Below are 72,089 nucleotides of genomic sequence, written 5' to 3'. Positions count from 1 at the left end.
CATTGGCACACCAAATAGAGCTCTCAGGCCACACCCATCTCAAGCCTCTAAGGCTCCATCAAAAACAGAGACTCCACTTAATTGAGAATCATAATATAACAAGAAAAAGCACCACAGTGAAGAAACCAAATATCTCCAATATGCCAAACAACAGACGCAAAAACCAAGGTAACAAGAACAAGGAAGTCACTATGACGCCCCCAAATGAAAATGACACCCCAATTCAAGATTATGAAGATGAAGAGATAGAAGAAATGCAAGAAGCAGATATCAAAAAATTGATAAGAACATTAAGAATTTCTCAAAAACAAATTCTCGAACTACAGAAATTTTTACTGTACAGGATACAAAATCTCTCTTGTGAAAATGAAAACATAAGGAGGAATCCAAATGAAATGAAGCAACAAGTAGAACATGAAACTGTGATAGTGAAGAGAAATCATAATGAAATGAAAAATTCAATAGATCAAATGACAAACACATTAGAGAGCCTTAAAAACAGAGCCAGTGAAGCAGAAGAGAGAATATCAGACTTAGAAAACAGAGAACAGGAAAGGATACAGTCAGACCAAAGAAAAGAAGAGGAAATTAGAAATCTAAAACATATTGTCGGGAATCTTCAGGATACTATTAAAAAACCCAGCATTCGGGTTCTAGGAGTTCCTGAAGGCATGGAGAGGGAGACAGGATTAGAAGGCTTTTTTAGTGAGATATTAACAGAAAATTTCCCAGGTTTGGAGAAGGACAGAGACATCCTAGTACAGGAAGCTCATAGAACCCTTAATAAACACGACCAAAAGAGATCCTCACCATGACAACGTTGTAATTAAACTCACCACAGTGAAACATAAAGAAAAGATCCTAAAATGTGCAAGAGAGAAACGTCAGATGACTCTCAGAGGATCTCCAATCAGACTCACAGCTGACTTCTCATCAGAAACCCTACAAGCTAGGAGGGAATGGCGAGATATAGCCCAGGTACTAAGAGAGAAAAACTGCCAGCCCAGAATATTATATCCTGCAAAGCTCTCATTTGTGAATGAAGGTGAAATAAAGACCTTTCACAGCAAACAGAAATTGAAAGAATTTGTCGCCACTCATCCAGCCCTGCAAAAGATGCTTAAAGATGTGCTACACACAGAAACACAGAAACACGGTTATCAATATGCAAGAAGGTAAAGGAAGGAAAACTCACAGGAAAAGATCACAGGGAATTCAAAGCATATATTAGAACTTATCTTTGGCAAATGGCAGGGCAAAATTACCACTTATCATTAGTCACATTGAACGTGAATGGCCTGAACTGTCCAGTTAAAAGACACCGATTGGCTGATTGGCTTAAGGAACAAAACCCACCTATTTGCTGCTTACAAGAAACACATCTTTCCAACAAAGATGCATACAGACTGAAAGTGAAAGGCTGGAAAAAGATATACCATGCCAACAGAAATGAAAAAAGAGTGGGCGTAGCCATCTTAATATTGGACAACATAAACTTTACCACAAAAACTGTTAGGAAAGACAAAGAGGGACACTATATAATGATTAAGGGATCAATTCAACAGGAAGATATAACAATTATCAATGTATATGCACCTAATTACAGGGCACCAGTTTATTTAAAAGATTTGTTAAGGGACTTAAAGGGAGACTTAGACCCCAATACAATAGTACTGTGGGACTTCACTACTCCACTCTCAGAAATAGACAGATCAACAGGACAGAAGATCAACAAGGAGACAGTAGATTTAAACGGCACTATAGCCCAAATGGATCTAACAGATATATACAGAACTTTCAATCCCACAGCTAAAGATTTTACATTCTTCTCAGCAGTACATGGAACCTTCTCTAGGATTGACCACATACTAGGCCATAAAGCAAGTCTCAGCAAATTCAAAAGAATTAGAATCATACCATGCAGCTTCTCAGACCATAAAGGAATGAAGTTGGAAATTAGCAACTCAGGAATCCCTAGAGCATACGCAAACACATGGAGATTGAACAACATGCTCTTGAATGAACAATGGGTCATAGAAGAAATTAAAAGAGAAATCAAAAAATTTTCTGGAAGCAAATGAGGATAACAGCACAACATACCAAAACTCATGGGATGCAGCAAAAGCAGTATTAAGAGGAAAGTTTATATCAATAGGTGCCTACATCAAGAAATTGGAAAGGCACCAAATAGATGAGCTTTCACTGCATCTCAAGGATCTATAAAATCTGAAGCAAACCAGACCCAAATCTAGTAGGAGAAGAGAAATAATTAAAATCAGAGAAGAAATCAACAGGATTGAATTAAAAAAAAATTGCAAAAAATCAGCCAAACAAGGAGCTGGTTTTTTGAAAAAATAAAGAAAATTGACACCCCATTGGCCAAACTAACTAAAAAAAGAAGAGAAAAGACCCAAATCAATAAAATCAGAGTTGAAAAAGGAAACATAACAACAGACACCACAGAAATAAAAAGAATCATCAGAAATTACTACAAGGACTTGTATGCCAGCAAACAGGGAAACCTATCAGAAATGGATAGATTCCTAGACACATGCAGCCTACCTAAACTGAACCAGGAAGACATCGAAAACCTAAACAGACCCATAACTGAGACAGAAATTGAAACAGTAATAAAGGCCCTTCCAACAAAGAAAAGCCCAGGACCAGATGGATTCACTGCTGAATTCTACCAGACATTTAAAGAAGAACTAACTCCAATTCTTCTCAAACTATTCAGAACAATCGAAAAAGAGGGAGTCCTCCCAAATACTTTCTATGAAGCCAGAATCACCTTAATTCCTAAGCCAGAAAAAGATGCAGCATTGAAAGAGAATTACAGACCAATATCCCTGATGAACATAGATGCAAAAATCCTCAATAAAATTCTTGCCTATAGAATGCAACAACACATCAGAAAGATCATCCACCCAGACCAAGTGGGATTTATCCCTGGTATGCAGGGATGGTTCAATGTGCACAAAACAATCAATGTGATATACCACATTAACAGACTGCAGAAGAAAAACCATATGATTATCTCAATAGACGCCGAGAAAGCATTTGATAAAATACAACACCCGTTCATGATGAAAACTCTAAGCAAACTGGGTTTGGAAGGAACATTCCTCAATACAATCAAAGCAATCTATGACAAACCCACGGCCAACATCCTATTGAATGGGGAAAAGTTGGAAGCATTTCCACTGTGATCTGGTACCAGACAGGGATGCCCACTCTCACCACTGCTATTCAATATAGTTCTGGAGGTTCTAGCCAGAGCTATTAGGCAAGAAAAAGAAATTAAAGGGATACAAATTGGGAAGGAAGAACTCAAACTATCCCTCTTTGCAGATGATATGATTCTTTACTTAGGGAACCCAAGGAACTCTACTAAGAGACTATTGGAACTCATAGAAGAGTTTGGCAAAGTAGCAGGGTATAAAATCAATGCACAAAAATCAACAGCCTTTGTATACACAGGCAATGTCACAGCTGAGGACGAACTGTTAAGATCAATCCCATTCACAATAGCTAAAAAAACAATCAAATACCTTGGAATAAACTTAACCAAAGACGTTAAAGATCTCTACGATGAAAATTACAAAACCTTAAAGAAAGAAATAGAAGAGGATACCAAGAAATGGAAAAATCTTCCATGCTCATGGATTGGAAGAATCAATATCATCAAAATGTCCATTCTCCCAAAAGCAATTTACAGATTCAATGCAATACCAATCAAGATACCGAATACCTTCTTCTCAGATCTGGAAAAAATGATGCTGAAACTCATATGAAGACACAGCAGACCTCGAATAGCTAAAGCAGTCTTGTACAAAAAAAAAAAAAAAAAACCTCAAAGCTGGAGGCATCACAATATCAGATTTCAGGACATACTACAGGGCAGTTGTAATCAAAGAAGCATGGTACTGGTACAGAAACATATGGATAGACCAATGGAACAGAATTGAAACATTGAAACACCAGAAATCAATCCAAACATCTACAGCCAACTCATATTTGATCAAGGATCCAAAACCAATCCCTGGAGTAAGGACAGTCTATTCAATAAATGGTGCTGGGAAAATTGGATTTCCACGTGCAGAATCATGAAGCAAGACCCCTACCTTTCACCTTACACAAAAATTCACTCAACATGAATTAAAGACCTAAATGTACGACCTGACACCATCAAATTATTACAGAGCATTGGAAAAACCCTGCAAGATATAGGTACCCACAATGTCTTCTTGAAAAACACCCCAGAAGCACAGGCAGTCAAAGCCAAAATTAACATTTGGGATTGCATCAAATTGAGAAGCTTCTTTACTGCATAAGAAGCAGTCAGGAAATAGAAGAGGCAACCAACAATATGGGAAAATATATTTGCAAACTATGCAACTGATAAAGGGATGATCACCAGAATCTACAAAGAAATCAAGAAACTCCTCAACATCAAAACAAACAACCCACTTAAGAGGTGGGCCAAGGACCTCAATAGACATTTTTCAAAAGAGGAAAGCCAAATGGCACACAGGCACATGAAAAATGTTCAAAATCACTAGCAATCAGGGAAATACAAATCAAAACCACAATGAGGTTTCACCTCACCTCAGTTAGAATGGCTCACATTCAGAAATGTACCAACAATAGATGCTGGCGAGGATGTGGGGAAAAAGGGACACTAACCCACTGTTGGTGGGAATGCAAACTGGTCAAGCCACTGTGGAAGTCAGTCTGGAGATTCCTCAGAAACCTGAAGATAGCCCTACCATTCAACCCAGCCATCCCACTCCTTGGAATTTACCCAAAGGAAATTAAATTGGCAAACAAACAAGCTGTCTGCACCTTAATGTTTATTGCAGCTCAATTCACAATAGCTAAGACCTGAAACCAACCCAAATGCCCATCAACAGTAGACTGGATAAAGAAATTATGGGACATGTACTCTATCGAATACTATACAGCAGTCAAAAACAACGAAACCCGGTCATTTGCAACAAGATGGAAGAATCTGGAAAACATCATGCTGAGTGAATTAAGCCAGTCCCAAAGGGACAAATATCATATGTTGTCCCTGATTGGAGACAACTAACTGATCATCAAAGGGAAAACCTGTTGAAGTGAAATGGACAATATGAGAAACAGTGACTTGATCAGCTCTTGTCCCTGACGGTTGATGTACAATGTAATACTTTATCCTTTTAGTATTTTTTTGTTCTAGTACTATTGGTTAAACTCTATAATTAACACACAATTATTCTTAGGTGTTTAAATTTTAACTGAAAAGCGATCCCTGTTAGGAATTTGGAAAACATTATGCTGAATGAAATAAGCCAATCCCAAAGGGACAGATACCACTTGTTCTCCCTGATAGGTGACAACTAACTGAGCACCAAAAAGGAAACGTGTTAAAGTGAAATGAACACTATGATAAACGGTGACTTTATCAGCCCTTGCCCTGACTATTGATGAACAATATAATATGTTATCCCTCTTAGTATCTCTTAGTATTTTTTTGTTTGTTCTACTTGATACTTTTGGTTGAATACTGTAATCAACACACAATTCTTCTTAAGTGCTGAAACTTAACTGAAAAGTGCTCACTGTTAAATATAAGAGTGGGAATAAGAGAGGGAAGAGATGTGCAATTCGGGACATTCTCAAGCTGACTTACTTCAAACGGTAGAGTTAGTAACATACCAGGGGATTCCAATTCAATCCCATCAAGGTGGCATGTACCAATGCCATCTCACTAGTCCCAGTGATCAATTTCTGTCCACAATTGATCATGATAGGACTAAGAACCAAAGGGATCACATAAACAAGAATAGTGTCTGCAAATACTAGCTGATAGAATCAAAAAGGGAGAGAATGATCCAACATGGGAAGCGAGATACACAGCAGACCCATAGAATGGCAGATGTCCTAAACAGCACTCTGGCCTCAGAATCAGCCCTTAAGGCATGCGGATCCAGCTGAAAAGCCCATGAGAGTATTTCAGGCATGGAAAGCCAAGACACTCTGGAGACAAAAAAAAAAAAAAAAAAAAAAAAAAAAAAAAAAAAAAAAAAAAAACCCTAAATGAAAGATCTCCACAAGTGAGATCCCAGTGGAAAGAATGGGTCATCAAAGAAGGAGGTACCTTTCTCTGAAGGGAGGAGAGAACTTCCACTTTGACCATGGCCTTGTCTAAATATGATCAGAGTCAGTGAACTCAGGGGCTTCCATAGCCTTGGCAGCTCATGACAAGTGCCTAGGGTGATTACTGATGCCATAAACAAGAGTGTCAATTTGTTAAGTCAACAACAGGAGTCACTGTGCACTTACTCCTCATGTAGGATCTCTGTCCTTAGTGTGCTGTACATTGAGATTTAATGCTATAACTAGTACTCAAACTGTATTGTTCACTTTATGTTTCCGTGTGGGACCAAACTGTCGAAATCTTTACTTAATGTATGCTAAACTGATCTTCTGTATATAAAGATTATTGAAAATGAATCTTGATGTGAATGGAATGGGAGAGGGTGCGGGAAATGGGAGGGTTGCTGGTGGGAAAGACGTTATGGGGGGGAAGCCATTGTAATCCATAAGCTGTACTTTGGAAATTTATATTCATTAAATAAAAGTTAAAAATAAAAAAAAATCTAAAAATGATTTTTGTTTCTCTTTTTTTGTGGAGAGGTTTTATATATGTGAAAACGCCTTGGCTCAATTGTTTACTCCTCCGCCTGCGGCTCCAGCATCCCATATGGGCACCGTGTTCTAGTCCCAGTTGCTCCTCTTCCAGTCCAGCTCTCTGCTGTGGCCTGGGAAGGCAGTGGAGGATGGCCCAGGTGCTTGGGCCCCTGCATCCACATGGAAGACCAGGAAGAAGCACCTGGCTCCTGGCTTTGCATCAGCACAGTGCTGGCTGTGGCGGTCATTTGGGGAGTGAACCAATGGAAGGAAGACCTTTCTCTCTGTCTCTTTCTCTCACTGTCTGTAACTCTGTCAAAAAAAAAAAAATAATGTCCGACTTCAGCAGAGTGTATCATACTGTCCTAAATATATTTTTGTCATAAAAGGACCTCCATCTAATGGGAAAAAAGAATGAAATATATAGTTTTCTGCATAGATATAACTAATTACCTGAATTGTATTTGTATAAATTAAACATGAATATACTACTAAACTTCATGATAACGTGGAATTAAACGTATTTATTTGGTGCAGCATAATTTTGCAATCCATACATATCTTTTCCATAATATGCATTTCCACAATCTCTTTGAAGACTCCTTATATGATAGATACTTTGACTTGAGAGATGTAGATTTTAGGGTTGTTGTGGCGCAGAAAGTTATTCATTAACCTGTGATACTGTCATCCCATATGGGCACCCAATTGTGTTCCTGCTGCTGCATTTCTGATCCAGCCCCCTGATAACGCATCTGGGAAAGCAGTGGAGGATGGTCCAAATATTTGGCCCCTGCCACCCACATGAGAGACATGAATGAAGCTCCTAGTTTCTGGCTATTCCCTGACCCATTCCTATCTGCAGTGGCCATTTGGAGAATGAACCAACTGAATGAAAGACCTCTCTCTCTGTGTCTGCTGCTCCCTCTAACTCTTTCAAAGAAAAATAATTATTTTTTTAAGAAAAATATAGATTTCAGAGGTGGCATCATGGCAGAGTTGTTCGAGCTTCCACATGGGACACTGCATCTCGTATCAAAATGCTGATTAAAGTCCCAGCTACTATGCCTCCAGGACAGCTCCCTGATGATGTGCTAAGGAAGGCAGCATGTGATGGCCCATGAACTTGGGCCCCTGCCTTTCCTGTGGAGACTCAGATGGAATTCTTAACTCCGAACTTTGACCTGGCCCAGCCCTGCAGCCCTAACTGCTGTGTGCATTTGGGGAGTGGGCCAGAAAATGGAAAATCAATCTCCCCTTCTCCTTCAGTCTCCCCTTCCCTTCATGTCCTCTTTGTCATCTGTGTTTCAAACACATAAAGAATTCTTTAAAAAGTGCAAATGCAGACCTTTATTTTAAGGGATAAGTCTCTAGATTTTATATTCTGAAGGAATGATTGCAGCATTTTTTTCTCTCAAATTTCTACTTCTGACAAAAGAATGTATTTTTTCCAATATTTACTCATTCATTTGATATACTTCTCTTCTGTCTGTCAGCTGCTCCTCATGTATTCATGAGGGAGAGGGAGAGAGAGAGAGTAAAGGAGAGGAAGGAGAACAAGGAGATAGAGAAAGATTACCTATCTATCAAAACAATAATGTTTCCTTTTGGGGGGCAATAGTTTTTGAAGAATAGAAATTCTTATTACATTTGTTTGGCTCTGCAGGGGAAGATCTTCTGAATTTTGTGTTATTAAAATGAAGTATGCTATAGCTTTAATAAAAGATATATGCCATTTAAAATTCTATCATTAAAAACTAACAATTTTGTCTGACACTCTCATTGTCAAGAACTTACCTCACTATCATGTTAAGCCCTAATCAAAAAATATATGTCTGGCTAAACTGGTCACCATATACCTGCATAAAATTCAGGGACATTTATGATATAGAAAAATACCTCAAAGTTTCATAGTAATAAAGAGGCTCTGCCTCTGCCAACAAAATAAAATGAATTGATTGCTTTTGTTGTTGAACAGCCTTAACCCTGTTAGAAATGAAGCAATGCAAGACTGAAAATGATCATTTCTCCATCCAACTCAAAGATATCTATGTGTTGTGAAGATGGCATCATGTTTTTGAATACTGTTCTTTATAGTCTGGTGACATAATTTAATGAAAAAAAAAACCCCTTGAACATTATAGTCAGTATCCAACTGTGTTGTATGAACAGAGTAAGTGCAATAAATATTTACATGAGGGGAAGAAAAGAATGACAAACTACCAGCAGTCTTTACTCCAGAGGAGTTACAAAACATTGCTGAGCAGGAACTTTGAAAATCCCTGCAGTAGAGCAAGTTGTTTGTGCACAAACTAGATTGGCTTGCTGGATTGACTTCATTTTCTATTGTGTTCTATAGACCCTGTCTTTGCCCACTGGGAAAATTCTCTTTGCTCAATCTCTTCTGCAGGCACATCAGAAGTACGAGACTGTACAGTTTTCACAGCCGGCTTCCATCTGGTGCAGGTTTGGAGCCCGGAATTTGCTTTAGGAATTGAGCAATGTTGTTTTTCAGGCCAGACATGTAGTTTTTTGGCAATGTGAGACCTTAGAAACTACTTTGGCTTTGGACCCATTTGCTTTCATTCAATTCTATGGGCAAATGAGCATAGCTAAGGAACATGTCTCCACAAAATGCTAAAGCTTGCTGTCTATTGTCAATGACCTTGGGTTAAGGCTTTCTCCTCTCTGTTTCCTGGATTAATGGTGAAAAGCTTGATGACATCTAAAATTAGAGGCATTGATGGGAAGGTAACATTTTGCGTCTTATATTGTGCTTTAGAACACCTCCTGTTGTCTGGAAGGCTTACACACTGAAGTTTTTGATAAATTCTTGTGGTCTTGTTTCTCTCTAAGACTGGCTTTTCATAGCTACCTATTATAATGGTCTCCAAACTCTTTAGAGCAATTTGGCAAAACCCAAAAGCAGTCACCGACATAGTTATATTTTGAAATTTAAAATTCAGTTTAAGTAATTCTCAGCCTATTAATAACCCAGGCAATCATTGACAATAAAACAGCTTCCAATTGAACTAAATATTTTATCAGCAACCAACAAATAACTAGGGTACTTTGCTTTTGACCACTGAAAATCTGCCAATACCAGATTAGTTACCTCAACTTTAAATCATCTATTGTATCACCCTGGGTTCAGAATGTGAACAAAAGTAACTTAAGTGTTTTTAAATTAAGAACTATTTATTTATAATGTTGTTGAAAGGGATAGGCCACTAGGCTCTAGGCAGAGACTCCATGAATGAATCCTATAAATAATAATTACCCATTAAGGAAGATGAGTTAGACCAACAAAATTTTTTTCAATAGTGTATTATTTAATTGTAGAACTTATAAAAAAATAGCAATTTCTAAGACAGCTACCACCATTACAAGTGAAACTTATGATGGATAATGGGCATTATAACAGTGGTGCATGGTAATCTTATATCCCCAAAATCCTACCTAAGAGTAGAAAACTTGCAAAATAAAGCAGGAAAATAAGCATCCTAGGAGTAGTGTAAAATAGAATATGAAAATAATCTCCACACTCTATATCTTCCTTTCACATTCGCTTATATGTCCCCAAGGACAGAAGGAATAAGTTACATACATGTAGTGGATTTTGCTATGCTTTCCATGAATTATGCCAATGGAAAAAGAACATATAGTAAATGAAGTAATTACATTATTTCCAGATTAGCATAAGCAATGGGATTAGGCCATTTTTACACTGGATATACAATTCTTCCCATTAGGTTTCTGCTATTAGATCCACTTATATGTTCTTTACTTTTTTAAAATGTTATTAAATCATACAGCATTACTTCTTAAAAAGCACTTTCTGCAGTAAAAGAAATAAAGAAGAGAGCTGATGTCATGTGATTTACTTCTCTTATGCTACATCAGCAAGAAAATATAGCCTTATATTTTATTGAAATGTTAGAAGTTGCAAGAATGAAGGTTCTGCTCTTCAAAATACCATGTATGTTCTTACATAATATACAAAATAGTACACTTTTTCATATTCAAATTTGATCAACTTGAGGCATACTATGGTCTGATGTTTCTGTTTCTTCTAAATCCTTGCGCTAAAATTCTAACTCCCAGGATTATGTTGTTAATGATAGTAGGTCTTTAGAAAGGTGATTAGGTCATTATGGTGGATTTCTCAGGACAAAAATAGGTGTTCTTTTAAAAGAGATGCCATAAAGCAATGTCAGCTCTCTACCATGTGAGCAAAGAGAGAAAACATATTGTATATAAACAGGGATAGGAGTTCTTTTCTAACATCCAATTAATTAGTGCCAAGTCTTGGACTATGTAGTCTCTAAAGCCTTGAGATATAAAGTTCTATTCTTGACAACTAGGTAGTGACCTAGTTTATGATATTTTGTTATATCAGTCAAATGAGCTTCCAGACTCAAAGATTGAAACTGGAAATTCTTTCTCACAGTAACACCTTACTCATCACCAATACTATTTTTGTCATTTTTCCCTATGGTCCTGTTGGAATGTACTTATATCATACTGTGAAAAAATCAAACAGAAATACTTTCACAGTGGATCACAATAGTCCTTCAGCCTTTCATGGAAACTAAGCCTGACACCTGGCTGTTTTGGAATTTTTATGACTGAGTCAATAGGTATAATACGCACTTACATCATCCTCTGAGATTTTTAATCTTGAGGATCAAAGATAAACAACAATTTTCATCATATTATGTGGCTGTAGAGACAAGTGAATTGAAAACAGGAATTCTTGAAATTCTCATTTTTATCATAGGATCCAGTGTGCTATGGGATGAATGTTTTTTGTCCTCTCCAAATTCATTTTATTAAGCCATCATTGACAATGTGATGATATTTGGAATTCAAGTCTTTGGGAAATTACTACGTTTTGGTTAAGATTAGGTTTAGATCAGTCCTCATGGCAAAACTATTGTTTTTAAAAAAATGAAATACCTATCTCTTCATGCATGTAGCAAGCAAAGGTCAACCATGGATTTAACCTGGAAGACAGCCCATACCAACAACCTGAACTTGCTAGGAGTCTGATCTTGGACATGCAATCTCTAGAAGAGTGAAATATAAATGTGTCTTGTCTAAGCCATCCAGTCCATGATAACCTGTTGTAGCAACCTGAACTCCCTAGGATGAAGAGATGGAAGTTGTAACAACTGTTGGTATTTGGAGGTAGTTCTTCCAGATCCATGATGCTAGAATAGTTAATAATAATAACCTGTTGCACCACATATGGAGGATCATAAATGAGACTTTTATTTTGTTTTTCTCATCAGGAACTAAGTATTAATGCATAGACATTGAAAGTAGCATGGATGCATTGCCAATTCTCTTCTTTAAAAATTTATTTACTTATTTGGGTAAGGTTGCTATGTAGATGTTAGCCTATGTGTGTAAGTGGGGCCAAAGTAAATGAGAAAACATTTATTTTTAAAGAAGATAAATTTATATGAAATGGTAGGAGGAAATATGTCCTGAAAGTGGCACCCAGCCTCCTGTCTGCTTTCCCTAGACAGTGGTGTCCTTGTCCTTTATTGAGAGGAATTCACTGAATTTAGGGAGTGATACAACTGGCCTATTGGACTGAAGGAGTCATTTGCTTCTCCAATAGATAAGAAACCTGATGGCCAGTATTGTCCAGACAGGTTTCTTTAGGAGAAATCCACACCAAAAAACCCCAACTGGACTTTCTCAGAAGAGATAGGAGGGGAGAAGTACGAGGGGCCTATACTCATGCCTGTAAGATCTCCAGTCTGAACACAGACAGGACTCTCAGTCCTTTACTGAAACACCTGTCTTTTCTGTCTCTTCACTTTATCCAATAAACTATGCTAAAACTACCTTCTCCTACTCCTCCATTGGCTACATTCTTCATCATCAGTAGAACAAATTCCTGGAATTCGAGTCGGTGGTTTCAATTGATAGGCATAAGGTTGGGGCAGGAGGAGGAGATGGATTTCCAATCCCCAGATCACCACAATACCTGGAGCTCAGCAAAATTGAAGCCAGGATCCAGGAATTCCCTCTGAGTGTTGCACATGGTTGCATAACACCAAGTACTTAAGCCATCATCTGGTGCTTTCCTGGGCATATTAACAGAGAACTGGGTTGGAAGTAGAATCCCCAGGACATCAAGAGAGGCCTTAACGCTCTGTGCCACAGTGCTGGCCCCTGCAATACTAATTTCAGTGCACTTCCTAGGGCATTGATGCTGAAGTGAGTTTGCAATGAGAGATAAAAAGAGAAAGAGAGAGAGAGAGAACGAGCTAAGAATATCAACATGTCAGCATGTACTCTTCTGATGCAGTTTGAATTGAAAAAACATCTCTTGTCAGTGAAGTTGCTGTGACATTTGCGAGCACCCATTGTAAAGTTATGGTATCTCCCTGACTAGAAGAAATAAATTCCATTCTTCAGAGACAAGCAGAATCCACATATGATCTCAATTGCCTGTTCAGCTTTTGGACTAGAATGTCAACATTATCAACATTTATCCTGTCACAGTCGATAGTATTCTCCTCTTTTAGCAGATAAAATAACTCATCTCATTATTTTATGTATTCTATTCTATCGATAGTTTTGCAAATGCTATGGAAAGAAATCTTCTCTTGATTTTACCCTCAGAGAAATGTGGGACAGTGAATTCATGTGTGGTCATGGGCAGTACAGACTGCCCAGTATGAATTTAGAAACCATTGTATTCCAATTCTCTTTTAGAAGTTATCATTTAACTAGTGAAGCTGTCTTGAATCTAGTCCCAGGCTCTATCTCAGCTCCAATTCCTGTGAATTACACTTAGGAATTCATCCTAGAACTCCCACTGGAGTTACTATTTTCAATTACATTTAAATTTTTTTTTCTTGGGGATTTATAAAGTTGTTTCAGGATACATATTTGTTACACCAGTATACTAGGAAAAAGAACTAGGCAAACTGATAGTTCATTTGTAAAGCAATTCTATACTTTCCTTACATGCAAGACTTGGTCCAAGAGGAAATATCATATTGCATTAATGATTTTTACTCCACAGTTTATTGGTTCTATGAAGATTCATTAATTTATTTGCAAGTAGATTGACAGAGAGAGTGAAGGGACCAAGAGAAATGTATCTTCGATCTGCTGATTCATTCCCCAGATGGCTTCAATGGTTGGGGTTGTTCTCTCAAGTGGATAAAAAGGACTCAAGCACCCAGTCCATCTCCTTTTGCTTTTTTGGGTATATTTACAAGATGATAGGTTAGATGAGGAGTATCTAGGACTAGAACTAGAATTTGGATATGAGCTACAAGGGTAGCAAATGGCTGCTTAATCTACTATGCTACAGTTCTGGCCCTTACAATGCACTATTGCTCATTTTATTCTTTGACTATAAGCTTAAAGCTGTATGGCGTTGATCATATTTTATATTTTTATCAGATTTTTCTTTGAACTCTGATGCTCTGTTCATCTTTCTATGCCTATCTATTGTAATCTGTATTCATTTAGCTGTTCATATACTTATATACATTTAATTTATTATTATCTACAAATGTTGTAGTTATTAACAATGAATATTATAGACCTATAATTGTAAAGTAAGAGAATCCTTGATGAACATTTAAGGTTTCATAACTCAGATTAATCAACTATCAGTAATTTGGAGCTTTGGCTTTACCTAACTTTATTTTGTTTGTTAGCTTTTGGCTACTAAATCATTTCAGTAAGCCTCCTTCACCCTTCCCTTGGCATTTATATATCAATGTTTGTGTCTTAAAACATTGACTGGCTATTTTATAACTTAACAGCAAGAATATCATCACCCATAACAAGATTTAAAATAATTCCTTGGGCCAGTTCCATGGCTCACTTAGTTAATCCTCTGCCTGCGGTGCCAACATCCCATATGGGTGCCGGGTTCTAGTCCCAGTTGCTCCTCTTCCAGTCCAGCTCTCTGCTATGGCCCGGGGAAGGCAGTGGAGGATGGCCTAAGTGTTTGAGCCCTGCACCCACATGGGAGACCAGGAAGGAGCACCTGGCTCTTGGCTTCAGAACAACGCAGCGCCGGCCGTAGTGGCCATTTGGGGAGTGACCCAATGGAAGGAAGACCTTTCTCTGTCTCTCTCTCTCTGTCTGTAACTCTACATGTCAAATAAATAGAAAAAAAAATCCTTGTCATCATTTGATATTGACTATAAATTAAATTCAATAATGGTTGTAAAGTATGCTTTCATACATTGATGTGTTTAATTCATCATTTAGGTTACTTGATTCTTTGTGATGTTATTTAACTTTAAAATCTACTCCACTATTCCTGTGAATAGAAAATAATGGTTTATTGGATTTTTGTTCAGGTGTTTTTTATTAGAAACAATCTAAAATGATGCAATATACTTCATATTTTGTCACATCACAGATAATGGATTCCTGCACTTTAATGATGTTAAGTTTAACTTGTCAATGCACAAACTTTCTATAAGCCTTTGCACTCTCAGAAACATTGCATTATCTTTTCATTATAATTTCAAAGTTATTATAATTTTCTAATTCTTTCCATAATTACTAAATGTCCTTAAGTAGATAAGAATTTCTGGTACCAACAAGGGTTATTTGGTTATCCTAAATTGTAGAAAAGACAAGTTAGACATTTAATTATTTCCCTTTGGTTCATGTTGATTGTATTCTTTTAGTATTTTTATTTTTAACAAATTGTATTAATATTAGGAGAACAGATTTCATGTATTTAATAGATACAATTCTAAGACCATAACCATACCTCACTCCTAACCACCTCTCTCAATCCCCCCTCCTTACTTCCTTTTTTTTCCTTTAATTTTCATGTTCTTAGATATTCAGTCTTATTGAACCAATTGTAGCCATTCTTCATAGTGCTCAAACTACTCCAGAGTAAACACCAGCTCATTGGAAACATTTCAATCTATCTTTGAAATTCTTGTTACTACAACAGAATTCTGAACAACAATACTTTGGAAGGAAAATATGTTTATTTACAACAAGGTTTGATGGAGGGAAACCCTGTTGACGTAGATTTCATTGATAGCAGATAGTAGAGTATGTGTAGTGGAAGAAATTTATAGTAAGAGAGAGAGAGAAGGAGGGAGGGAAGGAGTTGAGGGAAGGAAGAAGAGAGAGAGAGAGAGAGAGAGGATCACAATTCCCTTTGAGGACCTGCACCCAATAATCAACAAATGTTCCATCAGACTCTTCCTAAAAGTTTCATCTTCTGATAGCGACGCCATGGGTAACAAGCTGTAGCATGTAGTAATTTGGAGAAAATTTGAAATACAAATCCAGCAAAGGAAAAATTGCTTTTAGGCACAAGACAGTGCAGTTTCATTTTATCCTTCCTAATGGAGATAATGAGTTTATCATTTCTTTAAAAAATAAAGACATTCAGCTGTTTTGAGTAAGCAAAATATCAGGAGACCATATCAAGCTATTAACAGTTCTGTATTTATTGAATTATTATTGCATCTTGGTATATACATGTGTATAACTAAAACTTTCAACAATATTAGATCTTATGATATTTCAACTTTAAAAATTAAGTAGTCCAATGAAATTATTTTATTCAATACTTTCTTTTTTGTATGTTCACTTGTTGATTCTTAAATACATTATTAAAATTATTTATGTGCTCTATCTCCACAATACATGAAACATATTTTTCTAAGTAACTATATAACTACTAGTGGTAAGACTATGTATTGAGGATGAAGACTTTCTTATAGTTTTGTTCATCTCCAAGCAATAGCATGTTGAATACAAGTTGGGAAATAACTCATTGAGTATTTATGCAAGACAGTCATTTCAGAGATTAGAATTTGCTTGTTTTTTTCACTTTAATCAGTTGTCTCTTCAATTATGAGGTACTTATGGAATATAATACAATCTTCATGCTAAATTATATTCCTAAAATATTTCTTATTTATGCCCTCTTTATTTTACGCCTCTCACTAATAATACTATCTTTATTTTTCAAAATATCCTTCCATTTATGTTTGCTCAAGATTATATTAAAATATACTTTCTACATCATATCTTCAGAATTTTTATTTTGTTTTTATCAATGCAGAAAATGCACATTTCATGTTCATCTTATTGTATACAATCAATTCCAACTGATTAATACTCTAGTGGTTTCTAGTAATTTTCTATTAACAATAATTACAAATGAACAACATCCATAAAAATTTGGCTCTTTTCAGAGCACATCTTCAAGATAGGTTGATATTATTTGGTTTGCTAAGTGAAAGGACAAAATGTTAAAAATTTTTAAAAACAGACCTTATTCACAACAAAATATAATGAAAATTGCGTAGTCTTCATATCTGCTTCCCTTCACTCACCCTGATTTTGGACTGTCTTTCATAATTCAAAATTTTTTCATTGTAATGAAGCTCATCTTATTAATTGTTTTTTCCTTGAATTGTTTTTGCTATTGTATATAAAAAATCATTGCCTATTCCTAAATCATTTAAATCAGATTTATGGTATTTTCAAGTAAATTTTAGCATTTTGATTATTATTCTTATGTCTGCAATTTATTTTATTTTGAGATAATTTGTAAATAGTTTAAGCCTGTGCTTAAATCCTTGATTTTCTCTTTTTTGTATTTGGTTTCTAGTGGGTCTAGTACCAGTTGTCGAAAAAGACTGGTTTTCCTCCCTTTTATGCTTTTATTATTTGTCGAACATCACTTGACTGTATTTATGTACATCTATCTAGTATCACTATTCAGCTGAATTAATTTATTTTTATTTTTTATTTTTTTAACTTTTATTTAATGAATATAAATTTCCAAAGTACAGCTTATGGATTACAATGGCTTCCCCCCCATAACGTCCCTCCAACCCACAACCCTCCCCTTATCCACTCCCTCTCCCCTTCCATTCACATCAAGATTCATTTTCGATTCTCTTTATATACAGAAGATCAGTTTAGCATACCTTAAGTAAAGATTTCAACAGTTTGCTCCCACACAGAAACATAAAGTGAAAAATACTGTTTGAGTACTCATTATATCATTAAATCACAATGTAGAGCACACTAAGGACAAAGATCCTACATGAGGAGTAAGTGCACAGTGACTCCTGTTGTTGACTTAACAAATTGACACTCTTGTTTATGGCATCAGTCATCACCCTAGGCGCTTGTCATGAGCTGCCAAGGCTATGGAAGCCCCTGAGTTCACTGACTCTGATCATATTTAGACAAGGCCATGGTCAAAGTGGAAGTTCTCTCCTCCCTTCAGAGAAAGGTACCTCCTTCTTTGAAGACCTGTTCTTTCCACTGGGATCACACCCGTGGAGATCTTTCATTTAGGTTTTTTTTTTTCCAGAGTGTCTTAGCTTTCCATGCCTGAAATACTCTCATGGGCATTTCAGCCGGATCTGCATGCCTTAAGGGCTGATTTTGAGGCCAGAGTGCTGTTAGGACATTTGCCATTCTATGGGTCTGCTGTGTATCTCACTTCCCATGTTGGACCATTCTCTCCCTTTTTGATTCTATCAGCTAGTATTTGCAGACACTAGTCTTGTTTATGTGATCCCTTTGGTTCTTAGTCCTATCATTACAATCAATTGTGAACAGAAATTGATCCCTGGGACTAGTGAGATGGCATTGGTACATGCCACCTCGATGGGATTGAATTCGAATCCCCTGGTATGTTTCTAACTCCACCGTTTGAGGTAAGTCAGCTTGAGCATGTCCTGAATTGCACATCTCTTCCCTCTCTTATTCCCACTCTGATATTTAACAGCAAACACTTTTCAGTTAAGTTTCAGCACTTAAGAAGAATTGTGTATTGATTACAGTATTCAACCAAAAGTATTAAGTAGAACAAACAAAAAATACTAAGAGGGATAACATATTAAGCTGCTCATCATCAGTCAAGGTGAGGGCTGATCAAGTCACCGTTTCCCATAGTGTTCATTTCACTTTAACAGGTTTCCTTTTTGGTGCTCAGTTAGTTGTCACCTATCAAGGAGAACAAGTGGTATTTGTCCCTTTGGGATTGGCTTATTTCACTCAACATGATGTTTTCCAAATTCCTAACAGGGATCACTTTTCAGTTAAAATATAAACACCTAAGAACACTTGTGATTTATTTATCACTTTGCCAGTATCTTATAATCCTGATAATTGTATCTTTATACCAACTTGTAAAGCCCTGTAGTGTCAGTCCTCCAAGGTCATTCCTCTTTTTCAATATTGGTTCATTCTTCATGCCCTATAAACTTTAGAATCAGCTTGTAAATATCAATAAAGCATCCTGCATTGGATGTTATGCCTTTTGATACATATTTCAAACTCTTCAAAGGGACTAGAAGTTTTCATCCATAGCAGCTACAATCTCTTTTCAACAGTCTTATGCACAGTATACAATAAAATTTAATAGATATTTATGAAACACTATACTGTAATTGGAAGATTAGAGTTCACTGGAGTTTTTTTTTTTTTTTCTTAATGAATATATTTAACAAAATTGTGTGATTGGAGCCAAGATGGCAGAATAATGAGGGCTCGCACTGAGAGTCCAGGAAAAGATAGTTTAATAAAAGTGGAGATACTGTAGTTTCAGGGAAAGGTTTGGGAAAAAAACTTCAGAGGAAACTTCTGGAACCAGAAGGGCAGGGTGGGCCTACGTGGAGGGCAAGGGCACCCACAGCACGGGAGCCCAGCCGTGGAGTCTATGCAGCAGTGCTGGAAAGGGAGGTGAGGTGAAACCTCAGTAGCCTGAGATGTTGGTGGGGAATTGGCAGGAAGAGCCTAGAGGGAACAAGGCTTGAAGCCCCACTGGGGAAAGTTCACCAGGCTAACTAGAGGAGAGAAAAAATTAAATATATAAAAGGGACCTGCACGGACATGAGTCTCTCTCTACACTCACCTTACAAAGGCAAGTGAGATAAAGAGCAGGCGCCATTTTGGACATATAAAAGTGGCACCTGCCATCAGCCAAGCAGAAAAACCTGACTCTGGTGGGGAGAAATAGCAGGAGGTTAGGACCTAGTGAATGTGTGGAGCTAATGAACTGAGACTGTGAAAAACTGAAGGTGTGGGAGAGGACTCATGGGGACGTGAGTACTCTCAGGAGAGTACACAAACTTGGTAACCTTGGTAACTCGGTGGGAGACTGTAGAGAAATTTGAGCTTACACTGAGGTCTGCACAGATCCTTTGTGTGGTCCTTGGAGCAGAGCAGATGAATATTATACGCACAGGGGACAGATTTCAGACATTGACTACCTTCAATTAAACTCAGCTGCGTGGAATGTGGAATTACTTCTCTTCTGAATTAAAAGAGAGAGAGAGAGAGAGAGAGAGAGAGAGAGAGAGAGATTTACCACTGCTAACCAGGGTGTGTCACCTATGACACACCCTTAACCCTGAAGAACCAAACAGATCTCTCTGGCCACACCCATCACAAGCCTCTAAGGATCCATCAAAAGCAGACAGTCCCCTTCATCTAGGGACATGATATACCAAGAAAACCCACCACAGAGAGGGAAGCAAAGAATTTCTCCACAATGCAAAGCAACAAACACAGAAATCAAGAAAAACAAGAACAAGCAAGATATTATAATGCCCCCAAATGAACAAGACACCCCAATTCAAGATTATGAAGATGATGACATAGAAGAAATGCAAGAAACGCATCCCAAAAAATTGATAAGAAATTAAGAAGTTCTTAAAAAAAATTCTTGAACTACAGAAATTTTTACTATACAGGATACAAAATCTCTCTTGTGAAAATGAAAACATAAGGAGGAATCCAAATGAAATGAAGCAACAAGTAGAACATGAAACTGTGATAGTGAAGAGAAATCATAATGAAATGAAGAATTCAATAGATCAAATGACAAACACATTAGAGAGCCTTAAAAACAGAGCCAGTGAAGCAGAAGAGAGAATATCGGACTTAGAAGACAGAGCACAGGAAAGGATACAGTCAGACCAAAGAAAAGAAGAGGAAATTAGAAATCTAAAACATATTGTCGGGAATCTTCAGGATACTATTAAAAAACCCAACATTCGGGTTCAAGAAGTTCCTGAAGGCATGGAGAGGGAGACAGGATTAGAAGGCCTTTTTAGTGAGATACTAGCAGAGAACTTCCCAGGTTTGGAAAAGGACAGAGACATCCTAGTACAGGAGGCTCATAGAACCCCTAATAAACATGACCAAAGAGATCCTCACCACGACACATTGTAATTAAACTCACCACAGTGAAACATAAAGAAAAGATCCTAAAATGTGCAAGAGAGAAACGTCAGATGACTCTCAGAGGATCTCCAATCAGACTCACAGCTGACTTCTCATCAGAAACCCTACAAGCTAGGAGGGAATGGCGAGATATAGCCCAGGTACTAAGAGAGAAAAACTGCCAGCCCAGAATATTATATCCTGCAAAGCTCTCATTTGTGAATGAAGGTGAAATAAAGACCTTTCACAGCAAACAGAAATTGAAAGAATTTGTCACCACTCATCCAGCCTTGCAAAAATGCTTAAAGATGTGCTACACACAGAAACACAGAAACATGGTCATCAATATGAAAGAAGGTAAAGGAAGAGAAACTCCAAGTAAAAGATCACAGGAAGCTCAAAGCATATACTAGAAAATATCGGGTAAAATGGCAGGGCAAAGTTACTACTTATCAATAGTCACATTGAATGGCCTTAATTCTCCAGTTAAAAGACACAGACTGGCTGAATGGATTAAGGAACAAAACCCATCTATTTGCTGCTTATAAGAAACACATCTTTCCAACAAAGATGCATACAGACTGAAAGTGAAAGTTTGGAAAAAAGATATTCCCTGCCAACAGAAACCAAAAAAGTAGGTATAGCCATATTAATATTAGATAAAATAAACTGTAACACAAAAACTCTTAAGAGAGACAAAGAGGGGCACTATATAAAGATTAAGGGTTCAATTCAACAGGAAGATGTAACTATTATAAATATATATGCACCTAATTACAGAGTACCGGTTTATTTAAAATATATGTTAAAGGACTTAAAGAGAGACTTAGATTCCAATATAATAGTACTGGGAACGTCAATATTACACTCTCAGAAATGGAAAAATCAACAAAACAAGGAAACAGTAGATTTATTCAAACCGATGGCACAAATGGATCTAATTGATATCTACTGAACTTTCAATTCTACATTTAAATAATTTACATTCTTCTCAGCAGTGCATGGAACCCACTCTAGGATTGACCACAAACTAAGTCATAAAGCAAGTTTCAGCAAATTCAAAAGAATTAGAATCATACCATGCAGCTTCTCAGACCAGGTGCAATGAAGTTGGAAATTAGCAACTCAGGAAACCCTAGAGCACATGCAAACACATGGAGACCGAACAACATGCTCCTGAATGAACACGGGGTCATAGGAGAAATCAAAAAAGGAATCAAAAACTTTCTGGAAGTAAATGAGGATAACAACACAACATATCAAAACTTATGGGATACAGCAAAAGCAGTTTGAGAGGAAAGTTTATAGCAATAGGTGCCTACATCAAAATTGGAAAGGCACTAAATAAATGAGCTTTCAATGCATCTCAAGGATCTAAAAACTGCAGCAAACCAGGCCCAAATCTAGTAGGAGAAGAGAAATAATTAAAATCAGAGAAGAAATCAACAGGATTGAATAAAAAAAGAAATTACAAAAAATCAGCCAAACAAAGATCTGGTTTTTTGAAAAAATAAATAACGTTGACACACCATTGGCCCAACTAACTAAAAAAACAAAAGACCCAAATAAATAAAATCTGATATGAAAAAGGAAACATAACAACAGACACCACAGAAATAAAAAGAATCAGAAATTACTACAAGGAATTGTATGCCAAAAAAACAGGGAAATCTATCAGAAATGGATAGATTCCTGGACACATGAACCTACCTACATTGAATCATGAAGATATAGAAAACATAAATAGACACATAACTGAGAAAGAAATTGAAACAGTAATAAAGGCTCTCCCAACAAAGAAAAGCCCAGGACCAGATGGATTCACTGCTGATATTTAAAGAAGGACTAACTCCAATTATTCTCAAACTATTCTCAACAATCGAAAAAGAGGGAGTCCTCCCAAATTCTTTCTATGAAGCCAGCATCACCTTAATACCCAAGCCAGGGAAAGATGCAGAATTCGAAGAGAATTACAGACCAATATCCCTGATGAACATAGGCGCAAAATTCCTCAATAAAATTCTGACCAATAGAATTCAACAACACATCAGAAAAATCATCCAACCAGACCAAATGGGATTTATAGCTGGTATGCAGGAATGGTTCAGTGGTCACAAATCGATGAATGTGATACACCACATTAACAGACTGCAGAATAAAAACCATATGATTATCATAATAGATGCAGAGAAAGCATTTGATAAAATTCAATAAACTTTCATTTTTTTCTTTTTTTTGATTTTTTTTCGTATTTTCCTTTTTTTTAAAACTTTTATTTAATGAATATAAATTTCCAAAGTACGACTTATGGATTACAATGGCTTCCCCCCCATAACGTCCCTCCCACCTGCAACCCTCCCCTTTCCCACTCCCTCTCCCCTTCCATTCACATGAGGATTCATTTTCAATTCTCATTATATACAGAAGATCAGTTTAGCATACATTAAGATTTCAACAGTTTGATCCCACACAGAAACATAAAGTGAAAAATAATAGATGCTTTTTAAATGATGGTGAAATCAGATCAGACCCATTGTCATGTTTAATCCCAGTGAGAGTCAAGTTGGGAATTGGTAATTTCTTCTTCTTTTTTTTTTTTTTTTTTTTTTTTTTTTTACAGAAGATCAGTTTAGTATACATTAAGTAAAGAAATCGACACTATGAGAAACGGTGACTTGATCAGCATAGCCCTGACTGTTAATGAACAACTTAATACATTATCCCTCTTAGTAGTTTTTTTTTTTTTTTTGGTCTGGTCTACTTAATATGACTGGTTTAATTCTGTAATTAATAAACAGTTATTCTTAAGTGTTGAAATTTAACTGATATGTGATCCCTGTTAAACATAAGAGTAGGAATAAGAGAGGGAAGAGATGTACAATTTGGGACATGCTCAAGCTGACTTGCCCCAAATGGTAGAGTTAGAAACATACCAGGGGAATCCAATTTAATCCCATCAAGGTGGCATGTACCAATGCCATCTCACTATTCCAAGTGATCAATTTCAGTTCACAATTGATCATAATGAAAGGACTAAGAGTCAAAGGGAGCACATAAACAAGTCTAGTACCTGCTAATACTAACCGATAGAATAAATAAAGGGGAGAGTGATCCAACATGGGAAGTGAGATACTCAGCAGACTCATAGAATGACGGATGTCCTAAACAGCACTCTGGCCTCAGAATCAGCCCTAAAGGCATTCTGATCTGGCTGAAAAGCCCATGAGAGTATTTCAGCATGGGAAGCCAAGACACTCTGGAAAAAAAAAAAAAAAAAAAAAACAACTAAATGAAAGATCTCTGTGAGTGAGATCCCAGTGGAAAGAACAGGTCTTCAAAGAAGGAAGTACCTTTCTCTGAAGGGAGGAGAGAACCTCCACTTTGACTATGACCTTGTCTAAACAAGATAAGAGTCGGAGAACTCAAGAGGCTTCCATAGCCTTGGAAACTCATGACTGGTGCATAGGGAGATTACTGATGCCATAGACAGGAGTGTCAATTTGTAAAGTCAACAACAGGAGTCACTGTGCACTTACTCCTCATGTAGGATCTCTGTCCTTAATGTGCTGTACATTGAGACTTAATGCTATAACGAGTACTCAAACAGTATATTTCACTTTGTGTTTCAATACCCTTTCATATTGGAAACTCTAAGCAAATTGGGTATAGAAGGAACATTCCTCAATACAATCAAAGCAATTATGAAAAACCCATGGCCAGCATCCTATTGAATGTGTAAAAGTTGGAAGCACTTCCACTGAGATCTGGTACCAGACTGTGATGCCCACTCTCACCACTGCTATTTAATATAGTTCTGCAAGTTTTAGCCAGAGACATTAGGCAAGAAAAAGAAATTAAAGGGATACAAAATGGGAAGTAAGAAGTCAAACTATCACTCTTTGCAGATGATATGATTCTCTATTTAAGGGATCCAAAAATTCTACCAAGAGACTATTGGAACTCATAGAAGAGTTTGGCAAAGTAGCAGGATATAAAATCAATGCCCCCAAATCAACAGGTTTTTTATACACAGGCAATGCCACAGCTGAGAAAGAAATGCTAAGATCAATCCCATTCACAATAGCCATAAAACAATCAAATACCTTGGAGTAGACTTAACGAAGAATGTTAAAGATCTCTACAATGAGAATTACAAAATCTTAAGAAAGAAATAGAAGAGGATACCAAAAATTGGAAAAATCTTCCATGCTCTTGGATTGGAAGAATCAATATCATCAAAATGTGCATTCCTCCAAAAGCAATTTATAGATTCAATGTGATACCAATCAAAATACCAAAGACATTGTTATCAGATCTAGAAAAAGTAATGCTGAAATTCATATGGAGACACAGGAGACCTCAAATAGCTAAAGCAATCTTGTACAACAAAAACAAAGCTGGAGGCATCACAATATCAGATTTCAGGACACACTACAGGGCAGTTGTAATCAATGCAGCATAGTACTGGTACAGAAACGGATGGATAGACCAATGGAACAGATTAGAAATACCAGAAATCAATCCAAACATCTACAGCCAACTTATATTTGATCAAGGATCTAAAAACCAATCCCTGGAGTAAGGACAGTCTATTCAATAAATGGTGCTGGGAAAACTGGACCTCCACTTGCAGAAGCAGGAAGCAAGACCCCTACGTTTCACCCTATACAAAAATCCACTCAATATGGAATATATACCTAAATCCACGACCTGACACAATCAAATTATTAGAGAACATTGGAGAAACTCTGCAAGATATTGGCACCAGCAATGACTTCTTGGAAAACACCCCAGAAGCACAGGCAGTCACAGCCAAAATTAACTATTGGAATTGCATCAAATTAAGAAGTTTCTGTACTGCAAAAGAAATAGTCAGGAAAGTGAAGAGGCAACCAACAGAATGGAAAAAATATTTGCAAACTATATAATTGGTAAAGGATTAATAACCAGAATATACAAAGAGGTCAAGAAACTCCACAACAACAAAACAAACAACCCACTTAAGAGATGGGCCAAGGACCTCAATAGACATTTTTCAAAAGAGGAAATCCAAATGGCCAAGAGACACATGAAAAAATGTTCAAGATCACTAGCAATCAGGGAAATGCAAATCAAAATCACGATGAGGTTTCATTTCACCTCAGTTAGAATGGCTCACATTCAGAAATCTACCAACAAAAAGAGGATGTGGGGAAAAGAGGACACTAACCCACTGTTGGTGGGAATGCAAACTGGTCAAGCCACTGTGGAAGTCAGTCTGGAGATTCCTCAGAAACCTGAAGATAGCCCTACCATTCAACCCAGCCATCCCACTCCTTGGAATTTACCCAAAGGAAATGAAATTGGCAAACAAACAAGCTGTCTGCACCTTAATGTTTACTGCAGCTCAATTCACAATAGCTAAGACCTGGAACCAACCTAAATGTCCATCAACAGTTGACTGGATAAAGAAATTATGGGGACATGTACTCTACAGAATACTATACAGCAGTTAAAAAAAGCTGGAATCCAGTCATTTGCAACAAGATGGAGGAATTTGGAAATCATCATCCTGAGTGAATTATGCTAATCCCAAAAGGACAAATATCATAATGTTCTCCCTGATCGGTGACAACTAACTAAGCACCTAAAAGGAAACCTGTTGAAGTGAAATGGACACTATGAAAAACAATGTCATGATCCGCCCTTGTCCTGACTTTGATGAACAACGTAATACTTTACCCCGTATAGTATTTTTTTTTGTTCTGCTTAATACTGTTAGTTAAACTCTGTAATTAATACACAATTATTCTTAGGTGTTGAAATTTAACTGAAAAGTGATCCCTCTTAAATATAAAAGTGGGAATAAGAGAAGGAGGAGATGTAGGATTTGGGCCATGCTCAATCGTACTTGCCCTAATGGTAGAGTTAGAAATGTGCCAGGGGATTCTAATACAATCCCATCGTACCAATGCCATCTCATCAGTCCAAGTGATCAATTTCTGTTCACATTTGTTCATGATAGGACTACAAGTCAAAGGGATCACATAAACAAGACTAGTGTCTGCAAATAATAAATGATAGAATTAAGGAGAGAACGATCCAACATGGGAAGCGGGATATTAAGCAGACTCATAGAATGGCAGGTTTCTTAAACAACACTCTGGCCTCAGAATCAGCCCTTAACTCATTCGGATCTGGCTGAAGAGCTCATGAGAGTATTTTAGGCATGGAAAACCAAGGCACACTGGGAAAAAAAAAAGAAAAAAAAAGCTAAATGAACGATCTCTGTGAGTGAGATCCCAGTGGAAAGAATTGGCCATCAAAGAAGGAGGTAACTTTCTCAGAAGGGAGGAGAGACTTCCACTTTGACCATGGCCTTGTCTAAATAAGATCAGAGTCGGTGAACTCAAAAGGCCTCCATAGACTTGGCAACTCATGACAAAAGCCTAGGGTGATTATTGACGCCATAAACAAGAGTGTCAATTTGTTAAGTCAACAACAGGAGTCACTGTGCACTTACTCCTCATGTAGGATCTCTGTCCTTAATGTGCTGTACATTGTGATTTAATGTTATAACTAGTACTCCAACAGCATTTTACATTTTGTGTTTCTGTGTGGGTGCAAACTGTTGAAATCTTTACTTAATATATGCTAAATTGATCTTCTGTATATAAAGATAATTGAAAATGAAAATAAAAAGGAAATGTATCTAGTGATAAATGAACCACTTCTGTGTACTTATGTTCAATATCACCAGAATGAAAATGTAAGAGTCTGGAATATTTACCCATTGTTCAGTTTCTGGCCAGTACACATGTTCTTTGAAAGAGGATAGTTGCATTTTAATCTGAAAACTTATTTGAGATACCATAGAATAAATGCCTATGAAAAGGTTGTGTCTGTATTCTCTTTGTAAGAGTTCAAGTTGCGTGTGATATGATCAGAGAAATAGATTAACTTCATGTTATTTTTAAAAAGCAATTTTTTGAGAGAGATAGTGAGCTCCCATCCTCTGGCCAACTCCCCAAAAGCCCACAACTGCTGCGGCTAGGCCAGGGCTGCAGTCAGGATCCAAGAACACATCTTAGGGCTCCCATTGGAAAGGCAGAAACCTGATCACTTACTTGAGCTATTACCTGCTGCCTTCCAGAGTGCTCCTTAGCAGGAAGCTGGAATCAGAAGCAAAGACCAGACTTGAACTCTGGTACCCCAGTGTGTGTTCCAAGCTGTGTTTCAACCACTGCATCAAACGCCTGCCCCAGTGTGTTGAATTATTCTATAGGGGCCTCAAAAAGTTAAGAAAAATGGAATTAAAAGGCAATTTTACTTCAGTGTAAAAAAATGTTTGAAACCCATGCATAGTATTGTCATAATTTTTGTAAAGTAGTTTCATAATACACATAAAACTTTTTTGTTATATTTAAGGCACATGTATATTTTACTGATGTTGCAATTCCAAATTTTTTATCATTTTGTTGTCCTTAATTTTCAGTTTTAAGGCTTATTTGTGTGTTATAGGCACTAGATTTAGATGTCAACTGTAGTTGCAAATATGCTTTTTCCCTATTTATTATGGATGTTCTCATAATTATGTTTCATTTATGAAGTTTATTTTTCATTTTTGTTTCCTTTTTAATTCATTGACAGAAAAATGTGTGTATTTATCATATACAACATGATGTTTCGAACTTTGCATTCACTTTGCAGTGGCTAAACCTAGCTAACTAAAGCTTACATTACTTCATATGGTTTTCATTTGTGTTGAGAGATTACCTTACATCCATTATCCTAGAATTTGCAAGCATCTCAAGGACCTTGGAAAACAAGAACAAACCAAATCGCAAATTAGTAGGAGGAAGATATAAAATTGGAAAATACATAAACAAAATAGGAATCAAAAAAGTTACAAAAATCAGTGAAAATAAAGAACTTATTTTTGAAAAAAGAAAACCAAAATTGATACTCCATTGTCCCAATTAACAAAAAAAAAATAAGACACAAATTAATGAAATCAGAGATTAAAATGGGAATGTTACAATGGATACTACAGAAATAAAAATCATTAGAAACTGCTACAAGCAGCAATATAACATCAAAGTTGAAAATTTTAAAGAAGTGGATTGATATCTGTATACATACAATCTACCAAAATTGAGTCATGAAGACATAGAAATCTAAATGGACAAATAACAAGGATGGAGATTGAATCAGTAATAAGGACCCTCTCAACTTAAAAAATAAAGCCCTTGGACTGAATGACTTCACTGCTGAATTCTACCAAATTTTTAAGAAGAATTAATTCTCATTCTTCTTAAACTACTCAAAACAATTTAAAGAGAGGGAATCCTCTCAATTTTCTATGAGGCCAGGAAAAATACAACAAAGAGAACTATAGAACAAAATCAATGAAGAACCTAGATGCAAAAATCCTAAATGTAATTACAAGATAATCAAATCCAGCAACACAGCAGAAAGATCATTCAAGCAGACCAAGTAGGATTTATTCCTACTATTCAGAGATTATTGAACATATGCAAATCAATAACTGTGGTACATCACATTAACAAATTGAGGAATCAAAACCAAAGGATTAATAACACATGCAGAAAAGGCATTTGATAAAATTTGACATCCTTTCATGACAAAAAAAAAAAAAACCTTAATCAAATTGGTTATCTAAAGAACATTCCACAAAAAAAATCAAGGCAATTTATGACCAACCCACAGCCGGTATCCTATTGAATGGGTAAAGTCAGATCATTTTCCACTAAGATCCAGAACCATAAAAGGTTGCCCACTTTCACCATTACCATTCAATAAATTTCTGGAAGTTTTAGCCAGAGCCATAAGACAGAAAAAGAAATAAAAGGGATACAAGTTGGAAAGGAGTAAGTCAAATTATCCCTGTTTACAGATGACATGATCCTGTATGTAGGAGAATCAAACGAATCTTCTAAGAGGTTATTAGAACTCAATAGAGTTTGGTAAACCTGTAAGATAAAAAATTAAGACAAAAAGTCAATATCCATTGAATTTACAAATTCTATGGCTGACCAAGAACTTGTAAGATATAGTACCATTCACAATAGCTACAAAAAGAAATGAAAATACTTTAGAGTAAGTTTCCAAAAGGAAGTGAAAGATCTTTATAATGAAACCTATAGATTCAACGTGATCCCAATCAAAATACTAACAATATTTTTCTCAGATTTAGAAAAAGAGATGCTAAAATTCGTATGGAAACACAAGCTAAAGCTATGCAGATTTCAAGACATACTACATGGCAGTTGAATTCAAAACAGTCTGTTACTGGTACAAAAATAGACATGTATTCTAGTGGAACCAATGGAAGCTCCAGAAATTTACTCATGCATCTACAACAAACTAATCTTTGACAAGTTAGATAAGAGCTAATATACATCCCTGGAAAATAGCAGTACTTCAATAAATGGTGCTGGTAAAATCGAATTTCCACAGGCATAAATATGAAACAAGTTTCCTACCTTGCAACTTTTACAAAAGTCAACTCACAATGAATCATGGATCTAAATCTATGACCTGAAACCTTGAGATTATTAGAAGAAATATAGGAGAAGCTCTGAAAGACATTGACATAGATAAAGAGTTTTTGGAAAAGACCCCAAAAACACAGGCACTAAAAGTAAAAATAGAAAAATGGGAATACATAAAGCTAAGAAGCTTCTGCACAGCAATGGAAACACTCAAGAAAGTGAAGAGGCAACCAACAGAATGGGAGAAACATTTGAGAACTGTGCAACTGATGAAGGATTAATATCAAGGATCTATGAAGAGCTCAAGGAACTCAACAATGACAAAGCAAACAATACAATTAAGAAATGGCAAAGGAACTTGATAGGCATTTTTCAAAGGATAAAATTCAAATGGCAAACAGACACATGACAAAATGCTCAAGATCACTAGGTATCAGGGAAATGCAAATAAAAGCCACATTGAGATTTCACTTCACCCCAGGCAGATTGCCTATCATCCAAAAATTTAAAATAAAGCAATAAATTCTGGCAAGAACGTGGGGAAAAAATGTACCCTAACCACTGTTGGTGGGAAGGTAAACCAGTACAGCTGTTATGGAAGGCTGTATGGAGATTTCTCATATATGATTCAACCATCCTATTTCTGGTAATTTACCCAAAGGAAATGAAATGAAATCAGCATATAAAAGATTATCCGTACCCTTGTGTTTGTTGGACCTCAGTTCATAATGGCTGAAATACAGAATCAACCCAGATGCCCATCAACTGATGATTGAATAAAGAAAATGTGATATATATATATATTATACATAGATATATACACATAATGCAATACTACTCAGCCATAATAACAATAGGGTTCTATCTTTTACAACAAAATTGACGCAAATTGAAACATTTATGTTTAGTGAAATAAGCCAATCCAAAAAATGACAAATATGATACATTTTCTCTGATTTGTGGCAGTTAATACAGAATATAAATATATAGACTGGTTGCTCCTCTTCCAGTCCAGCTCTCTGCTGTGGCAGTGGAGAATGGCCCAAGTACTTGGCCCCTGCACCTGCATGGGAGACCAGGAGGAAGCACGTGGCTCCTGGCTTCAGATCAGCACAGCGCTGGCCGTGGCAGCCATTTGGGGAGTGAACCAACGGAAAGAAGACCTTGCTCTGTGTGTGTCTCTCTCTCACTGTCTAACTCTGCCTGCCAAAAAAAAGTATAGAAATTTAATGGACATTTTTTGATATGATTTCTGTTTTATCCCTTGTTTATGCTCCTGTGGAACATTGGTCTTTGTACTTTTTTCACGTCAATTATTATGATTAGTGGTGAATTAAGCCTGTGATTATATAGTGGATGGAAGTTATGTCTTTGTAAAATTTAATTAAATTCCAAATACGTATGAGATCATGTGATATTTGTCTTTCTGTGCCTGACTTATTTAACTTAACATAATATCTTCAAGAATTATCCATTTTGTAAAATTAAAATATTTTCTTCTGTTTTGTGACTGGAAAATATTATCCTTTATAAGAGAGAGAGAAAGAGAAAGAGAGATATAGAGGAATCTTCTATCAGCTGGTTCATTCCCTAAATGGCTACAACAGACTAATCTGAGTCAGAATGAAATGAGTCCAGAAACATTGTTCTAGTCTTCCAAATGGGTGTCAGGGACCCAAGCAGTTGCACCAGCTTCTAACTTTTTCCACAGGCATAGGCAAGAAACTGGATCAGAAACAAAACACAAAACAGCATGGATTGGAACCAGCACCCTGAAATGTGATTTTCACAGAAGGTTGCCCCATCAACTACTCCACAACTCTAGCCTTGTTCAGATTTTTTATTTATTCTAGACTCAGTGTTGGTAGGTTGTATTAAGTCAAAAAAGTATATATTTTCGTAGGTTGTTCAACTTCTTTATGCTTCATGGTTCCCAATAATCTCATGGTCCTTTGTATTGCTGTGCTATGAGTTGTGAAATCTCTTTTTATTTTTTCATTTCTAACTTTGTTTGAATCTACATTTTTAGTATTGCTAAAAGTTTTATCTAGCTTTTTCATTAAAGATATCTTTTCTTAGTTCTATCGATTTTTTTTCTCTTTTCATTTTTGCCCTGATCTCTAATATTTCCTCCCATCTACAAATTTGGGGTTCTGTATATTCTTACTTTTGCAGGTCCTTAAGGTAGAAATGTGGGATATTTATTTGAGATCTATTTTCTTTTTTGATGCAGGTGTTTATTGCTATGAAAGTTTCTGTTACAACTTCATTTTTTCTATCCCATTGGGTATGTTTTGATTTTGTGTTTTCTTTTTCTTTTTTTCTTCTGTCCTCTATAAAATTTGTAATTTCCCTTGGATTTCTTCACTGACCTATTGGTTGTTCATTAACATGCTATTTAATGTCTATATCCTTGTGAATATTCCTAACCTTTTTTAGTTATTCTGTTCTAGTTTTCTATCATTTTGGTCAGGAAAGAAGTTTTATATGTTTTAATCTTCTTAAATTAGATAACACTTGTTTTGTTAAATGGTTCATTCTGATCATTTATTGTTTCACTTATTTCATTGAATTGTTTATTTCTCAATGTTTACAGATATTACAAAGTAGCTTTATTTTGATACAATTCACATAATATATAATGTGCACATTTAGAGAGTACCATTCAAAGTTTTGGGTTTGTTTGTTTTGGGATATCAACAGATATGTTCAGTCATCCTACTTAGTTTTCAAAAATGATTATTTTGGATTCTTTGCCAGTCAGTTCTTGCATCTCCCTTTCTCTATATTCATCACCTGGCATCTTATTTATTCTGTTTTCTGATATTGTGTTTTTGGTCTTGATTCTTGTAGTTATACATAGTATCTGGACATTGGAAGGGGTACCTACTAATTTCAACAGTTACCACCTGACTTTTTCTGGGAAAGCCCTGAGACAAGCACATAACTGGAGAAGCCAAAAGCATGTGGCAGCTCTAGTTAATGGGTCACTACCAGAAGTGCACGGCCTGTTATAGCAGACGAGTCCCTGTGACAGGCTGCAAATCCATGGACCATGGGGCTGTTGTGTCTCAGGCTGTGCCTGTAGCTCTGAGCCACTGAGGCCTGTCTCTCACTGAGGGTTGTGTGGCTCCTGGTCAGGAAGGAGAAGATACTCACTGTACTAGCCTGAGCCTGGGGCTAGGTGGTCCTGGCTGGCACTTGGACAGGTAGAATGGAAAGGTAAAGTGCACCAAAGGGCTACGATTTCTTGTTAGACTTTTTATAAACTAGTGCAGTTGGACTTCACCTTTCACAAGTGTTTCTCAGTGCTGTTTGTTCTTTCATGTTTTGTGAGTTCAGTTGGCAGGTAGAGAGAACTGAGCATCTCCCTTATACTCTGTTGGATTCTGGTAAATTAGTTTATCTTGAGGGCAAGCCTAGTGAAGAAGAAAAGACTCTGGGTGTATTTCAAAATGGGTACTTTCTTAAGACTCTGCTACAACCAAGAAAGAATTTGTTCCCATTCCTCTCTGTGAGAATTTGATGACAGTCCCAGTGTTAAAGGGCACAAAATTAGGCTGGTGCCGTGGCTCAATAGGCTAATTCTCCACCTGTGGCACCGGCACACCGGGTTCTAATCCTGGTCGGGATGCCGGATTCTGTCCTGGTTACTCCTCTTCCAATCTAGCTCTCTGTTGTGGTCCGGAAGTGCAGTGGAGGATGGCCCAAGTGCTTGGGCCGCTGCCCCTACATGGGAGACCAGGAGAAGCACCTGGCTCCTGGCTTCGGATCAGCACAGTGCGCTGGCTGTGACGGCCATTGGAGGGTGAACCAACGGCAAAGGAAGACCTTTCTCTCTGTCTCTCTCTCTCACTGTCCACTCTGCCTGTCAAAAAAAAAAAAAAAAAAAAGGACACAAAATTGTGGTGACACTTTGGAAATGGTTTACATAGAGATTTTTAGTCATCAAACTTGTCTTCCTGGAGTCCCAGTGAATCCTGGCTAGTTCATGTGGAGTTTTTGTTCCAGTGAGCAATATCTCCTTCTGTGTGTCTCCAATACATGGAGACTTCAATTCCCTAATGGAAATTTTCTGTTTCCTTTGCATTTTGTCCTGTGTATATGGGAGTGATAATTTTCAAGCTCCTCACATGCCAGGCCAAAAAGAAAAATTGATTTTGTAATCCCATAGATTCATTTACCTCTATTTCGAATATCTGCATGTACTTTTGTTTTCTAAGAACTTAATTACATATTATAAAAGTTAATACACATTACAAAAATCAATCATATCATGTGTAATTATGTTAATATCCACCTGGCAAATATACCTCATAAATGTTTACAAGCATTTCTCTGAGAGAATGACTTTAGGAGGATGGACATTTAATAATTTTCAATATATTTTATTTTTATGTGTTAATTGTATGCTTTGCAACTTTAAAGAACATAATTCCAGACAAAATGCAATGCATCAAAAGAGTCTAAAGATAATAAAGAGGAGGGAGGGAGCAAAAAAGCGAGAGAATTAAAAGAAAGAAAAGTGGATAGAAACTATTACTAATAATTAAGAGCTTAACGGTACCTTCCATATTTTCAAAATCAAGTTCCACAACCATTCAAATCCTGCAAGTTAACACGGAGTAAGAAAGCAATAGACATAATGTGCTGTGTGTTTAGGCAACCGGTTCATTTCATTTTTGAAAGGGCTGAGTGAAATGATGTAAAGATTGCCTGAATCAGAGAGAAGTTTGGTAGTTACTCTGTTTAGAATAAATCATTGTTTTGTTCAAAATAGGATCAAAGGTTGTGGGTCAGAAAAGTGATGGATGGTGGCAAAGAGAGATTAGACGTTTGATAATGCATTCTCCTGTAGGATATACAGAAGGATGTAGTTGAAAGCACAAGTATTTTTAAAAATGATGCTATTAAACTGTTTTCCCTTCTGGGAAACGTTTAGGTGTCTATTATAAAGGACACCTTTTCCTTTGGGCAAAATAATGAACGTGAAGTGATAGGATTGCTAAACTAGGCATCTAAAGATAGGAGGATGGTGCCTGCACCGTTTTTAGACATATAACCTTGGAAAGCCCTTTAGTCTGCATTACTTACCTCATCAGTAATATAAATATAATAGGGATTTGGGGAAGCTTAATGAGATAATGTCTCTAACGTGGATTTAGAAATAAATTAGAGAAATTAGTTTCTTGCATACCACAGACACTGGCAAGAGTGATAAAGTGAACATTTGTAGCAGGTGCTGTGTCAGAGGACCTTTCATCCAAGAAAACAGATTCACACCTTTAAAGCGATGAAAGCGCCAACATAAAACACTGATTATGGCTGTTAAATGAACTCTAAATTTGCTGTTTAGACATTGTTAGCAAACTCAAAATCCCTACATGGAAGTAGCAATCTGGGATTAATTTATATTTATTAATATAAACCTCATGTTCTATCCTGTGAACCACACCAAATAATAAAAACACTTCCATTTTCTATACCTGTCATCCTGAAACCTCATTTTACTTGGAAATATGTAGTCAGAAGGGAGTTTTTAGGAGTAATGTTTTAAGGCAGAGATTTTATCATGAGTCACTTTAGCATAAAATAGCTTTTGTTTTACCACTTAAAATTTTACTCAAGAATAAATTTTTACCAACTATCTTTGTAACCATATTCTCTTTGAAATGTCTCTTTATTAGAAATCTGTATGTCCAAAGATATTTTCTTTTCTTTTTTAATTTTTTTTTCTTTTTACAGGTAGAGTGGACAGTGAGAGAGAGAGATAGAGAAGAAGGTCTTCCTTTACTGTTGGTTCACCCTCCAATGGCCGCCGCAGCCAGCACACTGCGCCCGTTGCACTGCGGTGATCTGAAGCCAGGAGCCAGGTGCTTCTCCTGGTCCCCCATGCGGGTGCAGGGCCCAAGGACTTGGGCCATCCTCCACTGCTCTCCCGGGCCACAGCAGAGAGCTGAACTGGAAGAGGTGCAACCAGGACAGAATCCGGCGCCCCAAGCGGGACTAGAATCCCGTGTGCTGGCACCTCAGGCAGAGGATTAGCCTATTGAGCCATGGCGCCAGCCTTATTTTCTTTTAATCACAACAGTCTCCCTCCTAAGACATCAATATTCAAGTCTAAGTTTTTGCACTTCCATTTTTCTCAGCTTCCAGTTCTCTAATTGCCTCACTATTACTAGATTCCAAATCTAAGTAAACAAAACAGAACAGCAACAACAACAACAACAACAAAAAAAACAGAGCCAAAAAAGGAGAAAAACAGCAGCAGAATATCTCTGCTATGGGAGTATGTTTATATAAAAAGAAGAATCAGAATATAATGAAATTAACACATAAAGCTTTGACTGGTAGTAGAGCAAAATATGATAAGGCCCAATCACTGTAGTTTATTAGTAGCTTGGAAAAACAATGTGCTAATAAACTATTATTTTCTTAATCAGCTCAAAGAATGACTACATTTCATTGTTACTTTGATTTTTATGCAGGATCATGTGTTCATTTATGAACAACATAAATTGAATGTCTGTGTCATTTCCAGTCTCAGTTCATAAACCATATCCAAAGAATAATTACTGTTAAGAACAGTGAATCCAATATGGAAAGAGATTGGATATATGATATATTTCACATTTCACATTATGGTACCTTTAAAGTCTAACTGTTCTTCCATTACAAATTTGTATTCTGATTTAACTGAGCATTGAAATTTCATTATGTTCAGTTAGTAAGAGTTCAGATGATTGTTACCATAGAATAAATAGCTTTTTGAAGCCACCATTTTGTAAAGGATGCTACTTACCTTGTATTTTGACATTGATCCACACAGGTAAATCTGATTTTTTAATAAATTATTAAGTCACCTATAGAAAGGGAATCATTTAATTCATTTAATCAATGTGTTGTAAATGATAATACAGGTAGATTTTTATTAATCACTGAACATTTAGGTTCATATATATAATGTAACAAGAAATAAATGATAATATATAATTATACTGAATCAATACTACAATTCAGTAGATTTACCCTAGCTATTTAACTCCATGACCATTTTCTCTAAAACCACACATATGTATGGTACATTTAGACAAAATATCATTAGTTCTTCCACAGATATAATTATTTTTCTAAATATTTATGTGTTTATTTCTATTTTGAAGACAGGGTAAGCTGGGTTGGGCTAGGCCAATGTCAGAAGCCAGGAACTCTGTCTAAGATTCCCATATGGGTGCCAGAGACTCAAGTACTTGGGCCATCATTTACTATCTCCCAGGTACGCTTTCAGAGAGTTGAATTGAAAGTGGAATAGCCAGGGTTCAACCCAGCATGCCAATATGCAATGTGGGTATCTCAAGTGACTGCTTAATGGGCTATCTCAGAATACCTGCCCCACTTGTATAATTCTTAATTTAATACTGAGACAAACATGTTGCATTCATCAAATATTATTATTTTGAAGTTTTCTACAAGTTTATATTTATGGAAGAAGGAAACAGTGTCTCTTTTGTCATTTTTTGTTAGTCAATTCTCAGGGAACTATCAAGCAGGAAACAAAAATTTTCAATGCAGGACTAAGGTTGACAACAGAAATTTTTGGTTCTTTCTCACTTTCTCTTTCTTACATTTTCTCTTTGAACCTACCTATGAGTAGGTATTTATGAGACTAAAATAATATAAAATACAGTATTTATCTTCCTATATATTAGTTAATATTATTAGATATTTTAGTTTATCTTAAGAACATTATTTAAGACAGTGCCATAGCTCACTAGGCTAACCCTCCTCTTGCAGCGCTGGCACACCGGGTTCTAGTCCCGCTCGGGGCACCAGATTCTGTCCTGGTTGCTCATTTTCCAGTCCAGCTCTCTGCTGTGGCCCAGGAGAGCAGTGGAGGATGGCCCAAGTCCTTGGGCCCCGCACCCACATGGGAGACCAGGAGAAGCACCTGGCTCCTGGCTTTGGATTGGTGTGGTGCACCAGGTGCAGTGTGCTGGCTGCGGCGGCCATTGGAGGGTGAACCAACGGTAAAGGAAGACCTTTTTCTCTGTCCCTCTCTCTCCCTCTGCCTATAAAAAAATTATTTAGAGTCAGCATGTTTTGCATTTGTATAGATGAAAAAGAAGTTAAAGGAGTAAAATTTCTTCGAGTCCATGTTTGCAAAAATTAGAATCAAATTTGATTTCAAAAACAAATAGTAATTTACAGAGAAAAGAGTCAGGGCCATTAATTCTCATGTCCATCTTACAGATGATTTTGCTTTCTTGGTAAATTAACATTTTTTCTACATTGAGAAATTATGATATTTCTGTAGTGCATTGATCAACACTGGAATTGAACTGCTTGCTAAATATAAGAAGTACTCTTTTTCAAAGAATGGGAAAAATCATAATATGAATTGAACTGACTCTGAATAGAACATGATGAAGACAAAATTATGCAAATATAGTTTCTATAGTGCTTGTATCATAAAAATACAAATTCAGTGGTATTGTTCGAACAGAATTTGGCTCCCCAAACTCACACAGATTGTTACATCTGAAAGTAATATATTAACATTTAATGGATTAATGGTTGATTACTTAATGTAGGGGCTTTGGGAACTGATAGGATTGGATCAAGATGCTTAGGAGATCCCCAATATCAAATCGTGATGCTACCAGGAAAGAACACACAGAGTGAAATGAATGTGTTTCCTTTGTTTATCTGATTCCTAGCTTGACAAGAGATCATCCCTCTAACTTCCTCCAGCCTCAACAGACTCTTGAACCAATGGGATCACCCAGCATTACACTATGAATTTCCAATTCTATAAGCCAAAATGAATATTCTTCCATCCTTTTTTTTAACTTTCTCTGTAATTAACACACCATTATTCTTAGGTGTTTAAATTTTAACTGAAAAGTGATCCCTGTTAGGAATTTGGAAAACATTATGCTGAGTGAAATAAGCCAATCCCAAAGGGACAAATACCACTTGTTCTCCCTGATAGCTGACAACTAACTGAGCACCAAAAAGGAAACCTGTTAACGTGATATTCTTCCATCCTAAAAAGTTCTCCTTGGATATTTTAGTTGTGATAATAAAATGATGACTAATTGCTAATATGATATTTGAAAACATTCAAAGAAAGAAACCTACAAAAAATATTTCTGGAACAACCAACAAAAAAGAATTTGAGAGGCTTAGAAACAAGCAACCTGTAGGTTGCCCTAGAGAGTCACAAATGATAAACAGGACAAATGAAGTGAAGGATAAGGTTATAAACATTATGAAAAATTGGCTAATGGGAAAATATTGTATAACATCTATGGTTATTAAATATCAATATGACCAATGCCAGGGAAATGACTGAAGAAAGCAAAAAATACAATGGAGGAATTCCCTGAGCATAATACATATAGCACCTTAGGAGGAAATAAAAAGAGGTCTTCATAAAGGTAAGATGGGATATTTATAAATAATAACTTTGCAGAAATCAATAACAATCTAACAGAAGATTATTAGATAGAAGAAATTACTTTCTGTGTGTCTCTCAGTCTCCAAGTGGAAATCCAAAGTCTTAAACTGGAATTCAAAAAAGTCATATAGTTACCTAGGATATCCACTGATTTTACATTGGTCAGCATAAAGTAATGACACTTAATAAGAGAAAGAGTAGTTAAAGAGAAAAATGACAGTATAGAAATATACTGTACATCATCATTAATATAACAATTTTAAGAGGAATATAAGACTTAAAGTTTCAAATGGTTTCCCCACCAGCAATGTTCTCACAACCAAGTACTAAAACATCACTGGGGCGGGTGTGTCTGGCCTAGCAATTAAGATGTCAGTTAAGATGACTATATCCTGTACTGTAGTACATGAGTTTGATTTTTTGCTACAAGCTCCCAATGCCAGCTTCTTCCTTTTTTAAAAAAATGATTTATTTATTTATTTGAAAGTCAGAGTTACAGAGAGAGAAGGAGAGGCAGAGAGAGAGGGAGAGAGATCTTCCATCTGCTGGTTCACTCCCCAAATGGCCAGAATGGGCAGAGCTGTGCTGATCCGAAGGCAGGATCCAGGAGCTTCTTCTGGGTCTCCCATTTGAGTACAGGGGTCCAAGGACTTGGGCTATCTTCTACTACTTTCTCAGGCCACAGCAGAGAGCTGGATCAGAAGTGGAGCAGCCAGGACTCAAGCTGACACACACTCCTCGGAATTTACCCAAAGGAAATTAAATTTGCAAATAAAAGAGCCGTCTGCACCTCAATGTTTATTGCAGTTCAATTCACAATAGTTAAGATATGAAATCAGCCTAATGCCCATCAGCAGAAGACTGGATAAAGTATTTAAGAGATATGTACTCTATAGAGTACTATACAGCAGTAAAAAAAATGAAATCTGGTCATTTGCAATAAAATGGAGGAATCTGGAAAACATCATGCTGAGTGAAATAAGCCAGTCCCAAAGAGACAAATATCATATGTTCTCCCTGATCTGTGACAATTAACTGAGCATCTAAAAGGAAACCTGAAGAAGTGAAATGGACACTATGAGAAACAAAGATTTGATCAGCCCTTGTCCTGACTGTTGAGGAACAACTTACTATTTTATTATTTTTACTATTTTTGTTCTACATAATACCATTGCTTGAACTCTTTAATTAACACACGATTATTCTTAGTCATTTATTTAAACTGCAAAGTGATCCCTGTTAAATATAAGAGTGGGAGGGGCCAGCACTGTGGCTCACTTGGTTAATCCTCCACCTGTGGCACCAGTATCCCATATGGGTGCCTGGTTCTAGTCCCTGTTGCTCCTCTTCCAGTCCAGCTCTCTGCTGTGGCCCAGGAGGGCATTGGAGGATGGCCCAGGTGCTTGGGCCCTTACACCCACATAGGAGACCAGTAGGAGATGCCTGTCTCCAAGCTTCGGATCAGTGCAGCCCCGGCCATGGCGGCCACTTGGGGAGTGAACCAATGGAAGGAAGACCTTTCTCTCTGTCTCTCTCTCACTGTGTACAGCTCTACCTGTCAAATATATATATATATATATATATATATATGAGTGGGAATAAGAGATGGAGAAGATGCACATGCTCACTTGGACTTACCCCTAATGGTAGAGCTAGAAACATGCCAAGGGATTCCAATTGTATCCCACAAGGTGGCATGTGCCAATGCTATCTTATTAATCAAAGAAATCAGTTTCAGTTCATAATTGATCATAATGATAGGATTAAGTGTCAAAGGGATCACATAAACAAGACTAGTGTCTGCTAATACTAACTGATAGAATCAAAAAGGAGAGAATTATCCATCATGGGAAGCAGGATATACAGCAGACTCATAGAACGGCAGACGTCCTAAACATCACTCTGGCCTCAGAATCAGCCCTTAAGGCATTAGCATCCAGCTAAAAATCCCATGAGAGTTCCTCAGGCATGGAAAGCCAAGACACTGTGGCAAAAAAAAAAAAAAAAAAAAAAAAAAAAAACCACCTGAATGAAAGATCTCTGAGTGAGATACCAGAGGAAAGAATAGGCCATCAAAGAAAGAGGTACCTTTCTCTGAAGGGAGGAGAGAACTTCCACTTTGACTATGACCTTGTCTAAATAAGGTCAGAGCTGGTGAACTCAAGAGGCTTCCATTGCCTTGGCAGCTCATGTCAAGAGACTGACATCATAAATAAGAGTGTCATTATTAAATCAACAATGGGATTCACTGTTCACGTACCTCACATGTAAGATCTCTGTCCTTAATGTGTTGTAGTATGCATATTAATGGCAAAACTATTTCTCAAACAGTACTTTATACTTTGTGTATCTGTGAGGGTGCAAACTGTTGAAATCTTTACTTAGTATATACTAAGTTGATCTTCTGTATATAAAGATAATTGAAAATGAATCTTGATGAAGAATGGGGTGGGAGAGGGAGTGGGAGATGGGATGGTTGTGGCTGGGAGGGAGGTTGAGGGGGGAAGCTGCTATAACCCAAAAGTTGTACTTTGGAAATTTATATTTATTAAATAAAAGTTGGGAAAAAATACCTAGGTTAAGAGATATAAGGTCTTATAAGTTGTCATGTTTCTGGAAATCATATATCTTTTTAATATTTGTAATTCCATGAAAGCTATAAATGAGAAATATATTTCAACATACTCACTTGTATGCAGTCACATTATTAATACCTTAAGTAGATATTGCCCACCTACTAATATGTTTTTTCTTTTTATCTGATTTACATTTGCTAAATACTATTGTAGCTTCTTATGTAATTGCTAAATTTAAGGTTGAAATGAAGGAAATTAGTATGATAATGAGGCAGCAATATATTCATTCCACATACACCTTCTAAAAATCTTTAATAATATTCCTTCTTGGCTTATAGCATATACATGCATCAGATTATGACTCTAAGGGTCATACAGTTTTATAGAAATTATCTCTCTCCAAATGGCTGCCTGATGTCTATTCATGGTTGATAACAGTATAATTTTATACTGAATTGCAAAGGGAAAACATTCATTATCGTTAAAATACTACTAAAAGTATGACCTCACCAATACCTTGTTATAATAGCAAGTTCAAGTGAACAAGAATTGTTTTTCAGCATATAATTTTTAAGTTAAAAAACACATTTATTATCATTTGTATGTTTATTAGTTGTATTTTTTTTTTTTTTTTTTTTTTTTTACAGGCAGAGTGGACAGTGAGAGACAGAGACAGAGAGAGAAAGGTCTTCCTTTGCCGCTGGTTCACCCTCCAATGGCCGCCGCTGCAGCCGGCGCACCGCGCTGATCCTGGCAGGAGCCAGGAGCCAGGTGCTTTTCCTGGTCTCCCATGGGGTGCAGGGCCCAAGCACCTGGGCCATCCTCCACTGCACTCCCTGGCCATAGCAGAGAGCTGGCCTGGAAGAGGGGCAACCGGGACAGAATCCGGCGCCCCAACCGGGACTAGAACCCGGTGTGCCGGCGCCGCAAGGTGGAGGATTAGCCTATTGAGCCACGGCGCCGGCTCTATTAGTTGTATTTGTAATTTCAATGTTTGTCTGCAACTGTACAACACTGAGGAGCTGTTTTAAAAATAATCACCATAATAGCCCTCAATCAACCAATAAATGATAAATCTTAGTTATTTTATTTTAAATGATTCATAATAGTATCTTTAGTCATTTTGTAATTTACTTATACATGAATAACTTTAAAGTGAAAATGTTGAATAATTACTATTTATCATTACAATACATCTTGAAATTGTAAAAAGACATTAAATAAGTGAAAAAAATAAATCACAATACTCATAACAATAATAATAGTCCTAGATTTTAAAAAATGGATATAAAACTTTAGATATAATGCTGAAATTTTATTAATAAAGTATAATGTCTATATAATGCAATGAACATGATAAAAAAGCATTATCACATTGAATTTCTTTCATACTTCAATATTTAGAGGTTCAATTATGTCTGAGGCTCATCTCTGTGTGTGTATATATGTGTGTGTGAGTTAACATAATAGAAATTAATTCCTCCATAATTCTGGAGGCCAGAATTGCTGACATCTTCCCCCACTCTGAGTTTCCTATTGATGCATACTTTCTAAGTACAATTTGTTTATTATTCATTATGCCACAAAATATTTACGAGATTATTTTAAATTGCTGATTGAAAAATTAAGGAACAATACAAATAAACATAAATACTTATTTAACCTTAGATTGAGTAGTATTTTTAATATAAAACAAAATTATGTGAATCCACACACATAAGATCTCTACAGTGGTGAAAATATTCAAAATATTAGATACCTTAGAAATATTAATGTAATAACTGTCTTTTAGATTACTATTGTAAATTAACATTTTATTAAATACAAAAATAATATTGTCTAGTGTTTGTAAAAGGGAGAACAAATAGTATTGAAAAGTAGCTCTAGAGGAAAATTTAATTATTTAATTATTTAATTGCCTATTTATTTTATGTGGACACAGAGGGACAGAGGAAAAAGACAGAGAGAGAGAGAGAAAGAGTGAGAGAGAGAGAGAAAGAGAAAACCATCAGCTGATTCACTCTCCAATGCCTGGAGCTGGTAATTCAATACACATCTCCCATTTGGATTGCATGGATCCAACTATTTGATCCATCATCTACTGCTCCCCAGGTCTGCATAACTGCAATCTGAATTCTGGAGAATAACCAGGACTTTAACTGAGGTAGTCCAGTTTGAGATGGGGGGGGGGTGCCCCAATTGGTATAAAACACTGTACCATATAACTGCCACTAGATGGGGAAATTTTAAAATAGTTGGATACATATTCAATAATTTGGTTACATATTGATAAAAGACAACTTTCCATGGATTTCTCACAGCCTGTTTTCTGAGCAGAGACTCTAGCTACCTTTGTTGAGGAATATCATTCATAGATTTTTATATAGTGAGCAACTTTGAGAGAGAGATAATGTCTTCCTTTGAGCAAATCAAGGTCCATTCTTCCAGTTTAATAGAAATATTTCCACCTAAGCCAAAGGCACAGCAAGTTTTTGGTACATTAAAAAGTGCTGGAATTTTCTAAGCCTAGAATTCTTTTTCTTATATACAATTCTGTCTTCTTCATGTCAGTAAGTGGGAACTGCCTCTCTGGAAACCCATACAAATGCAGAAACCCTGACTACTTCTCAGAATAAACTGCCCTTAAACTGTGACACAGGATTCCTGTATTGTCTGCCAGTGTTTAACAAAATATGCAAGCTAACTTATTTAAAGATACTATAGTCAATGAAATTTAGGTTCACTTTCTCCTTTTTCTGATAAAAATAATGTACCCGGCTAATGCTCTTCCATATTTATTTTATTAGCATTTGATTTATCATATAACACTTATAATAGTTTAGAAATTATGTAATATATCATTGCTGCATTCAGCCCAAGCATTATATATATTTATATATGTACGTGTTTATACAATCAGTTTAAACATAACAAATATATATGCAAATATGTAGATCAAATATGAGTATATCAAAACTAAATTAATAGTTTTGAAAAACACTGCAGTTACATTTCAAAGATTCAACATTTCTAATAAATACTAATATGGTTGCTATTTGATAGTGACTGAAAATTATTCCTTATGTTTAAGCACATGAAAAATAAAATATATTTATTTTATGAGTATGATTGCTTTATTCTTTTTTTTGTGACAGGCGGAGTGGACAGTGAGAGAGAGAGACATCTTATGATTGTGGGATTTTTTTCTGTGCAATATTTAAGAAACAGAAGAAAGTAACTAAATATTTTACTCTGAAGAAAGTTTTGCCTACATGATTTTTTTTCTTCATTTACATGACTGTATCAATTTGTTTTCCTGACAAAATGAGTCCCTGTATTTAAACTTTCAGATGTATTAGTCACAAGTAATGTCTCAGTCTGAACAAGTATAGGTCAGTTCTCTTTAGTATATATTTTATTCAATCAATATGAAAATTCTATTTCGCTTAGAAAGTTACCTCAAATCATATTTAAAAACATTTCTGGGAAGGACATGAGAGTGTCACAGTCAGGTCCCAAACTGACTATCGAGGGAGATATGCTGAATCTGCTAGAGGCAATGGGGTACAAGGTTCCACTGTGAGCAGAAAACATCCTTACGATGGTGGCAGGAGCAAGACTATCAGCTCTGCTCTTGGTTAGTCTCAGATAAAGTCATTATGCAATTTTGAAGAAAGTATCACTTCAACTGTGAGAGAAGATCTAGACTTTCCAAATTCATGTTTTCTTTATTTTTAATTAAAGAGAAATTTACTGCATCAGGAAGTAGTAAATACTATCTTAAAAAAAAAGAATGACTGAAACTTCTATCATTTTTAAATATAGAACTTCAAGCTTTACAGATATTACAGAACAAGAAACATAAAAATCCTCAATTAGATAAAAATAGTGAAATCTGTCAGGAAGTTCAAGCTATGAGTGATACCCACAATATACCCAAGTCAACCACTTCTGACATTCCAGGTATGCTAAAGTATGTGAAATCAAATGTAAAGAATATTCTCTCAAAGGTCCAGAAAAATCATGAGAGAAAGCTACTGCTCAAAAATGATTTAAATTCAGAACAGATGGAACAACGGAAAAGAATCAATGCTGCACTTCTCCTTGAATATGAATGCTGCTGGCTAATGTTAATGCAACTATTAGACATAATAGTGCAGTTCTTTGGGTAGCCTGAGAGAAAAAAGCAAAAACAGATCATACAGCAAGACTTAACCAGCCCAAGGTTTATGCTTTGTCAACCAAAAGCAATTACTTTCCTACATCTACTTATAGCTTGTGAAGATCTGTCCAAGATCATTAGGACAAGAAGTGGCACCAGCTGTGAGAACACGGCATGTGTGTGCCATTAAGGATCTCATAGGAAAGGTGCCTGACAGAGACCAAAAATGCCTCCTTGACCAAAGGGACAAGAAGGCAGCAGGAGGAGTACAATTTGGGACATGCTCAAGCTGACTTGCCCCAAATGCTGGAGTTAAAAATGTGCCAGGGGATTCCAATACAATCCCATCAAGGTGGCATGTACCAATGCCATTTCACTAATCCAAGTGATCAATTTCAGTTCACAATTGATCACATTGATAGGTCTAAGAGTCAAAATGATCACACAAACACTTACCTCAAACGGCGGAGTTAGAAACATGCCAGGGGATCCCAATTCAATCCCATCAAGGTGGCATGTACCAATGCCATCTCACTAGTCCCAGGGATCAATTTCTGTTCACAATTGATCATAATGATAGGACTAAGAACCAAAGGGATCACAGAAACAAGAATAGTGTCTGCTAATACTAACTGATAGAATAAAAAAGGGGGAGAATGATCCAACATGGGAAGCAGGATACACAGCAGACTCATAGAAGGGCAGATTTCATAAACAGCACTCAGGCCTCAGAATCAGCCCTTAAGGCATTCTTATCTGGCTGAAGAGCCCATGAAAGTATTTCAGGCATGGAAAGCCAAGACACGCTGGCAAAAAAAAGAAAAAAAAAAAAAACCCTAAATGAAAGATCTCTGTGAGTGAGATCCCAGTGGAAAGAACGGGCCATCAAAGAAGGAGGTAACTCTCTGAAGGGAGGAGAGAACTTCCACTTTGACTATTACCTTGTCTAAATAAGATCGAAGTCAGCGAATTCAAAAGGCTTCCATAGCCTTGGAAACTCATGACTGGAGCATAAGGAGATTACTGATGCCATAAACAGGACTGTCAATTTGTAAAGTCAACAACAGGAGTCACTGTGCACTTACTCCTCATGTAGGATCTCTGTCCTTAATGTGCTGTACATTGAGATTTAATGCTATAACGAGTACTAAACAGTATTTTTCATTTTGTGTTTCTGTGTGGGTGCAAACTGTTGAAATCTTTACATAATGTATGCTAAATTGATCTTCTGTATATAAAGATAATTGAAAATGAATCTTGATGTGAATGGATTGGGAGAGGGAACGGGAGATGGGAGAGTTGCAGGTGGGAGTGAAGTTATGGGGGGGAAAGCCATTGTAATCCATAAACTATACTTTGGAAATTATATTTACTAAATAAATGTTAAAAAAGAATGTAAGCAGTTTTGATTCATTACAAGCAGGCAGGGGTAACTAACTCCTAGGGTTAACCATTTGTATATTATTCCAAAGTCTTATTTTATAGTTTGAAAAACACTTTGCACACAGTTATTGTACATAAAAGTAAAGATGTAATTATTGGGTATAGTGTTTCTGCTTTGTTTAATGACAACCTCATTTTACATTTAATTGGACAGCTATGGTATTTTTTTAATGATCAACTTCTTTTCTGCTTATTGTATAAATACGCTAAAAATAAAAGATTAATGAGAAATAAAAAAAATTAATATGTAATGTTTTATTTAAATTTTTATAGACAACTTATTAAAATGATTAAAGGTTTCTAACATAACAGTACTGGGTAAAATATTATCCAAAAAAATAACACTAAGAGTATTTTTGAGTCTACTTTTTCCTAACTAGAAAAGCTATGAGATTCATAATAAATATAGATATAATGACACTTTAACCCTGCTCTTTTACAATATTAATAATAAGAGCAAGTGCAGAAGCACAGAAAAGAACAGGATTTTAGTAGCAAAATCTAGTAAATACTTGAGTTTTGGATGCCTCAAACACAAAAGTATTCACAGTGCTTATAAGCACTATCATTATTTTCATCCTTTAAATAGTGCAAATCTTTATTTCATTTCTAATTTTATCCAGAAATAAAAAGCTAATTCATTACATAATTTATCTTATCAATATCAGTTTTCAAGTATTCAAGTAATGTAAATCCAAGTATATAATTTGTGGAACAACACACTTATGGAATGGCTTCAAAGACAGGGAAACATTTATTTAAAATAACTGATACTCTCTAGTGCCCAAAATAACTGATACACTAGAGTGTATCATAAGAACTAAGACTTAACACTGTAATCACACAAATGGTATGTAATAAGGAGGAGAAAAAAAAACAGATGGTCCAATATAATCAATGTCTTCTTTTTAAAAAGATTCAAAGACAGATTGCCTCAATATGTGTGTGGCTAGATTCCCAGTCACAAGATATTCTGAAATCTAAGGAACTAAAGATGAAAAACCGGAGTTTTTTTTCCCTGCTGTTTTTCCATAAATGTTCTTATTGTTTACTTTGGATTTCCTTTGATCTTTTACTAGGAGTTCTTTTTGCCTCCACCTTCTTTCATTGTGATGACCATGTTACTGTGTTTTTGTGTATAGCACATCCTTAACACTATCCACAAGGCTAGACGAGTACTGACAAATTCTGACAAATTCTTTAAATTTCCTTTTGTTATGGAAGGTCTTTACTTCACCTGCATTCATAAATGAGAACTATGCAGGATGTACTATTCTGGGTCGACAGGTTTTTTTTTTTTTTTTCTCTTAAGATTTGGAATATATCTTTCCATTCTCTCCTAGCCTATAGAGTTTCTGATGAGAAATCAGTTTATGAGTCAAATCGGAGCTCTTCTGAATAAATCTGATGTTTCTCTTGTGAACATTTTAGAAACTTTTCTTTATCTATTACTATGGAGAGTTTGACTACGATGTGTCACGGTGAAGATCTTTTCTGGTTATGTCTATTAGGAGTTCTATGTGCTTCCTGTATTTGGACACCCCTTTCTTCAAATTGGGGAAGTTTTCTGTAATTATTTCACTAAAAAGGCCTTCTAATCCATTTTCTCTTTCCACACCTTCATGAACTCCTAATATTCATATGTTGTGTCATTTGATAGCATCCCATAAATCTCCAACACTGTTTTTTAGTTTTTTAATTTGTCCTTTTTTTTTTTTTTTTTTGGTTGGGGGGTCTGACTATAAAATTTCCAGAGGTTTATATTCTAACTTGGATATTCTTTCTTCTGCCTCACTAAGTCTGTTGTTAAGATTTTCCATCAAATTTTTATTTCAGTTACTGAATTCTTCATTTCCAATATTTCATTTTAATTTCTCTTTAAAATCTCGATTTCATGGGAAAAGTGTTCATTCATGTCATGTATGGATTAATTCATGGATTTGCTTCTGATTACTTCTAAGCAATGCTACAATCAATTATTTGAATTTTATTTCTGGCATTTCTTCAGTTTTTCATATTTACATTCTAATATTGAAGTGTTGTTTTGTCCCTTTGAAGGCATCATGTTGTCTTCCTTATTCTTGTTTCTTGAGTTGCTGCATTTACTTTTGGGCATTTGTGGAGTTACTTATTTTTTTTTTTGTTCCCCCTGTGGTGGCTTTTACCTTTGGACTATGCTTCTGTGGATTACCGGAGTGTCTGCTCTTTCAATGAATGCTCTGAGACGTGCTGGATGTGGCTAGTGGAGCTCTGTTCAGTGCTCTGGGGTGAGTGTCCAAGGTGACACCCAAATTGGGCATGATAAATATCTCTCTCTCTTTTTTAATCAGAGAGGAGATTTGTTCACCTCACCTCCTCTCCCCCAAGGAGACCAATGCCTGGTCACTATCCCCAGTTTTTATAATATTCATTTGCACTGTCGTAAGGACCACACACAAAGGATCCACGTAGTCCTAGGTGTGAGCATGGATCTGCAGCAATGACCCTCCCCAGGGAATCAGGGAGCCCTAAACATGTGGAGCCAGTACAGTGACTGTCCAAAGACCCAGCCACACTCTGCACCTTCACATGCAGCCATAGTGTTTTCACAAGCACACAAAGCTCCTGCAGTCATGAGCACCAAGCTCTCTGTCAGTTCTCCCAACCAGACTTGGATATCACATCTCAATTGGTTGCTAAGCACGTGGTCATGAGCTGGAGCATCTGTTATGTATGTCTAAAATGGCACCTGCCCTCTCTTGGCTAGTTACAGGATGCTGGTGCCAGGTGGTCAGGGAGAAAAAAATATGTCCCCCCCCTTTTCCCCTCTAGGTTGGCAGATACTCTGTCCCCCAAAGGGCTCCAAACTGTACTCATGCCAGGCTCTTCCTGCAGCTTTATTGCCAGTGGCTTGGGTAGCTACTGTCTGGTCTCACCTCATTCTCCAAAGTTGGTGCTGAGATTCTCTCTATTGTGTCATTTTAAAAAATAAAAAAGTGAAACATTATTTTTAAAAATTAAATAATTATTATCATACAATTTGGAAAATGGAAAGTATTTTATTTTCATCATTAGATTTAGACTGTTATTTGCATTTTTTTCATGTTGGAGACACATGAGAGACAAGAAATACCATACTTGTAATGAAAAGGAATATAGATTCTTGCCTCAACTGTTATAAAAAGAAAGAAAGAAAGAAAAAGATTTCAGGGCTGTGCATTGTTTTGTAATGGTTAATCTTCTGCTTAGAGCATTCATATCCTATATCAGTGTTCTGCTTCAAATCCAGCTTCCCGCTACTGCACAAACAGGGAGACAAGTAGTGGCTGAAGTACATGGTTCAATACCTCCCAATTAGAAAACCTGGGTGTATTTCTGGGTTCTTGACTTTGCCTTGTCCCAGTGCCACTTTTTATAGGTATCTGGGCAGTTAGGCAGCAAATGGAAGATTTCTTTCTCTGTATCTTTCTGTGTTGCTTTGCCTTTTAAATAAATAAATAAAAATTTTAAAAATAATTAAAAACTTAAAAATTAAACACTTGTGTTTCACTGTTTTATTATCTTCTCCAAGATCTTCAAACATGCTTGTGTGTGTGTGTGCAGAGTATTTTGTTTCTATAGCTATTACTTTATTCCCCTCCGATCAATTAACTATTTTGATTATCACATCTTATCTGTTTCACTATTATCCTTATACATATTTTTAATATGTACAGTACATATAATAGTGTGTTACAGTATATATGTTGTAACACAGAAAATTTAAATATACACACGAATGTATAAATGGATACACATACATGTATATGTTACATGACATAGCAATTATATATGTATAAATTTGCATGTACATATATGTATGCAGATAAACACAGATAGGTTTATTTTCATATACATTGGATATCCTTAACCTTCTTTCTTTCAACTTCCAGCAGTTTTCCCTGAGTGTAGAAAATTTAGAATAAGCTAAATTTCTCATTTTGTTATTTCTATATAAGAGGGATTTAACTCAATTCTGATGCTCTTTTCCTCTTATTTAATATTCAAAGGAAAACATAAAATGATTTAGATGAAGTTCTCATCATACTGTGTCTAAATTATTCAGGAAGGATTGCTGAGTAAGCAAATTCAGAAAATAGTACAGGAAGAAGATGGATCAGGAAAATTGATTACAACTACCTCGTCTTAGCCAGATCTATTATATTAGTTTTGTAGCTTCCAAAGTTGTCTGTGTATTTGTTTAAAGATGATTTTCTTAAAGTAGAAACTAAGCAGAAGGATTAAAATTGAAAAACAACAGTGATAAGGAAATAGAATTAATGAAAAGCAGAGGTACTATTAAGATACAAAACAGCCATGAATATGATGTAGTGGCTATATTTTAATAATAGTAAATATAAATTAATCTAATATAAGCTCACTTCAATGTGGTAAGTATAGTTAACATTTAGTCTTATTTTATTTTCTAGTTTCTTTGTGTAATTATATGTACATACTTTCAGGAGATCCTGCCTCATTTACAAATAAAAGCATTAGAATTTGGAAAAACGATCGTTTTTCATCATCACGTACTTAATTTCAGATCTTTTTTCTCACTTTATTCTTTTATTTCATTTCAAACATGTACTAAAAGCTCTTCTTTCACTTTCATATTATTTGTCTACTGTGCATTAGCGTGACATCAATTTTTCATGGAGGATTCTGCTTCTGGGTAGAATGTAGAAGGTCTGTTAAATCATTCAATATTTCTATCTGTAACATAATGACACCACTAATTAAGTACCATCATGAACTTTATTCTTGTTAAAGAGTTACATGGCTCAGATACTTGCCATTTTACACAACAGAATTAAAAATCTAGAAAAAAAGTACAAATACAGAAAACTTACCTTCTTGCTATAAAATGGTCCCAAATAAATCTCCTCGAGATAAGATATGTAGAGCTCAGTTTTTCTACAAAAGTTTTAAAAAGATCACATGCCTCATTTAACATATTCTGTGTATGTCTTTTAACACTAGTGAAGCTTTTTGAATATTGATCACAGATAAACTGAATAAAATCTCTCAACAATGCATAGAGAAATAAAAAAATCAGGACTTAAGTATAAAATTAGAATGGAAAAAAACACACACCAGACTTTCTTTTGTGTATCCCTAGTGTATATCTAGCTGAGGGTCCCAGGTATCAAGTCTTTGTCATCTCACTATCACCCTCAGATGTTCTGCAGGAAATATTACATATCTTCTGGAAAAAAAAGTTGACATAATTGGCACTTTCCTGACATTTACAATGAAGAAGTAGTGACTGAAATATCCTGATCCTCATATTTGGTTCTTCAACCTTAGGCCTGAGGCTTTGTTTCAACATAGGATATACAGAAATAGAAGACTTGTCAACTTACCTTGCTATCTTGGCATTTTTTATGAATGATGAATTTACTTTCAAAATTGGAAAACTGTAGAATGGAGAGAAAAGGAGCTCCAGAACATTATTTGTATAACATCATGATAAGTCTTAGAAATCTTATTGTTCAGTTGTTCCAAGATTAATGACAGTAAATATTCACTTACTCTTTGCTAAGTTTGTATTTAACCTCTGTTTACCTTCAATGATATAAGAAACAAGAGAGATTTGGGCTCATGATAAGTAAAAAAATAAAGTTTTATATATATATATATACACACACATCTATACGTATATATGTATATATATGTAACTTTATTTTTTACTCATATATGTACAGATGTGTGTGCATATGTATAGATGTGTGTATATGTATAGATGTGTGTGTATGTATATAAATCTCATATGTATAAATAAACATGTAGACAAACACTGATATCCAGGTGCATTAACAGGGAGCTGGATCAGAAGTGGAGCAGCTGAGACTCAAATCAGAGCCATATGGGATGCTGGCATTGCAGGCGGCTGCTTTACCCTCTATGCTGCAGTGTCAACTCATTATTTCTAATATAAGCAAATACCAACTCAGATTGGATTAACTGTCCAATAGTAGCATCCAAATATAAATAAAAGTAATAAACTATCAGGAGGAAAATAGTTATAGACATCAGCATAGAAAATGTTTTTTTTAATAAATCTCTAAAAGCAAAACTAACTAAATTACACAAAGGGAATTAAGTCAACTCAGAAGTTTGTGTACTGCAATGGAAACATTGCAGAGTGAAATGACAATCTACAGAATAGGCAAAAATATTTACAAAATGTTTACCTGACAATATCCATAATATATAAAGAACTCAAACAACTCAAAAGTAAAAAAAAAAAAAAATGAATTTTTTTAAAATGAGCAAATGATCTGAGTAAATATTTTCCAAAAGAATAAATGGAAATAACCAATAAATACATAAGAAAAGCATTCAATTTCAATAGCTAATAAAATGTAAATCAAAACCCCAATGAGACATCATCACACCCTAGGTAGGATGGTCCTAAAAAATGCAACCAATAACAAATGCTGGTAAGGATACAGAAAAAGAGAAAGTTACACACTGTAGCTAGGAATGTAAATTAGTACAGCCACATGGAAAAGAGTATGGAGTTTACTCAAGAGGCTAAAAATATAACTGCTATATAATACAGCTACTGGTGTACAAGCCTCAGAAGGATGAATTTGGTATAGCAAAGACATAGCTGCAATTCCATATTTATTGGAGCATTATTCATAATACCAAGATAGAGAATCAAAACATGTGTTCACTGACTGATAAATGGATAAAGAAAATTTAGTACATATATTAAATGGAATGTCACTCATCTGTAAAAAAAGAATAAAATGTTTTACAACCTAGAAGGAACTGGATGGCATCATGTTAAGTGAAGTAAGTTAAACATTAAGTTTTCACTCATGTGGAAGTTGAACAGTTGGTCTTATAAAAAGTAGAGAAAAGGCCGGCGCCGTGGCTCCATAGGCTAATCCTCTGCCTTGTGGCGCCGGCACACCGGGTTCTAGTCCCGGTTGGGGCGCCGGATTCTGTCCCGGTTGCCCCTCTTCCAGGTCAGCTCTCTGCTATGGCCCGGGAGTGCAGTGGAGGATGGCCCAAGTCCTTGGGCCCTGCACCTGCATGGGAGACCAGGAAAAGCACCTGGCTCCTGGCTTCGGATCAGCGCGATGCACTGGCCGCAGCGCGCCGGCTGCGGCGGCCATTGGAGGGTGAACCAACGGCAAAAGGAAGACCTTTCTCTGTGTCTTTCTCTCTCACTGTCCACTCTGCCTCTCAAAAAAATAAAAATAAAAAAAAAGTAGAGAAAAGGGAGGAAGAGAGATGTTGGAAAATATGTTCCAATGTACAGTACACAATAGAGTCACTATCATGTGCCATAATTTACTATATATTTTAAATCAGAAGAGAAAAGTTCAATTTCCCAAAGCAATTATAAATTTAATAGAAATGTGAATTACCTAATTTTATTATTACATTGTATGCATATGCTAAATTATCCCACTATATCCCATAAATATGTGCGATTACTATGTTTTTTTTAAATTAAAAATATAATACGTCTCTAAGTCCTAGCACTGGAGGTTTTCCAAGGCTGGAAGAAGACTAAAATACAATTTAGGATTATTGGAGGTCCCTTAATTACTCTGCCTACCACAGTATTCCATAGTATAGCTTTTTACTTTAGTAAAAAAAGTTATTGAAAGTCATTGTAGAGAAAATATATTTTATATGGATTTCACGTCTCTAAAGTGCTATATACATTATTTGGCAAACTGGAGTATGCCATGAACAGCAACTGAAAATGATATAATAAAGCACTGATAAAAGTTCAGAAAGAACAGAATCTAAAATCAGCTGTCCTAACAGCATCCTGACTCGGTTCAGTTTTGGAGATCATAAGCAGTTGAACAGCAAGCTTAGGATCAGCAGAAACATGCTAGGTTTTGCTTCAGACTTTGCTTTTGATTTGCACCACAGCGCCAGATGTTAAGCTTACAGGTGTATTTTTATTGCTGTTACTTGCTTAAAATTCCGCATAAAGAAAGCAATTTTCTAATTTAAACCTTTAAAATGATATGTTGATACAGTTCGTGAAATAATTACAAGCAATTATTCTCGATTTTTCAAAATAATACCTCAATTACAAATGACAATTCATAAAATTACATTGATTATTTTTTGTGTAACACAATTCAAACTGAAGATACTGGTAACTAGTGAGAGAAAAGTTTTAATTTATTAGAGAAAGTATTTTTCCATTTTTAATAAAATGTGATACACAAAGAGTTCACAATATAGAGGTTGTATCTGAATTGAGTTTTGACTACTTGAGCATGTAAAAGTGAAAACAAAATAAGTACAAAGGAGGAATTAAGGATTTTTAAATAACCAGTTAAACACTCCCTCATACATTTTTATGAATACTTCATAAAATAAAATATAATTAATATCACCTCTGAACTTTTAAAAGGTACATTATAGGTTGAGATTAAGCGTATGCTTTATTATTTTGTAGAATGTGACCCATGGAGAACAGCTTCCAGTATCTTAAGTAATCAACATTAAAAATGTTTATCCCACGTATTTCCACTGTCTTTTCCACTCTGACCTTATTCTTTTTTAATATTTTTCCAGTTTTGTGTTTCTTTGCAAAGCATTTGTAGAATAAAATGATTCATTATTCACCCTAAGCACTCTCTTGCATGATACTTGCAACAAACTCACTTTGAATTCATTCAACATAGCCTTTTAAATGGGAAGAAATCTTCCTACTTTTCTAAAATGTCTTTCCCTTAATGGAAGGGATTAGATGTTGGTATTCTCAGCTGCACACTCCTGACAAGCTGATTACCACTCTGTCCTTGGGACAGTCACAGCTTGTTACAAGTAAGAGGCTGTAAATTCTAGCCATTCATTTTCCCATTTCACTGTCCATAGGAGCTAGTGAAAGATGGAACTCTTCAATTCTACCCTTTTATGTCAGTTAAAATAATAGTCAAATTCATTTCCTCCCACAGAATATGAGATATAGCATTGATTCCAGAAAAACATTGAACATTTTGTACAAGAGTCAAATCAGTTTCTCATTTTGTACTCCCACCAAATAAAAGGCTTTATGATTTTGTTACTTGCATGGGAAATGTTCACAGAACACTGCCAAGTACAAGTGTACTGTTTCCCAGTAGTCCTCTGTCACCATCTATCCATTTACTGCAGTGTAACCGTGACATTTTGCTGTAGCATACTTTGCTCAAGGACAGATAAACTAAAAATAAAAATAAAAACATATGCCCTTTTTCCCAACAATGGTTATCATAATATGTACAAAAATGAAAAAAATTTAAAATCAGAGTTTCCAAAACCAAATAAAGTAAATCAAAATCTTTCATTTTTATTATTTCAATTATTGAAGATGTTGGGTTTATTCGTATTCTGTATTGAATATATATCCCTCCTTCAAACACTTCACAAACTTAAGAAAGTTTGGAATTTGGGTATAACATTTTAATTAAAATATATATGATGAAAACAGTATGCATTTATAATATATACAGATACCAGGAGATGATTTTGGTAAATATTTTCCTTCATTTATAAATTTAGTGTCATCTTACACTTTTATAGTGTCTTAAGGAATATAATTCCTGCATCTTGGAAGAAAACTGGTAAGAAGGAGGATTTATGCGACATAGAAATTTACTGTTTGTTTATTATTTGGGAGCCAGAAATAGCAAACAAGCCCAAAGCTACACACAAGTCAGATTTTACTAAAGAAATTGTTAAGGATATATTACTATATTCCTTTGGGTCTATGAAGAGACTCCTACAATTAACACTTAACACAACTAATTTATTCAGAAAACTGAAGCTCCTCAGGAAACATTAGTTCATCAGCAGGCTATCCTATATCTCGTGTGTTTGGAGAAAGACAAATGTAGTCTTGGAACACTGATATGAGTATTGACTAAACCTACAGAGAGCAGGTCTTGAGATTTTTCACAGTGGTAGGTGTTTATAAATCACAGCTAAGTATCTTAAGAGTAAAAGAATTCATAAATTCTGAGATTTTTCATACAAAAACATTGTGACTTAATTAGATTACATTAATTTGTATCTTATTTGCATAAATCCTTCCAAACTAACATGGAGAAAAATTATAACATTTAAAGGGAAAGTATCCTGTATGGTTTGGTTTTAAAAGTGTGTTTTTGATATGATATATGATATATGGTATATATATCATATATATGATATATGTGTGTATGTTTAGGTTCTAGGATCATGTAAAACATCTATAGAAAAACTAAAACTTTCCAGATATTTATTCTGACTTGACATGTTACCAGAAATCTAATCTTCTATGTCAAACTCTTCAGGTAAAGGATGGTTAGGTTTTTCAGAGGTTATTATTTCTTTTCATTAAATTAAAAGATACTTCACAGTCTTGACGCTAATATTTTCTCTGGATTTACATACCTTCTTAATTTCTTAGCAAGATCACAGAGTTTTACATAATTAACAGAAATGTTTAATGTGATTCCAACATCTCTTCTCCAACTAAACTACAGTGGTTTCCTGCCCACAGCAACTCAATCCTATTCAGGTTCCCTTTTTATATGTCACTGTTTAATAAGTTATATTTTGCAAGTGTCTTATTAATATATGAACAAAGCAAAATATAGTGAGAATTCCATGATTGTTTTCAAGGTACACTAGAATTATGATAAACTTTTTCAAAATGTTCCCACAATAAACAGATGCTATTTGTCTTTGGTCATATAGAAAGTCAATATGCAAAATGCCTTCAGCAATTAAAAAAAAAAAAAGATCACCACGACTTTTGCTTTAAACTGGTCTGTTTCTGCTTTGAATGGGCCACTTCCATCTTTTGGTGATCTAAGGGATATATAATGTCAAATTTGAAGAAACAGGGCCCAGCACTGTGGTGCAGTGGGTTAACGCCCTAGCCTGAAGTGTTTGCATCCCAAATGGGCGCTGGTTCGAGACCCGGCTGCTCCACTTCTGATCCAGCTCTCTGCTTTAGCCTGGGAAAGCAGTAGAAAATGGCAAAAGTTCTTGGGCTCCTGCACCCGTGTGGGAGACCCGGAAGAAGCTCCTGGCTCCTGGCTTCGGATTGGTGCAGCTCCAGCCGTTGTGGGCACTTGGGGAGTGTACCAATGGAAGGAAGACCTTTCTCTCTGTCTCTCTCTCTCACTGTCTGCAACTCTACCTGTCAAATTATAAACAAAACCAAAACAAAATATGGCAAGTTTAAAACATTTTAAGTAGAAAATGAATTTTGTACATTTAATCTATGTTGAACAAAATCATTTAATATACTCCTATTTTATAATGAAGTGTTGAATATATCAAGAAATTTGTTGCATACATATTGTGTAAGTCACAGTATCACTTATGTATCTCTGTGTGACTGTATACCAAAATGACTCATTACTCTTGCCCAGCATTGCAAAATGTACATACAACAAACCCAGGAAAAGATCATACCTCAAAATATGAATTAGAGTTTTAGCTCAATGTGTTTCACATTTTTAAAACAGAGATTTATTTGTTTACTTATTTATTTATTCACTCATGCATTCTTTTCAAAGGTAGGAGACAGGGAAAGATGGAGAGACAGACAAAAATACTTTCCATTTGCTGGGCACTCCCCAAATGGCTCCAACAGCTAGGTATGGGCCAGGCAAAAGATAGATACTTCATTTTGGTATACTACATAAATGACAGGGCCCAAGTAATTGGATCATCTTGTGCTCTTCTCCTAATCTGATCAGTAGAATGCTGGATTGGAAGCAGAGCAGCTGTGACTAAAGTCAGTCCTCTGATACAGTATGTTGTAAGTGGCAACTTAAGCTGTTGAGCCATAATGTCCCAATTTTTAGGGATTTATTTATTTATTTGAAAAACATGACAACAGAGAGTATTTTGTTTTTGCACTATAATAAACAAGAAATTGTAAGTTGAACCATCATAAACCACGACTGTCTATATTTTACTAAATATGAAATAAAAAGGGTATTAATATACATTTTTACAAAATGTTGCCACAAGTGAACGTTAAATATACAGTTGCCAAAGTGGCAATCCTCTTATACGTTTTGAAGCAATGCTCAAACCAATTTAGTCATTGTAATTTTTTTGCTTTGTTTTGTTTTGAGATATACATATTAACACCTTAGAGAAATATTAATAAATTGTATTTGATAGAATAATTCTAGAGCTATATTGATGAAAATAAAGACTTTAAGACTTTAAAATAACCTGTGAACATCAAATTTCTTTTTAATTAGCCTATTATTCCTTCATGGAGTGATGATTCATAGCTTATTTCTGTGGTTAAAAAACAATTTAGGCTTGTGCTATCAAGACAGTATGAGATTGTGCCTATTGTATGTGTGTGTGTGTGTGTGTGTGTCCCCATGTGTATCATCTGTTTAGAAGGCAGGGAAAGAGAAAGTGAGTGAAAGAAAGAGACACAAAAAGAGATAGCAGAGACTCAACTACTTAGATTATCACCTTTGTTCTCCAAGGATGCACACAAGTAATAAGTTGAAATTGATAGTGGACCCAGTAATTGAACTCAGGGACTCTGATATGGGATATGGATGTCCCAGGTGGCATCTGAACCTCTGTGGCAAACACCCCACCATGAGAATGTGTCTACTATACTCACATCTTAATACAAACGTATAATAATCCATGTTTAATATACTCCAGAAAGAGGATTCTGTGCAAATTTTTTTATTTTATTTTATAAAATAAAAATTTCCTGGCTGTTTCCTTCATTCAAAAATATAAATTTTACTTAAAAGTCACTTTTATTTTAGAGGGTAGCCTTGTTCTGTCTGTTGGCCAAATATAAAATAAATGTTTCACTCTGTTGATGTTCTCTTCATAATTCAATTAAATATTAATTAGTGTTTATTCATAAATTATTATCTTTTCATAATTAGCACTGTTTTTTATGACTGCATTATTTTAAAGGTAATAAGTGACTCTAGAATTTTATTGTAATGTTCTTAAATAAAAATTTCAGTCTATTAGGAAAGAAGCATATAAAATAACAATAGAGTACTGGATAATATTTAATATAGCCAATTGATTATCACAAAACAAATCAGGCTTATTCAGCAGATATCCCAGAAGCACTTGTAGAGAATTTTCTCTCATGATGTCAAAATATGCCAACAACCTATAACTGACCTTTGACACAAAAAGATAGTTAGGTTTTTATAATATTATTACAAACCTTTTTGTGTCTCATGCATCACAAAAACCATTAGAAAATTAAAATATTATTCCAGGGGTCAGCACTATGGTGTAGCTAGTAAAGCCACCACCTGCAATGCCAGCATTCCATAGGGGTGCTGGTTTGATTCCTGGCTGCTCCATTTCTGATCCACTGTTTCACTTCAATAGGAGCACGAAATCTTATCTTTTCTTTGTGTGTGTTATGATAAAATTACTAAATTCCATATTGTTTTTCTTTTTATAGAGTTTTTAGTTTTTTTTTCTTCTTCTTCTTCTTTTTTTTTTTTTTTCTTTTTGGACAGGCACAGTGGACAGTTAGAGAGACAGAGAAAAATGTCTTCCTTTGTTTCCGTTGGTTCACCCCCCAGTGGCCGCTGCGGCCAGTGTGCTGCAGCCGGGGCACTGCACTGATCCGACGCCAGGAGCCAGGTGCTTCTCCTGGTCTCCCATGCAAGTGCAGGGCCCAGCACTTGGGCCATCCTCCACTGCCTTCCTGGGACACAGCAGAGAGCTGGACTGGAAGAGGACAACCAGGACAGAATCCGGTGCCCCAACCAGGACTAGAACCCGGTGTGCCAGCACTGCAGACAGAGGATTAGCCTACTGAGCCGTGGCACCGGCCGAGTTTTTAGTTTTCTTACAATTTATTATTATAGTACTAAATGTGTGTAGAGTTTTTATTTAGAATATGTCAGCTTCCGCAATTTTGATTTTGTTATTTCTAGTTGATAATAAAAGGATGCAATTCATTAACTATAATGCAGACTGAATTCCTATTCATCTTTTTTTTTTTATTTATTTATTTATTTTTGACAGGCAGAGTGGACAGTGAGAGAGAGAGACAGAGAGAGAAAGGTCTTCCTTTGCCGTTGGTTCACCCTCCAATGGCCGCCGCTGCAGCCGGCGCACCGCGCTGATCCGATGGCAGGAGCCAGGAGCCAGGTGCTTTTCCTGGTCTCCCATGGGGTGCAGGGCCCAAGCACCTGGGCCATCCTCCACTGCACTCCCTGGCCATAGCAGAGAGCTGGCCTGGAAGAGGGGCAACCGGGACAGAATCCGGCGCCCCAACCGGGACTAGAACCCTGTGTGCCGGCGCCGCAAGGTGGAGGATTAGCCTATTGAGCCACGGCGCCGGCTTCCTATTCATCTTAAAATGAAAAAAAAAAAAAATTCCTTTCTCGATTAGATTAAAACTGAATAGGGAATATTATATTCATACATAATTGAATTTTTCTTGAGACCCCTTCCATCTTTTAAGTGTTATGTTTATACTTGCCAGCCTTATCAAACAGGGAGCAAACTTAATAAGTAAATAAGACTGCACCTGCTATCTTGTGGTAGATTCAATTTGTGAGGTATTGAACCAATATATTTTAAAAGTATAGGAGACAGTCATTTTTTGAATGTACATCTGAATATGTGCCCAATGTATTTAAGTAGGTAGAACGTTTATAGTAAAATAGCAAATCAATCTTCTCTTTCCTCAATAAATATTTGAAAAAGAATATTATAAGTAGTTGAATTTTATTATATTTTGCATAAACACTACTTGTATGTTCAGTGTCATGCAGTGTGGCAGGAAGTAATGAATTTATAATATAATTATTATCTTGAGGTAGAACAGATTTTTCTGCTGTTGTACTTGTTGATATAGTTTATAGTTTCTCTCTTACTGCTCACTGCATTTCAGCAATTTAATAGACCATACATCTCCTCCCAGCAAAGTTTAATATAATTCTCTGTTTTTCTTTGTTTCTTTGCTAAATGAAATTGGATTTTGTTTCAAGTTGTGCTACGTAGGTCCCACCATCGCTGATGACCTTCAATTTTATAGGTTCTGAGGAGCAAACACGTATGATAACTGTAACATAATCAATCTACCAATCAATACTCAACAAACATTGTTTTGTTTTTGGAACTACACTAAAAATATAATTTTAAATGATCTGCTGCATCAATCACCATTAAAAAATCATTATGAAAAAGATTCAGCTAGGCACTTTTGTTACCTGTGAGCATGGGTTAAAACTTTAGCAGATAAAATCATAGTTATTTGCATTTTTGAGATCCCTATGAGAAATGTATCTAATTTGCTTTCACCTCACTATGAAACTATTAAATTTGCAATGAAGTCAGGTGAAGATGAAGTGAGAAGGCTGGATAGATTCTAATCTATGTACACTATTAATAATTGAGCATAATGCATGACAAATTAAGGTTTCTGTTTTAGTTATCTAATGCTGTAAAACAGATTACCTACCCCTTTATTGGATTACAAGAATATTCATTTTGCTCTTCAGGAATCTGCAATCTGGCCAACTGCAATATGAATGTACCTGCTTAGATGTACATTCAAAAAATGACTGTCTCCTATACTTTTAAAATATCTTGGTTCAATACCTCACAAATTGAATCTACCAATCTGCAACTTAGTTGCAGAGTTCTCCATTTCTCCACATAATTTGTTAGTTGAGCAGCATAAGAGGGGTTTGAAAATCCACTTAAAAGATGGTCCACTTGCATAGATAGCAAGTCACTGCTGGGTCACTGTCTCCTCCATCGTGGGCTTCTCTACTTAGTCAGCTCGCCTTCCTCACAGCCAGGTTTTAAAAGTCAGCATTAAAACCAATTGACTGGGGTTGGCACTGTGGCGTTTTAGGTAAAGCCATTGGCTACAGTGCCACCATCCCATATGGATGCCAGTTCAAGTCTCAGCTGCTCTACATCTGATCTAGCTCTTTGCTGTAGCTTGGGAAAGCAGTAGAAGATGGCCCAAATTCTTGGGCTCCTGCACCCACTTGGAAGACCCAGAAGAATCTCCTGGCTCCTAGCTTCAGATTGGTGCAACGCAGGCCATTACAGCTATCTGGGGAGTGAATCAACAGATAGTAGACCTCTCTCTTTCTCTCTGCCTTAGCTTCTCTGTAGCTCTGTCTTTCAAATAAGTAAATAAATTTTTTAAAAACTCCATTGACTGACTGACGCCCTGGCTCAATAGGCTAATCCTCCGCCTAGCGGCGCCGGCACACAGGGTTCTAGTCCCACTCGGGGCACCGGATTCTGTCCCGGTTGCCCCTCTTCCAGGCCAGCTCTCTGCTGTGGCCCGGGAGTGCAGTGGAGGATGGCCCAAGTCCTTGGGCCCTGCACCCCATGGGAGACCAGGAGAAGCACCTTGCTCCTGGCTTTGGATCAGCGCGGTGTGCCGGCCGCAGTGCGCCGGCCGCGGCAGCCATTGGAGGGTGAACCAATGCCAAAGGATGACCTTTCTCTCTGTCTCTCTCTCTCTCACTGTCCACTCTGCCTGAAAAAACGAAAAACAAAAAACAAACAAACAAACAAAAAACCTCCATTGATTGCATCTACATGTGTTAATTTCTAGGCTCTCTATTCTCTCCCATTAATCTACATATTTTATGCCAGTACCATGTTGCTTCAATAGCTGTGATTTTGTAGCATGTTTTGAAATTAGGTATTGTGATGCTTCCAGGTAGCTGTCCCAGAATCATCATACTTTTTAATCAAACATTACAAAATTACAAATCTATATTTATTGTAAGGAAACACAGACTCTACTTTTGATGAACTGCATTGAAAAAAATAAAGGAGACATGTTTCAGTTCTCTTAATCACACTGATTTCCTGTTTAATAATCCTCTATTAACAAATGAGAGTATGCCTGAGAGAGTCTCCTGTTCACTGAGTAAATACATAGCAGTTACGTTGATGATGTGTGATTTTGTTTATTTGACTAGCTACTATGTCAATGAGTGAGCACTAACCCCAAATCAATTAATCAGATTCTTTCTTCTAGAAATTTAGAACTGGGAATAAATGCATCTTGGAAGTGGCTTCATTCCAGGTATGTGAGGACAGGAATTCTGTAGAGGCTTACTCAAGCTTTGCGCATATAAGAAAGTGAAGCAAACTGAAAAAGAAAGAAAGAAAGAAAGAAAGAAAGAAAGAAAGAAAGAAAGAAAGAAAGAGAGAGAGAGAAAGAGAGAGAGAGAGAAAGAGAGAAAGAAAGAGAAAGAGAGAGAAAGAGAGAAAGAAATCAAGTAGTGCTAAACCCAAAAAGAGTAAGAGATAAACGAATTTCCTAAATACTGGATTGATAGTCATTTCTCAAATTCATTTCTTTTGTCATGGCATCTGTGTGTTAATTCATAATTAATCTTTCCTCTAGATCAGGCCCTTGAGACACCATGATTAAGAAAAGATAAAATGAACTTTTATCCGGGGAATATGCAAGAAAATAAGTTACAACCTCTTGACTGATATCATATTAGAGACCTCAGACTCCAAAGAAAATCAGAACAGTTTCCTTAAAAACATATTATAGTGCTTTGGGTGATGAAAACCCGACAGAGCTGTCAGAATTTGTGGCCTATGTTATACAGTAGCCTCATATATATCCACCAGTGGACATACTCCATTCATGGTTTGGAAGGAACTGTCTACTGATTGGGAGGTAAATAAATATATAACAAGTATGACCGCTGCTCTGAGATCTCCAGAACTTGTTGAGCATGTCATACAAGCCTGATATAATAAGAAATGGTTCCTTTATAACAATTGGGAAAATTATCTCTACAAGTAGCACACATGGATCCAATAGTTGGTACCATTTTTTAGATAAAATTTCTCACAGTTTTTCCTTAACATTCATTATAGGACATGACAGAAACAATGCAACTCACACCTTTTTGGGGGGTGAAAATCTGGAAAGTGATCTGTTATAAACCTAATAGGAAAATGGAGATGATACTTGTCTGTAATGGAGTTTTTCCCCAATACTTTTTAGAATCAAGAAAGAGATGGTTCTCAATAAGTTTTCTGAATTACAAGGCTATCACAAGTCCATAATTATTGCAATTTTTTTTTTGCATGACGCCTCATGTCCATGAAGGGGGGGGGGGCAAACAAGGACGAGTGTGTAAAGCAGAAGTAGTGTGCTGAATAAAGCAAGAGGAAGCAAAGGCAAATTTAAAGTGCTCCCAGCAGCACTGAGAGGGTCCCCTGCAAAGGGAGCCATTAAGAACTTATCATCTTATGAGTGGTTCTGGAGAGGGATGGTTCTGACTGGTTAATGTGTTGAAATTTCCAATAGAGATTCAACAGAGGCAACAGAAAATACATGGAAGCTTCCCCCTGTATGTATAAAATGCTTATTACCTAGATCAGTTACCACAGCACAGAATAACCTTGATCACAACTACCAGCACGTGACACCAAAATCTTTCATGGAAGCTGGTACTTGTTTTCTCAAGTCCTCTGAGAATCATCTGTAGATAGTAGAGAGGTAAATCCTGGTCTCTGTTCACGTTGCTGGGAGTCTACATCTCTATCAATTCCCTGTCTGAAGCCTACATGGCTCCATTACAGGCAGCATCTTAACACTCTACAACATAGCACTGGCCCCATGATATAGCACCTTGAGTTGTCTTTTCTACCATCCCTGATGATCAGAAACTCCAAATCTGTTAGTTGGTTTCCCTTGGTTATTTCATCAGGTACATTTTTTTTTGTCCCTTTACAGTGTATAACTGCCATTTACTTTTGGATCAACACTAAAGATAAAAATCATTCTACCAGCAGTATTTTATATGGGACCCATTTGCAATGAGGAAGTGATTTTACTTCAAAATAGCTACATGGGCATGGAAAACTAGGTAGGTGTGCTCAGAATCACCATAAATATTTACCCTTTTATCCTTGCTCAGATCAAGAGCTCTTATCAGTGGCACCAGCTGTGAAAGATTGTGCACTTGTGTCAGCAGTAAGAAAAGAATTCTCAAGGGTCTTATTTAAGGTGAATATGGTACATCCAGCCTGGAAACTTCCATCTGTAAAGACAACCCAATCCATACCCTTTAAAAGGGTCTCCTAAAGGCTCATACTCACCTCATAGTTCTGTAGACCTATTCATTCACGTTTGGCCTCTCCTTTCCCTCTGTGAAAAAAAGTAGCAGGTTTAAGAGTAGAACAAGTCGGGGGTCGGCGCTGTGGCTCACTTGGTTAATCCTCTGCCTGCAGCGTTGGCATCCCATATGGGCACCAGTTCTAGTCCCAGTTGCTCCTCTTCCAGTCCAGCTCACTGCTGTGGCCTGGAAGGGCAGTGGAGGATGGCCCAAGTGCTTGAGCCCTGCACCCGTGTGGGAGACCATGAAGAAGCACCTGGCTCCTAGCTTCAGATCAGCACAGAGCCGACCGTGGCGGCCATTTGGGGAGTGAACCAACAGAAGGAAGAACTTTCCCCCTGTTTCTCTCTCTCACTGTCTATAACTCTACCTGTATTCCAGGAACCTACAGCAGTAATGCATAGTATTTTAAAAGATGTTTGTTAATGAGAACCTTCCTTTTGATTCTAGAAACCCTGTCATGGCTGGCGCCAAGGCTCAATAGGCTAATCCTCTGCTTGTGGTGCAGCACAGTGGGTTCTAGTCTGGTCGGGGTGTTGGATTCTGTCCCGGTTGCCCCTCTTCCAGCCCAGAGCTCTGCTGTGGTCCGGGAAGGCAGTGGAGGATGGCCAAAGTCCTTGGACCCTGCACCCACATGGAAGACCAGGAGAAGCACCTGGCTCCTGGCTTCAGATCAGCGTGGTGCGCCGGCCACAGCGTGCTAGCCACAGCGGCCATTGGAGGGTGAACCAATGGTAATGGAAGATCTTTCTCTCTGTCTCTCTCTCTCACTGTCCACTCTGCCTGTCAAAAAAAAGAAAAGAAAAAAAAAAGAAAGGAAAAGAAACCCTGTCACATTTTGGGAAGTATGTCTTATTAGAATTTGTCCTGGGGTTAGTTTGTTGTTTTTAGGGATTAGGGGGCTAACAGCTGCCATTATTTCAAGGCATGATGGCCACCAAGGTCAAGTGCTTTACTAAGTTATCTTACATGTTGCTGAGCTGCTCCCTTCAGCTTAGTCAAGATCTCTAAAGCCATCCTTATCTCTTTGTTACATATTTATTGAAGAACTTCCTCATTGGGAGGCTTAAAGCCAGCACACTGTGTAAAGCCTGTACTGGTTGTGCAGTTATTGCTTGACCAATATTTCCAAAGACTCCTCAAATCTCTAGATCAATATCTGTCTCAATTAAGGAAAGGCATAAAGGTTCCCCTGGGATCATGAGGATGGTGTTCCCTCTCAGGCTGAGATCTCTGCTTCAAAGGAATGTTGGACTCTCTGGTATGATCAAGAAGGCATACGTCAAAAACAAGTTACCCAAGTTATAGCTTAGGGACTAAGTGAAATATCTAAGGGCTTTCCTAAGATATCCCTCACAGTCATACTAAGGGAAGATGGTAGATTATATTTGATATAAAAATAGAAAATGCGGCTCCCATATCTATCAGTAAGTCAACTTCCTTCCCATTGGTGGTTAGGACTACCCCTGTAGTACAGATGGTCTGAATAGTAGGAGTGTGTAGGAGAAGCCCCACATGCCTTCAGTCATTTTCAGTCACCTGAGGGTGGAGACCTGACCCCAGAAGAATTGGTTTCTGGAGCCAGTCAAATATCCAATGATCTTCACTGCAAATAGGACAGAGCTGTGGTAATTTTCTCTGGTGATGGGAATGTGCACATATCTTCTTGAAGTTCCCTGATCAAATACAGCCATACCACTTTTGAATCTCCTGGAGACCCTCAGGTTTGTATAGAGATAAGATGCTACCAGAGTTGCGAACTTTTTCTTGTGCCTTCTTTCTCACTGGATTTCCTCCTGCCCCCAGCTATAAAAGACTTAAGTGGTTCTTTTCAGCATGTTTTCTAATGTACTCTCACATCCAATAGTCATACCTGAAGGTGAATGAATGATGACTTTACCCTTCAGGATTGCCTTCCTTCTATATTGATTATGCCTCCCTCAATTTTCCTAGGTGGAGGGGTTCTTCTCTGGACCTTGGTCTATCATGGACAGCTTGGAACAGTTCAGGGACTCAATCCTAGTCCTCCTTAATTTTTCCAGGACAAAAGCAATGGAATGTTTTCATTTCCAATTGTCTACAAGGTCATCTGATATCATTTATGGCAAGGCTCTCTCTGAGAAACAGACTGTTTTCCTGCAGGACACAACTGTTCCTAGCCTCACTGACAGCTGAGGATGAAAATGTTATATGAAGTTCATCTTTGAACATTGCTGCTTGGAAAGCAGCCTATTTCTCAGTCCTGGTAAGGATCTGACTTAGGAGTAACATTACATCTTTCCAGGTAAGATTATAGACTTGGCCCATACTCCAGAAGACTTCAAAATATCAGTCGAGGTCACCTGAAAATCATCCCAAGTTCCCTTTTGTCTAAGATCCTACAGGGAAAAGTACACCTGGTCTCAAGAAGGGTCATGGCACCCTCCAGGACATTCCTGGAGGGGTAAAACAGAAGCTGGCACTGGAGTTTCCTGTTTCATAAAAAGGAGTCCCAGATTGGGGGTTTGAAGGTGGGCATGAAGGAACAGGAGCAAAAGATGAAAGGATCAGTAGACTGTACAACAGGCTCCATGGCAGGTAGAAGGAGAGGGGCAGTTGTGATTTTAAGGGTAACTGCTGTCAGAAGTGCCAGGTACATCTTGTAGATTTGACAAAGGTCTGACTTAGCCAAAAGGGCAAAAAACTCTTGGGCATAAGGGAAGCTCCCTGGTCTGTGGAAATAAAGGTCTAGTTGGAGGATGGTGTTATAGTTAATACTTCCCTCTGGGGGCCAAGTCTCTCCATCTTCCAGCTTGTATCCTGGCCTTGCCATAGTGCAGAAAAAGACCAGACTTTTTTTTTAATCTTCAAGTTGTGAGGGTCCAAGGGATCTCAGGTCCCAGTGATATACTCCAAAGGGGTTCTTGTTGAAAAGGGTTTATTACTCATCTGCAGTAAGAGGACAAAACCAAAGACATCCCTATGTCTGCCTGTATCCCTCAAAATCCTGGGCTGTGGAAGCACAAGGAGAAGTTAGAGAACAGGAACAGATGCTATTACCTATTTCTCATGCCTGCCCTTTATCCCCTGGGTGCCAGGACATGCTAGGTAGGGGTGGGGTGTGAGCAAGGATGAAGTACAGGGTAGGAAGGAGGCCAACTCTGTCTCAGAACTGACTGGGCCCTAGTAAGATGGTAAAGTTAGGGAAAAGTATATATTCCCTCTATCTCCCATCATCATACAGTCAATATAACATGCACGGCAAATTGATTGATATAAAGCCATGGAGGATGGGTCTGTTCTGGAACCATGAACTCATTAACTCTGGAGATAAAACATCAGACCTTCATATAAGCACAATCATTTTGGCTTTATTTTACATTAACCCAATCTGTTATTATCTGTCTCAATTGAGAGTCTTTAAAAGATTTATTTATGTATTTATTTATTTATTTAAAGGTAAAGTTACAGTGGGCAGAGCGAGCAAGAGAGAGAGAGAGAGAGAGAGTCCTTCATATACTTGTTCACTCCCCAAATGGCCACAATGGCCAGAACTGTACCAATCCAAAGCCAGGAGCCAGGAATTTCTTCCAGGTCTCCAAAGTGGATGCGGGGGCCTTAGGACCTGGGCAATCTTCTGCTTTACCAGGCCATAACAGAGAGCTGGATTATAAGTAGAGCTGAGACTTGAACTGGTGCCTATATGGGATGCTGGCACTGCAGGCAGCTACTTTACCTGATACACCACAGCACTGGCACCAGGCATCTTATCCTTTGAGTGTTCCAGGGATACAACTGGAAGGCTCAAGGAAAAAAGAATACTCAGTTTAGAGCTTTAAATCTAAAGAATTGGCCTAGGTTTAATAAGACATTTGGTCAGAGTAAAATTAGTAACAATCCAGTTCACCTGAGTATTTTAACCAACACTGTTGGCCAGATCTAACCAGGGCTATGGTAATCACTCAAACAATTAAAAATAGGCAGATAATGCTAATTTCTTTAAGATTCAGTTATCCTAAGAGACAGGGAATCAGATAATCCTATTGTCAAGAGTCTAAGAAAAATATTAATCAACAAAGTGTAACTACAAAGAAGAGAGAAAAAAAATCTATCAAGTTCAAAAGGGTCAATAGATTAAGGCCTCTCTTCTTGCTAGCTTTCGTGGGGAAACCAATCTGGCCCCCACCCTCCTTGATAGTTGAGACTGAGTGAGGAAGTATAGCAAATAAGAAGGGGAGAGAAAGAGAAACAGAGAAAGAGAGGATTGCAGATTTTAGTCAACAGGATGGAATCAGTCCAGCAATAAACCTTCAGTTGTCCCAATATTTTATGCCAGTTTCACGCATTTGGATAAATTTCCACAAAAAGAAACTGTGGCAGAATAAGTCCAACATTCCCAGCACTAAAATGTAAAGGAGGATTAATCAGGTCCACCTCCAGAAAGCCTGGCTCTTAGTCTTTAAGATGAGCAGCTATGCTAATCAATTTTAACTAGCTTTTAATGATACTGTATTGTGGTGGAGAACAAGCCCCCCACCAAAAAGAGTAAATAAATAAATAAACAGAGGCAGTCCATCTTTATTCACCCTTTACTCCTGATCCCAGATGAGCCTCCAAGAAATGTTGCAGGAGTCTGCAGTTATTACAATTCTTCTTCTTGCTGGTTCATGTTTTGCATCCATGAAGAATTCGGGAAACAATCATGGAAGAATGTAATGTAGAAGTAATTTATTGAGAGAAAACAAAAATGAAAGGAAAAGCTATTAGCACAGCTGAGAGGGATCCCTGAAGAAGAGAGCCGTAAGGGCTGATCATCTAGGGGATTTTATAGGCTGTAAAAGAGGAAGCTCTCATGATTGGCCTGAGAGAGGACTGTTTTGATGAGTTAATTGTATTAAAATTCCCATGGAGACTCAATACAGATAACAAAAGAAGGTGAAGTTTTCC

General features: G+C 36.6%; 1 pseudogene; it reads left to right on the top strand.

Annotated features, from left to right (window-relative positions):
* The first annotated feature begins 45,915 nt into the window (after positions 1 to 45,915).
* LOC127492017 (tRNA-splicing ligase complex subunit FAM98B pseudogene) lies at positions 45,916 to 46,774 on the top strand (annotated as a pseudogene).
* Positions 46,775 to 72,089: the final 25,315 nt, after the last annotated feature.

Source organism: Oryctolagus cuniculus, chromosome 9 (assembly GCF_051225735.1).
Source record: "Oryctolagus cuniculus isolate XC-2025 breed Fujian yellow rabbit chromosome 9, ASM5122573v1, whole genome shotgun sequence".
NCBI lineage: Eukaryota > Metazoa > Chordata > Mammalia > Lagomorpha > Leporidae > Oryctolagus > Oryctolagus cuniculus.
Note: the sequence above shows the minus strand (reverse complement) of the source record. Positions and strands in the feature narration are given on the sequence as shown.